At 39.9% G+C, this 63,345-nt stretch overlaps 1 protein-coding gene across 7 annotated transcripts; it reads right to left on the bottom strand.

The window, feature by feature from the left end:
• Positions 1-8,537: 8,537 nt before the first annotated feature.
• Positions 8,538-39,017, bottom strand: pax2b (paired box 2b). Of its 7 annotated transcripts, none has more exons than XM_027289098.1 (10): positions 38,284-39,017; positions 36,537-36,750; positions 35,859-36,056; positions 32,597-32,676; positions 32,388-32,507; positions 24,171-24,346; positions 21,335-21,449; positions 13,755-13,856; positions 11,705-11,791; positions 8,538-10,547 (listed from the first exon to the last, which is right to left on the bottom strand). In XM_027289098.1, the coding sequence occupies exons 1-10, from the start codon at positions 38,324-38,326 to the stop codon at positions 10,426-10,428; spliced, it is 1,257 nt and encodes a 418-aa protein (XP_027144899.1). In that variant the 5' UTR covers positions 38,327-39,017; the 3' UTR covers positions 8,538-10,425. The 7 variants fall into 7 exon arrangements, with proteins under 7 accessions (XP_027144899.1, XP_027144901.1, XP_027144900.1 ...); XM_027289100.1 differs by having other exon boundaries at positions 36,573-36,750; XM_027289099.1 differs by having other exon boundaries at positions 36,537-36,738.
• Positions 39,018-63,345: the final 24,328 nt, after the last annotated feature.

Here is a 63,345-nt window from a genome sequence, read left to right as displayed (position 1 = left end):
ACCATCGCATCTGTCATTTGTTGAAAACACTGAAATTCACATCCTGTCACCTCCTAACAGCCACGTTAGTTCTGTTTCATCGTGACCACATCAACAAACCGTAACCAAGTTTTCAGTCACTTAACTTAGTAAGTGACAGACCTGAAAAACACCCATGAATTGTTTTTGTAATTCATATTGGGTCATTTTTTACCGGAACAACTTACTGATTTTGGTTTGTTTCCATTCCTTCATTAAGCATCCTACCTTACATACATTTCCACATAAATTCTGTCATTTATATATGAGGACTTTGTTTTTTTTTCTAATTTGTGCTTGTATTCTTGTCACATTTCTGCCACATCTCAGGAAGGAAGTTTGTTGCCCGTGGTGGACATGCTTTACACTCTGAGGGTTATTTGCAATTTATGCTAGTTTAAAATTCAGGCTCCATCCAGATAGGAAGGAAGAAAATCAGCTGTACTGTAACGCTTTCCCTTTTCTGGCCTGATTGACTCTGATATCACCAGTGCCTCTAAAATAAAATGCCCATGTGTCCCTGTAAACACACAGCATTTGTTCTGAGGCAGAGTGGCACAGCAGAGCGAAGCAGAGCTCCTCTCCAGCAGCACTGAGCCTGGCCGAGCCAGGGATAAGTAAATGAATAAATAGGCTGATGTTGAATTTTCCCCTCACTTGCCTCCACTGAACCAAATAGGATCTACGTAATTTATAATGCTGTTAGGGAGGCGGCTCTCTCTCTAACCGAGGTGTCTGTCACCTCACATGCAGGAGGCCTCTCAGTGCCAGATGGAAGACCTGCAGCACCCTGACATCCTGCTTTGCTATTCCACACACCGGCCCAAAGGCTAAGTGACATCAAGCCTCATTATTGTCTCACATGCCACATTTGTAACTGGTTAGCGAGCAAATTGTGATAAAATAGGCTGATGCCCTTTCTGAGCGTCTCTGGCTGCACAAGGCTGGACTGTCCGCAATGTTGGGAATCACATCGGAGTGGAAGAAAAGAGAGGATGAGAGGTGCTTTTTGTGGGGGGAGGGGAAAAAACACAGGTTTTCTTCTTTATTGTACACTATTTATGTAACAGACACTTCACATCAAAAAATTGATGACAGGGGTCCTGATATCACTCTGGAAGAGGAACGATGAGCTCAAATACTTTTATCACCCAAAAAATGATGAAAAATAACATTGAGTTTGCAGGATCAATAACTCCAGAGCCTGTTCAGTCTGTGCTATAAGCCCTGCGCTACCATTTTTATGCATAGTATTTCTTAATGCATGACATCTCTATGCTGTCTCCGGTGAGCTACTGCACGTTCATTCCTGTCCCTCAGTCTACAGTTTTTTTTTTCTTTTCCTTTTTTCAATCCACGCACAGAAATAATGAGGAGGAAAATCTCTTGCTTGCTCAACCTCAAATTGGCGAAATGAAAATCTGTCTTAAACAAGGGAAAGACCCCCATGGCGTCTGGGTCTACCGTTTCTGTCACATATATTCCTTGGAGGTTTCTGTGACAAAACACAGAAAGTTGCTTTGTCCCTCCTTTGTCACGTTACACCCCTTACCCATAGTTTTTTTTTTTTTCCCCTTCCTGTTGTCTGGCTGTCTGTGCTGTCAGCCCATAGCCTGGCACCTGCTCTCATGTTCCTAATTAGTCTCATTTAATTAATTATTACTGCAGCACATCTTCTTATTTCTGGCTTCCTCTGGATTGCATCGCCTTTGTTTTAAACTTGTAGGGAATATCAGCTCTCAGAAAGGTGCCGCTCAGTTTGGGTTGTGACCACATGCCGGTGTGTGGATTTAACATACTTTCTGGATGATCGACTCACAACAAGGTGTTTATTTGAAGCATGTTGACGTGCACAGCAAAGAGAGGATTGGATGAGGAATACCTGTGTTAGTTTCTCTGTGTTTCCCGTTTCATAAAAGTGCTTTCTAATGCTGTTAGGACAGGTGAAGATGTTGTTGTTTTGCTGTGGCTTGTTGTGTCATCTCAGGTAAGGAATACCTGATGGCATAAGCAGCTTCCCAGCTGCCACTTCATCCTCCTGTTACACTGGGATGCACAATGTGCTAAAGAAAGGTTTCATTAAATATTTACCACCTGATCAACACAACACAATAGGGAAAGATCAGACCTTTGACTGAATAGGTCAACCAAGACTCATTGAGTTTCAAGCAGAGAAAATAAACCCTATCAGCCGCGGGGAGACAATAGACGCCCTGTTACATTCTCTCGGAAATCCTCATGAACTTTTAGAAATGTTTCTTTTTACACTACCTGTTGTACTTTGACTTGACGTCATCCCCTTAAGCAGTATTCTTTCAGACTGGCTGATTGATTTACAATTTTAAAAGTCAGTTTGAAGTAAAGAATTGCTTGTTTGTGTGACTGTAATGGAGATAATGTAAAAGAAAAGTAAAAGAGTCTCTTTGGGGATAAACTAGAGTTTATTAAATAGAGAAAATACATGCAGGACAATGTGATTTTCCATTTTGAGCGTTTTAATCCATTTAGGCCAATAAAGGGCAAACTATTTAACGCTATATCACCCTGAAAGATATCAATCATCCAGCTGTACAGAAGTTTCATATTAAGCTCTCATATGTTAAAAAAGCTGGCCTGATTCTCTCAGTCACTTACAACACCAGTAATTAGCCCCACTGCAGTGTTGTGTTGTTATGTTTGGGGATTAATGAAAGGTGATTGCTCGGCCATATGGACTAAAAGCTCACAGAGTTTTGAGAAGTGTTTATGGATAAACTGTAAAGTCTGTGAATTTACAGTAAAGTACCGAAGCGCTTTAAACAAGTACAAAAAAACTTAGATCTGTGGTTCCACATGGAGGTCGGGACCCTTACAAGAGTTCCACAAGATGAGTCAAAAGGTCATAGATGATTAGAGAAGGTAGAACATTAAAAATAACAAAAGAAAAAAACATTTTTCTTGGTCAAACTTTCTCTAATCTCGTGAAATACTGCAATTTTTTTGAAACGTGAAACGTCTTTGACTTACCTGCTCACAACTTACACAAATGCCTGGACCACGAAGATGGTTGCTTCGAGTTAAGGGGACAAAGCAAAAGAGGTTAGAAACCATCATATCAGATACATTTATTCACCTAACAGGGGTTATGTTGTTCTTTGGGATGTGTGACCTGACTCGTTGGAGCCTTTTTTCGCTGCTGTCGGCCAATCAGCTGACGCAACACACAGGGACCGATTTTGTTTCCTCAGTGACATCGGTGTTGAAATTTTCTCCGAGCATGACAATTGAATTTCTTTTCTTTCTTTCTTTTTTTTTTTTTTCAAACGCAACAGCCGTCGCAACAAAAATATTTGTCTGCCTCGCGAATAATTACATTTTCTCCTGTTTTGATTGGGCGGGGGGGGGGGGGGGGGGTTTGGACCTGTTTATGGAGAGGAAATGACAAGAAGTCGAGTTGACAGGCCTGGAGTGAGACGTTAAATGCCCCTTGCTGCTCTGGTAATTAATAAATAAAATACCAGGGGAGTCCTGTCATGGCTTCCTCTATGACAGGGGCTGTCTCCAGCGCCTAAAGCATTAAATGACCAATTCCTGTCAGGCTAACTTCCACTGCACTCCCTTGGCACCTCTCTCTCTCCTCTCTCCCTCTCTCTCTCACACACTGTCTCTCTTTCTCAAAGAGAGCTACTTTGCTCTCTTTGCTCGGGTTTTTCAGCGACTGTGGCTCTGTTCATTTCTGCTGAATTAATTGGTCCCTGAATGAATTTGTTGACAGGGCAATTCATCATGTGTTTGGCCTGACAGTGACTGGGGGTGTTGGAGTGTGGTGGTAGTTGGGTGGTGGGTGGGGGGGGGGGGCTGCAGGAGAAGCTAGGGTTATAGGGGGGAAAGGATGGGGGTTGATGATTGTGCCCTCTCTTCTACCCGCTTCTATTATTCCCCCTTTTTTCGGGCTAACAGGAATAGGCCTGCATCAAATTCCACTTTTTTTTTTCCCCCCCTTCGCTTCCCTCTGAATATTTCCTCAGCTCCCCTCGGTTGCAAACAAACACGCCTGGCTGACAGATCCAGCTGATTAGGGAGCTCTTCTGTCTGCTTTGGAGGATATCCTCATTACTGGCCAGTCAGGTAGCAAGCCCCGTTAGCCCAGGACCACCAGCGCCTGTTATGTGGGACCTGACACGTTCACTAAGAGAGGTGCATTGCATTAGGCTTTAATTGCATCATGTATCACAAAATAGCCATTAGGGTAATTATTTACTGGTGAAGGGTAAATGAGGTTTGGCGCTGGGCTGAGCCAGCCAGGCAAGCTAGACTCTTTTTGGCAGAGGAGTGGCGCTCACCTATACGCTAACAGATCTAATCGCTGGTCATTTGCTTCATTTGGAAAATATCCTGTCATCCAAACCCCCACTGCAACCCCCTCCCCTTCCCTGTTTTTGTCCTTTTTTTCTCACACTCGCTTTCAGTCAAGCAGGGCACTTATTATGTCCAATCAATCAATGCTCACTCATTAGGAACCTCCCCTCAAGTATCCTCTGGATGGCCTCACACAGCAAGAGTCAAAAATTACCTCATAATTGCTGCTCAGGCATCATAACAAGCTAGGCTGCCCCAGTGACACGGCCATACAAACAGGTCTTACACAGGAATTGATGGATACTGGAGAATCGTATTATATATTGCCATATCCAATTAGATACAGCACATAAAGCAGCAGATCTATTCCCTCTTTTCATAACGTCCAAACCAGTGCTCGGATATAAAGACGTGAAATGCATTTTCATATTTTCTCCACGGCCCCCCTCGTCTTGGTATGTCACTGCAAATGATAACATCCTGAGGATTTATTGTACATTTGACACACCAGTAACCAAATTATAATTCAGTTGCTGCGGCATATTCATAGTACCACTGTACAAATCGCACAGAGAGGGTGTTCAGTCAGCATGTATTAGTGCGGAGCAGCTCAGAAAGGTCAACAGTTAAGTTCTGACGCTGTGGTTTGGGAGTTATGCATGACGAGGTTCACTGTTATATTACCTGAAACAGAAAGAGGAGTTAAAACTATATTTTAATACCACACGAAGAGCTCCAACTTTCTTTGAAAAAACTGAATGACAAACAGTGTTTAACGGGTCGTGGGTTTTCAAGATCAATCGTTCCATATGTACATGTTTTTGTCTCAACTTTTGAGGCGTAATAATTCAATTTCCTCAGGAGCGATCCATACAGAATGAGGACTACACATTAAGATAATTACTGCTTATCCAATGAGGAGTAATAACATTAACGTCACAGTTAAGTACAGAGTTTAAAAAAAAAAAAAAAAGTTGAGTATAAAAAGATGAATTAAAAATCAGAGCTGCAGCAGCGGCCTGTTTCGCATATAAAAATGTGCAGTAAATCAAGTTTTCAGCACTCGTGCATTAACTTGATTACTGAACTGAGTTTTTCTGAATATAAATATCTTGTTTTTAAGATTCATATGTAAGCTTACACTTCGATTTAGTCAATCCGAGATAATCAATTGTGCTTTTACAGTTGATTTTTAGCTGAATGTTTCATGAGCAAAGACAGTGACATGTGCCGATAAGAGCCAATCAGATCACCCCACCGCTCTCACATATATATATATATACACACACACACACACACACACACACACACACACACACACACACACACACACACAGTAAATAATTTATATATTTATATTCCAGAGGATGCTGTTGTCATCTGGCATGCTGCAGTCAATTTGAGCTTGATTGACAGATACATCCAGGTTCACAGTTTATTGGTTTCGGAGGAGAGAGCCAGATATGCCAATTTAGACAGGAAAGTGACAAAAAAGTTTCCATCTAAATAGAATAATTCTGCTTCTGGGAATTCTCAGCTGGGGAGAGAGGAAAGAGTCAAGCTCCCTTTTTTTTTTTTTTTTTTCTTTCTCCACCCCCTTCCTCCTTTATAACAAGGGCTGTGAATGACAAACATATACGACAGTTAGGGGCTGACAGAACATCAGCTTTTGATGCTTCACAGGGGAGCTATGAAATAAACAACAGGCAGAGAAATTGAATTACAAAGCAAAAAGAGGGTCTCTCCACGTGGACCCAGAGGCATCAGAGTGCACCAAAAAAAAACAGCTCAGCACTGTATGTTTTATAGGAGCTCATTTTCTCATTTTACAATGTTGAAATCTGAAGGAAAACATGATGGAAGGATAGAAATTGAGTATTCTACCTCATGAACTATCCACGCAGGAGGGTAAAAGCCACACTTTTGCCTTTAAGACAAGATTAGAAATAGTGTTTGGACCTAGAAATGAATGTGTGACTTAACATCTTAAAAAGCTCAACAACTGTATTATACACTCCCATTCTGTCTGACATCATTTCAAATGTACACTGCTGCTTTATTGCCCCAAATCCTTTGCAAATCGCGCAGTGCTAATCAGGACAGTGTCCACTTGTTGTAAATCAATAATGATATAACTAAGTCATACAAGGCGGGCGGTGGCAGGAGGGATTACGGAGCAAAGAAAGAGTGAAAATAAGCTCTAAGAGGGATTTCATGCATAAATCTCTCCCTGCAACTTAGCACAAATTGAATTCAGGCACACTGCTAGAAAAATTAATTCAGCTTTACAAAGCGAGGAGAGGTTAAACACTTTATGTGCTGCTCAGTGATCCAAATCATGGAGAAAACATTTAGAGGCATTCTCACTGTAGCCCCCCCACACCGTGCACCATGTGATCTTTATACCTGAAAGGTAAATACATTTATTTCAAAATAGTCTCATTAGCTACCTGAATCCATTGTGTTTATTTTGGATTTTATTTAAACCCTTCAACAATGAGGAAATAACTTATTTGTCATAACATGGTAACACTTTATTTGTGTAGTGTAGTATGGGTCTTGATGTGCTGTAGCAGTCCCTTTGATTTGACTCCTGTTGTGTGTTTATTAGGGAACAGATTTTTTCAAATATATCAAAATGTGCATTTTCAGTTATTATTTTGGGTATGATTACAGCTTCCACAACTGTTTTGCAGCATTTGAAAAAAGCTATAGCTCCACATGCAGTAGTAGAGATTGTATCCATCCATCCTGTTCACTTGATTAAAAAGTAGTTTGGAAGATGGGATCTTTTTTTTTCTTTCTTTTTTGGACCTATATGAAGATCGATGGAGTTTGTTAAGATGCCAACATATTTTCATTTTGTTGCGATTGCGTCGCCTATAACCTATCTTTTATTTCTCAGATATTGTAATAATGTAAACTCCTGTATCCTGAGAGAATTTCTTACTGCCATGTACCAAACATTTCTTCTCCTATCAAACATGTAACGTGTGTATAATCAGATAATATAAAACAGTATAATTTAATAAAATTATGAATAATGTTGCATGTGTGTTATATTTGTTAATTATATTAATATTACCATGATTGTGTTGTCAACAAAGTAGTTATCCATCCACCCATTTTCTTTTATCGCTTAGCTTTATCGTGGGCAGAGTATTTATTTCTTAATAAATAGTTCTTCAAGCTGCTGAATACCATGAGATGCAGCTGAAAGCTCCAGGAGAAATCTTCAGTTATAAATTTGGACTTGTTTTTAGTCAAACTCATCTTTCTGAGGTCAAATATGAACCTTTGAATTTAACAGATTCATATAAACAGTTAATAAATATTTTATAGCACAACATAAAGCTGTTTTTAATATGTGAAATCATCTATTGTTAAATGTTTTGTTCTGTGTTACCAATCATTCAGTTATAATTGTTGACAAATAAAGTCCTAAACCCATAAAAATGTCTTTATATTTGCTTACAACTACATGACAGGAAGTATTCAGATCCTTTACTTCAGTAAACACTGAAAGAAATATTCCATTAGAAATAAAAATCTCAAAACAGTTTCATCTATAATAACACATCATATTTTATGAGCTGAACATATATTTTCTTGTTAAATATTTACTTGCAAAGTAACTTTAATTGTTTGAGATGGAGTAAAAAGTTCAATATTTCCCTCTGAAATGTGGTGAAGTGGAAAATGACAGCACACAGGTACAAATACCTGGATGTACTTTTCCACCACTGTGTACTTACAGTGTTTATATACTAGAGGTTTAAATAGTGTTACCTTTAACTTAATATTACTGTAATCAAGCTTATGAAAGATATGTTAAGAGCTAAAATCCAAGAAACAGGATTTCTGAGGACCATCTGGTCGAGTTTTGTTTTTAATATTAAAATATTTGTGTTCAAATTATAGAGGATCATTTTCATCTGTTGGTTATTTTTCAATAAACTTGTCTGTTGTCTGATCAACAGTCCAAAAAACAACTTAGAATCATATAAAACAGTGAAAATCCTCACATTCGAGAAGCTGAAATCAGAAAATTGTAAAGCTATTTTCATAATAAGTAACTTAAATGATGAATCAATATCTATGAAATGTTGTTGATTAATTGTTTTTCCTTTCAGTTTCACTCCAGACAGTCAGAAACACCATGCAGCCCCTTTTGCGTAAAAGATTTCAGACACTTTTTATTATTGTACAAGTGAGACCAGCATAATGAAAGTGATAATACCCATGAACATGAAAGACATTTTTTCTTACTGTATTTACAGAGAAGTGTCTTCACATCACACACAAAAAATTCCTTCTACAAAATGAACAATTTGTAAATAACATAACAATTAAATAAACTCCACCTACCTTTAGGTTTACAGCTGAATATGCATATGATGACCATCTCTGCACTGCATAGAATTTATACATATACTTTTCCTCATGAACAACGTGGGTTTTTTCCTAATCATAATAATAATACTGCTCTCATGATGCGGCCTGTAAATAAACATTAACAAGAACTAAGTCTTTGGCAAATGCAAATACATTCACTTGACAGATGAAGAAAAAATCAGTCATTCCAGCTTGATTCAAAGAAACAACTTGGCCTGAAACATGTGAGGGAGCTGAAGTTAGGAGGGAACATGTTTAAGGCATTTAGCTGAAATCTGCTTTCTGACGTTATTAAGAGTCGTCAGAATCATCCAATCAGAGTGAATCTGGACGCTTCTGGGATCAGACTAGACAAATGATGACACTGGTTTGACTTGGGATGGCTGTTATATCCTTTTTTTTTGTGGCGTGTGTGTGTGTGTGTGTGTGTGTGTGTGGTTGAATGCCAAAGACTTAATCAACTTAAATAAAAATGTAGGCTGTGAGAACATAGTAGTGCACGTCAAGGCGGTGACACGATGGGGCCTTGAATTACAGGAAAAAACTGTAAAGAGACTGTAAGTGCCTTTTCAGACTGAGACTTATTAGACTTACAGTCAAGTTTCATGAAATAAAGCAAATATGCATCATCATTTTTCTGCATAATAAACGCTCCAGTGTTGCAAACCTCCAAAAATAGTGCAAAATCAACAGAAAACAAAAAAAACACACAGGGTTCTGCCTGATGACCTCTTGTATCCTGACAAATAAGAAGTAGTAAAACACTAGCCAAGCAGTCTGCAGTTTAGTCGTTACGAATTATAAAAATGAAATAAAAAAATTATTTTAAGAATATATTTACTAGTTTCTTGAAATCTTGCAAATAGTGGCGGGCCATGGTGATATATTGTCATGGCTCCCTCTATTTCTCAAACGGATGTTTCTTTATTAATTTCATTTTCATTTTTACATCTTGATTGTGTATCACAGAGAACATGTCCTAATCTTCTCATGGCATCAAAAGCGATCGATTTTTACTCATGCTGGATGTTTGGTCGGTGACTGTTCAGATGGATTTTTAGAACAAAACAAAACAAAACAAAAAAAAAAGAAACACAATGTTAGCCTGCCGCAGTCTGCATGTGCTGCTGCTAATCTCCTCTGATCGCACTGCCATCTGAATCGAGAAAGAGACGAATGGAAGAAGGAACAAAAAAAAAAGGCTGCTGCTACATTTTAAGCTCCGGACAGCGTCCCTGCTGAGAGCCGTCAAGAAAAGGAATGTACAGTATTGATCCATGATGGGATGAAACTGTGACACTGCTACAGCTGGAGGAAAACAAATCTGATATTTTTGTTTTCAGTCTTTTGCTTTTTTTTTTTGTTTGTTTCTCCTTTTCTTTTTTTTGTTTCAAACCACTGAAATTAGCCACAGTTTTCATCATGTGTGAGTGAGTAGTGACTCTCAGTGTCTCTTCTGGTGATGTCTTGTAGATTTATCTTCTTTTTTTGGGGGGAGGGTGAGGGGCTTTGAGTGTCCAAAAAAACAAAAAAAGCTTTGACGAGGAGAGAGAGAGGAAGAGAAGTCATCTGGGATCCTCCAAAAAAAAACAAAATAAAAAACGTCAAGTTTCTCATTGTGTGAGCCGGGAACATTTTATGCGCAGTTGCTCAGTGTCCAGTGGACCATGCTGCTCACACCGGGGCAATATGGAGGCTAAGGCCATGGTCCTGCAGGTTGATTTGGTTTCCATGGTAACTAGTGACGGTCATAGGCAGTGGCAGCAGTGGGAGGGGCGGAGCCTCTTGATGCGGCACTATAATAATAAGGGGAACCTGAAAGTTAACAGAAGAACGAACCATTTGAAACAACAACAACAAATACAGTTTTTACTGCCATTCACCAAACTTAGTGTCATTATTATTGGTTTTAATTTTTAGGCTGCTGCTTTACACATTTGTGGTTAATTGACCGTTGCCCACACCCTTTTTTAATCATTTTTGAGACAGGCCGAAGCATGTTTCTCATTTCAAGCCAGCTTCTGCCAATTCTACAGGCTGAAACGACATTTGTTTGCAGATTTTAGCTGCTCTAGCGAGCTAATTCAGCGAATGTCAGATCCATTCATGGCTGAAAACATCATTTCCAGCTTGACTTTTTAATATTACCAGACGATTCACTGTAAGAGGAGAATCTTGTTTACTTATAATACTTCCATATTCTTATTACTATACGATATACCACTGTTTTAAATTGATCAAATTGTAGGCGCGTACAGAAACAGGCTAAATCACCTCGCTATGATTGTACCTGTGTGATTATACGTGATAATTCAAATGAATTGAATCAAACTGAATTTAAGATGCACTAAAGGGCTGCAAAAGTTAACTTAACTAAATAAAGAGACTGTTGTGTTGTAGTGTGGAGAGCTAGTTAGCCTAGTTTTACAAGTATCATTCAGATATTTGTATAGGCCTCAACCTGTTTGGTTGCTTAGCTCACAAAATTGGTTGTATTTAAATGTTATGTTGGGAAAAGGAAAATGCTTTTAGGAAGACGACTAACTGATATGTTTGAAAAAATGTAGTGCTGTCGTAGGAAACAAACATTCCCTAAATCATTGAAGAGGATGACAGAGCCACTAACCAGCTTTCGTACAGAGGGTCTACTAGTCATAAGAGGGTCTTTTTAGGTAACCTGTAACCTCACGTGATAATGCAGTTAGTTACTGATATGCTCCTGACATAAGTGATACTTAGTTACTCTAAATAGTGAGCTAGTTAGCAGGGCATGCTATCTTATTTCAGCCCCCTCGCACATCGCTTTGGCATGTGGGGAAACCCAAAGCTTGAAATCCTAAGCCTGCCGTGCCTGGTAACGGTTGCTAAGGCTACAATTGGATGGTTGGCCGTTCAAGGGGGAGGGGTTTAGCGAACAGTCAATTAATCGTTCTCGTCCCGCGTCTGTACTCACTTAGTAATGCTGGGTTGCTGAATCGCCAGGCTTCATTGTAGGTTGTGTACTGTGGATGACTGTAGGGGTTCCCCGAAAACTCACTCCCTGCAAAACAAAACAACAAATCAATTAGCATTTCAATGCATCAAACCATTACCCCTTCACATGCAGTCATTTCTCGTCATTCAAAACAGGATGCAGTTTGAGGGGGAAAATGATAGTCATCGTTGTGCGGCCAGTCAAGCAAGTAATTTATTTCTTTTTCATTTCACTTAAGTTATGCAACACTGAACAATACAGGATGTGACACTGAAGGCGGCTTTCCCTGTCCCATTTATGGATATCTACCCATTCTTCTTCCTCCAGTATATTCCAAACCAGTCTAATAAATACAGAGTGGTAATAAACAGTTTCATGCATACATTTTTGATATGCTGCAATAAATCCTGCATGCCTTTCTTGGAGGAATTTTAACATCTCCAATCTGAACCTCCTCTAGTCTCAGCTCTGGTGTTTGGTGCGACAAAAATTTCACTGCTGGGGAAGTAACTTGGAGCATGTCAGTGAGCACTGCTGTTGGTTCAACACGTTTCTTTCTTTTACGAGACAATAAAGGCGAGATTTTATATGAAGCTGGTGAGAAATGGCTTTGCTTTAACAGTGTTTTGCGCCTGTCACTAAATCTTAGTGGTTGTGTATAGGACGAATGGGTTGTAACACAAAACCACAAGCCATGGGATTAAGGCCCTCATCTTTTGCTTTGTGCCACATAAGAACAAATGGAAAGTAAAAGTATGTTTGACTTGACGCTTTTCCACCGACATGATTTAACAGTTTTATTAGTCAAAATCCAAAAGTAAATCTGCCGCCGGGTGCTACCACAACTCCTTTTGTTTTTACTAGTAGCTGCTCAGTGGACTCAACTGTTTGCAGAAGTCTATATTTTTTAAAATAGCTTTTTTTCACAACAGGAGCAGATAGAAAACTGAAGCACACTCGAAGAGTGTACGCCCACTCTGTACTGAAGTTTATTTAGATTGAGAGGCTAATCTAAATTATCTAATTTAATCATAAGAAATGTTAAGAAATGTGTCTACACTTAGTTTCAAAGCATTATAGTGTACATATGGCAATGGGGAAACAGAAAATGCTGTATCTTACAAATACAGCAAATAAAACAATGCACTTTGACATAATCCTTGTTCCATTTCCCGTGACCTACATTTAAAATATCAATATGTTTGCCGTTTCTTTAAAGATCAGCTGCTAACTAACAGACAAAAACAAATGGCACATTTAATGAAACCTTCTTGGCTGAGGTGATAACGAAACACCTCGTGGCAGCCCTTCATGAAGGAGAAAAGACGAACAGCCAGAGCCAGTGATGGGTTGTGTGATTGGTAAATGATATGCTAACACAGGACACACTTCACTGGTTTCCCCATCCGTGTGGTTTAATCACATTAAAGCAAAATGCCGGCTGTGTTTTGGTGAATATGCGTATGGTGATGCTGGAACTGAAGAAGCGTATAAGCCCAGCACCAAAAACGGATCCCTGCTCTGTTTCCTGGCAGTGAAACACAAGCCTGACCTCCTCAGAGAGACAGCGATTTGAATATTTACCGGGCTCCCATGCCTCTGCCTTTTGACCCTTAACTGTTTGCTGTGAACCTGAACTGCAGGTTAAGTAGAGGAGGGGAAAGGGATATGCTCTGGAGCTCAGAGGCTGGGGAGGGTTGGTAGTGCTGTTTATCGATGCCCGGTGTGAACGGCCATGCAGGGAGATAATGAGCCAATAAGGCAAGAGGGGAAAGCAGGAAGGAAGGGAGACTGTCCTCTCCTGGGTCTCTGATCACTTATTCAGCCTGTCTAATCCAATCATACACACGGAGCTAATATAAGGAAGTGTGCGCCTCTTACTCTGCAGGTCAATATTTATCGCCTCTATGCGTAATTTGGTGCTAAAGTCTCCCCTCTGCTTCTACACCTGTTCGTTTTGAAGGTGATGTCACCTGTTAAACAGACCCCCCAATGACAATACGAAGCAGTGACGTCGTCTCTCACTCACCAGGAACCATTCCAGCGAGCGTAGAGGTTGGGTAGCTGCCCTGGCCTGTCGGGGGAACGTGAGGGGGGTACCCAGGTAAGGTTGTGTTGGCCATATCTCGACCTGGGGAGACAAAATAAAGCAGAACAAAAACCACAACCATCAGCGCTTTTCAGTTTTAACTCGTGACCGGGGGAAATATCCTGATTCCGACAGTCCACTTTGATTGAACGCCGAAGTTTTGTATTAAAATCAAACTTTTTTGGAAGTATTAACAAAATCGCTCTGAATATCAAAAGTACACAACATGCAGACTGGCCCCTTTAAACTGTTAGTAGTGAAAGTATTGTTAGATATGTTGAGATTAGATATGTGGGTGCAACATTTTAAAGATGTAGCAGGTGAGACGGAGCTAATTCAACCTAAATATACTGATTTTATATTTAATATTTACATGTAAGTATAGAAATAAAGCTGTACAATAAAAGTAGTAGTGGAGTAAAGAGGACAATATTTCTCTGTAGTATATAGTATAAAGTAAGTAAAATGAAAGTACCTCAAAATAAAATGTACTTGAGTAAATGTGCCTAGTTACTTTCTACCTTATATAACATTTCACCACTTTTGACAGACATAAATATGATGTTACTATAAACGTCATGACTCATGAATCACCACCACCGCAAGTCAGTCAGCACAACAACGTGATTTTCACTGTAGTTCAGGTTTGTTACCAAACACCAGAAAGCATCAGTCTAACAAGTGAACTAAAAACACGATAACAGCTGCTGCTTTGAGGCAACAGAATACCGGTCGCATAAACATGTCTCCTCATTACACAGTTCAAACTTGTCTAAATATCCCACAAGGCTCCCTTTTTTTTTTTCTTCCCCTCTCTGGCTGAAAAGTCCGAGCACGCTGGCCCCTCTGCAGAGCGTCACCCGTCAGGCTTGCAGATATTCATCCCTGTAATTGAGAGTGACGGTTGGGTCGTCCTCGCTAGCCACAGGGACGTTTGGACAACGGCACGTAACCCCAATCTGCACAGGGGCCGGGGTAAGAGAGGCCCCTGTTATATTGTCAGCTGTGAGGGCCACTTGGACTCAAAGGGGGAAAATCAACTCCCAATGGAGCTTTAATGAGGAACCAGAGGACGAGATTCACTGCAATACCGCAAAATAACTGCTGTCCATGTTGTTGCCTTCACAAAGAAAGTTTAGGGAAACAGAACACCTGTCAAACTACCTACAGGAAAACTTTTTTATTAAGATGATCCAAGACAAAATGAATTCATAGCCTGGTGAGGTGTTGTTTTGTTTTGAAGTGTAGACAGAAGTAATTTTCTTTTTTTCAGCATGGTCAGTTAGATTGTTTTTTTAAATATATATCATTCATACACTGTTTTAGCTTATTGAAAAGGAGATTAGAATTGAAATGAAACTTTTATCTGGTTGAAAATGAAGATCTGGTATTCATAGAGACAGCAGCACAACTCAGTTTAATGTGTCTGTGACACCACTAGAATATTCAAAGAAAACTATTATAGCAGATGACAAAACAAGAAACACCATGCTTCATATACCAAGAACACAACTCAGTGCAACACTTTGCCTTCCAAACATGAAACACATTTATCTGTCTGAATGTCGAAAACTGAATCACGCTGCCGTTTAGCATCGCTAATGAGAGCGTGAACCACGGGCACAATTAGATATTGACTTAAAAATCTGTTTCATACGCGCGCAATATCGTGAGCAACTTTGTTTAATTGAGGGTTGAGTGAATCAATCCTCCGGGTGTTGATGTACCTGCTACTACAGGCTGGCTGCAGTGGGGAGCGGGAGGGTGTCAGGCCTGGAGGTCTGCAAGACACAGACCTGCCAGGGAGGAGGAGGAGGAGGAGGGGGTGGAAGGAGCCTTGTATGGCTCTTTCTTAATGTAGGGTGATGATGGATGGATGATGGTCCTTTTTTTTTGTAAATGGAGGAGAGATACATACAGAGGCAGCACAAGGGAGACGTGTGACCTTCTGGATGTGTCACATGTGTGCATGCGTTATATGTGGACACACATAGCCGAATTATAGAGAAAGTATACCATGTCACATTAATATAAAATCATCAACAAACAGTCAAGTACAGGACTTTGTCGATTGAATAAATTATTTGAGGGTGAATAATTAAGTTAATTTATTTAAGTACAGTACAAGTGCTGAGATATTTTGAATAAAATATTGTGCTTTTTTTCTATTAAATCTATTTTACAGCTACAGTTATTTTGTAGATTATACTATAAAAATAATATTGCATGATCTGCAAATATACTATGATGCAATGCTTCAGATTAAACTACTAAACAATATTTAAAGTACTTAAATTAACTTTTTGCACTCTGACCTGATGCTTCATTAAAGCGCAGCTGATATTTGTGTCATAAAGAAATAAAATGAATACTACACATTGTAAATATTATTATAAGTCTCTAAAAGAGGTAATCCTGTGTAACGGGTGAGTCTTTGCACTGCAGATCTATTTATGTGCATTTTCTTTTATGCAACACAAGTTATGTTCTTTTCATTGTGGCATTTCTGCTTTTTCTTTAATAAATGATCTCAGTACGACTTCTACCACTGTGAATCTATCCAAAAAATTTATTTTTACAGGCAAAACTTGCACTTCTGCATGAGAAAATGTGGATTTTCCCTTAAAACGCATGCCAAAAAAAAAGCACTTTTCCATTAGCGATCATGAATTGTACGATAAAGAAACAATTCAGTCTTATGTTGAACAACTGCTCTCTATTATTTGCAAATCTCAGCGCCGATGGCTGTATTGTATGAGGCCTGGTGAGATGTGTCTTTTGGTTAAAGCGCCTGAGAGACTCGAGGGCTGCGGAGTTAAAGAGCTTTACAGAGAAGAGTGAGGTCATGCCGGACCTTTCATTTATAATAAGAATTAGTTAGCCACAAGCCAGTGCACATAAGTCAAAGGGAGCCGTGGGAGTACTGTAGGTGGGGGGTCCGGCAGGGGTGAGTCCATTGTGTGTGTGTGTGTGTGCGTCTGTGTGTGTGTGTAGACATTGGTAACTATTGTCTAACTGTCTCAGCAAACACTGACCCAATCTTTTCCTCATTATTATTGCAGCAGCTACGGCAGTCGCACATGTTTAATAAAAGTAAATACTCTTATCTCTTCATTACCTCACTTGAAAGAGATGAAATACATAATGAGCACAGGATCCCTGCCGTTACTGTACAGTTCCAAGGGAAACATCTAGTTTAATTTAAAGATATGGCACAACTGAGGATACTGGGGATGAATAAATAAGACTTATTCCTGTACTTTCCCTCTTTAAGTAGTGATTTAGATTCAGATTGGCCGATTGATCCAGTACCAGTGCTGCTGTTTCGTAGTGAAACTAATCAATTTTGAGGCTGTATCACTCACTATACTCTCATACACCATTCATATCTGTGTACATTTTAATGATATTGTTCTCAAAGGTTTATAAAATTTCATCTTTTACAAATCTACAAGCGAATGATGGGAAACTGTATTTAACGTGGGTCGGTCACTTCTAGCCAATACCTGATCAATATTAGCTCCAATACCGATCCAGTGTATTGAATCAGGACATCAATACTTTCAACTTAACCTTCAATGGAGACTTCAAGCTTCATTCTAACCTTAATGAATTTTGGTAAAAGCACTTTTTCTGAAAGGTTTGTACTGCAGTCTGTTGCCATGAACATTTTTTCCATCACTTGTTGACTCTAATAATAATAATCACAGCCTCTGCTGAATCCTGTTTTTGTATATTCCAGGATACAGTTGGCAGTGACTGCCAGCAGCTCTGTGACTGTTGCTTTATGTCCGCTTTAAAGCCCTCTTTCAGAGAGGCGCCGGTTCGGAGAACTCTCTGTACAGCAATGATAGCCTCATTAGCTGCTTCCTAGCCTTTGTTGTTTTTTTTACAACAGAGATGTGTGTCCAGATTCTCATTAAAAGATGGGCTTCTTTATATTGTCTGCTTCCTCTGACAGTCCCCTTAGATTGAACGCCAGCAAATCAAGCTATTTATTTTCCTTTGCCCTCTTTTTCCCTTCCACTGCGAAAATCAATTCAAAGATTTTTTTGGTTTGCCGTTACAAAAGCCTGTTGATTTCCGTCTTAATTTGAGAAGTGGCTTGGAACGGTCGCCGCTGAGCTGGGAATACAGTATTTCCTGCTTTTAATGTGCCTTGAAATATCAGATTTTTTTACACACAAGCAGGTTTGAGTCTTGTGCTTTTGCAGGTATTTGACTAAAAGGTACAAACTGAGAGAGAGACTGACAAACATCATACAGTTTAAACTATTTTGTCGGCTCCTGGTTGTATTGTGAGAAGACAAAGATTCTTTCTCAACCCACAACAACGTGACAGCAAACATTATGCTCGGTTCTTTGCATTAGCATCAGCTCAGTTTCTTAAAACACAAACAGAAAAGCAGGGTGACCTTCTCTTTATTTGGCACAGGAACAAAGTCATTTGTGAATGACTCTTTTGCTTGCAAGAGTATTAAATTTAGCATGACAGGGACACCTTCATGTTTGCTACAACAACAACCAAAAATCTTTGACCTCCATTTTCTAGGCTATATGCAGAATGGGGCAATTTATCACAAGCCAAAAAATCTCAGCACCCTAATTAATTACAACTAAGTAAAGAATGTTTGGAGAGCCAAATTGCTTTAATTCCCCAAACACCGGCTGAAAGTCATTCATTATCAAATGTGTGCTCAAAGGTTAGTTTGCTTTTGTGAAGACGAAATAAGCATTAATTTCAGAGCTTGGGCCTGTGGGGAGACAGGCGAGCGGTTTGTCATGAGGCCACACATCACTGACGGCAGGTTCGCTGTCTGATCTTTGCTCGCTGCTCACTGGACAACGGCAGGTCTTGATACTTTCTGTGTAGTTCACCCCGAGAGCACTTACTCACCTTAATTGCCCGTTAAGTGTGGATAGTTGTGCTTTCCGGGTGAAGTTTTGTTTAGAGGTTTGACAGGAAGGCATAAAGGGAGCGTACGGAGGCAGCTGCTTCAGAAGGAGAAGAAGTGTCATTGACACAAGGGCTTTAAGCCACTTGGAGGCCTCCATTAACAGGCCCAGCAGGGAATATGTTTAAAGAGTCTTCGGTATGCAGTCACTGAGTGGAGATGTGTAAAACTCCCACTGAGTGCTCAAGGGAATCCGCTCAGGCGCTCGAAAGATGCCTCTTAAGTCTGAGGCACCATCAAGAAAACAGGTGGGCTCGGACTAATTTCAGGAAATACAGAAACTCTTTAGTGGACAATTGTCCATATCAAGGCCATCTCTCCATTTATTTCTCAAAATACACACACACACACACACACAAAAAAGTTCAGAGCTCCTCCTTCTGCTATTCATAAATTCACCCACGGCTCACACTATTTGAATTTTAAGCAGTTTGAATGAACAAGAATAAGAAGCACTTGAGATGAAATCCATCTCTCGAAAGGGAATTCATCAAAGAAATTACTTCCCATATCAACAATAGAAATTACCTCACAATATGCAATTGTCCTATCCACATATTCATGGAACCCTTTGGTGTTTTTATGGGGTAAGAGGGACTATTTAGCCGGTAATACAGCATTAATGTGGAGGAGAGGAAGAAAGAAAAAAAAAAAGTGTTTTAATGGAAGTGGCTTCTTGCCTCTGAATTTCGATGATGTGCACAATGCCTTTAAATCCCTTTCTTATTTGAGCCTGCTTTGCAGGTACTTTTGAGCCTTAATAGGATAAGCAGAGGACACAAAAGATTTCTATCTCTCAAGTCTTTCACTTCACTGAGAATCCCGATCTCTGGCAATGAGCACTTCATGAATCATTCATTTTTAATAGATTATGCAAATTCCAGGAACATAAAATCAACAAGATCAATAACTGCAGGCGCTTTAATTGGTGTACGAAAACATTTTAAGGATGAACATAATCTCCAGTTCTTTCCCCCGTAAAGACACAATTAATTTGAAATTGGATCTGGGCCTAAATACTGAAGATAATTTACTACTTTTTGCATGGCTTAAAATTCCTCTGGTAGGCTTATCGCTGGCAAGTAAACTGTAATACTCAGCCATTAGAGAGACCACACACCTGAATATCACCTAATATCCACACAGGCAAGCGCTGAGGGAAAACCAAGCAGAGGAGCCACTAACTAAATACTAATTACCAAAGTGGAAGTGATGTTTGTTCCATTAGTTTGACCTCTGTTTTCTGTTTTTTTTTTATTCTCTACCACCAGAAAAGGGCACGGAATAAACTTATTTACTGACACAAAAGCAAATAATGTGCTTTTCATACGTGCGCGCACACACGCACACTGATATGCATACAATCCCATCTTTCTTTCTCTACATGTCTCTTTGCACCTGTTAAGCAGTAAGGAGACCCTCTCTGCAGAGACCATCTAAAGTATCCCAGGTGCAAACAAAGCCGCCTGCAGAACCAGACCTGCTTTCTACGGAGGCCATCAGTGCACAAAGGACAAACACACACCTTTCTTCTCAGGAGGCCTGCCTTACAGGGGAAATCTACCTCCCACATATTAATGAGAAAAGGGCCCTTTCTTTTCTCATAAGGCTGCTTGGCTATCATCTGAGAAGGGGGGCTGCTGCAATTTTCAATCACCCTGTCCTCCCCCACGCAGAACTCGTTGCCTTTGATGGCTGCTGCATAATTATATGAATTTTAATAAAAGCTCTGTATATTAATCTCAGGCCCCCGACAGTCATCGTAAACTTTCAGTAAACTTAACCTTCTTCTTGGTAATAACACGGCAACAACGAAACAATATTTCAATTAGCCAGGCAGTCATTAACTGTGACAAGGAGAGGAGACGACGAGAGGGGGGGAGAGAAAGAGAGAAAGAGGGAGAGAGAGAGAGAGAGAGAAAGAGAGATAGGGAGGGTGAAATAAATGATCATGGTGTTAGAGTTAGGCGGCAGAAATGCCAGAGCGTATTTACCGAGGCACATTACTCGTGCTTTGAGACACACAAACTGTCTCCCTGCGAACAAATCACAGGAGCAACACAGCAGCAGCCAACAAGCAGTCAGTCCTGCTTTTTCTTGTGTGAGTGTGTGTGTGTGTGTGTGTGTGTGTGAGACCTTGCTCTGATACACAGTCATACTTCTGATGTGCTGACACCCAAAGGTCCTTGTCCAGCGGTGACTGAACAGCTCGCCCCCCCCACCTCCTCCTCCTTCCCTTCCCTTCCCTTCCTGTAACCCACAATCTCTCTTATCGCCCTGCTTGCTCAGCAAAAAAACAGACGGAGGACAGCTGCTAAGCTTTTATCGCATCATCGTACCACCTTTTCAGCTCAGAGTGAAATGGTATTAAAAAAGTCTTCACACTTAACTTTTTTTTTGGTTTTGCTTTTATTTTTCATACATTTCATTTGTTTTCTTCTTGTCAATTTTTTTTTTTTTTTTTTTTTTTTTTTTAATTCTCTGTACTTTTACATTGTTCAAACCCCCTCAGCTGAAGCTGTGGCTCGGCAGCATAAAGGCATACTGTATGGCACTTGATCTTACCTACAGGGTAGCTTTGCGACACACTGGGGCCCAGGTCTGGGTTGGCGCTAGAGGATAAACTGGGCTTGACTTCGTCCAGGCTGGAATTCAGGGCAGGGAGCGAGTACTCATTAGCCTGGGAAAAGGACAGTTGAATCATTACACAACCAAACAATACCTAGATGGAAATCCTCCCTTCTCCTCCTCCATTAAGCGCTCCACACAGGCCTGTGCGAGTATAAATTTGTATGAGAGCATTGTGTGTGTGTGTGTGTGTGTGTGTGTGTGTGTGTGTGTGTTCAAGCTGCAGGGTGGCAGTTCAAGCATATCATGAATGTATTTTGGTATTGTCTGAGAGGAAGTGGGATTTTGAGATGAGTGAAAAGCCAAGGCGTCAGCTGGCCCTTTGTGCTTGACTGCAGTCCTACCCCTGATCAGCCAAGGGAGAAAGCAGTTCTGCTTTGTTACAGGCACACCATGTGGCCCTGTTTGAGAGACATCATCCACCTTTTTTTTCCCATTTTCTTTCTATTTTTGCTTTTAATTTGGAAACTAAACCACCTTTAAATTTCGTTACATCCCATCTCTGAATACAACAACATGCACGACTCGCCCTTTCTCTATTTGAAAAGTGTTTTAAAGGACTTTCATGCAAATAAAAACAAAACAACAACATGTGTTTAGAACTAGCTGTATCAAGCGATGCAGATGATTTTGGTTTTATATGCTCAAGTTTTAAGATTTCCACTCCTGAAACTTCTATCTCAACCTCCACGTTTATGGAGGTCATTTAAATAATAATATTAATCATTTAAAAACTCTTAGTAGTGCCTGGTATTGTTTGAAAATGATACCCAAGTTACCTGAGTACCAAAGTAATATATATTTATATATTTAATCATTTAATGTATGAAGCCAAACTTCTCAAATGTCTCAAAAGTGACCAGGCATTACCTGCCAACTTTCTGTAGTTTTTTGATCATCAGCGCTTTGGACGATCTATTTAAGTCGCCAAGAAGTCTTTCCAGAAATAATTTGTGGATAATCAGCAGAAATCACTGGGACCGTTTCCTTGTTCGAAAGTAGTTCCAGAAAAAAGTGCCAAAACAACCAAGTCTGTGAATTTATCCTGAGTAACTGGTAACATTGTGTTTTTAAAGAAACACGTTCAATACTTTGAGCTCCACAAACTCAATTCCAATCAGTGGAAGACATACAAACAGTGTGTCTTTTTGTAATTTGGATGAGCTTTCCCTTCATTAAAAAAAGAAAATTTTACTCAATCTAAAAATAATCCTTGTCTCTCGTCGTTCCATGTTTCCTTTTGTAAATCCACTAAAAGACACTCATGGCAGATGTTAGCAGGTTTTTTTTAATGAGATGAGACTTCCGGAGTCTGAGTGTTGACAATGTTTGTCCAAAGCTCAGTGTGAGCCTGAGTGGCTCAGTGGGCCGCGCTCCCACAGGGGGACGCCCGTGACCCCGCTCTTGTCTGCCACTATCACCGATAAACTCTAATTGTCTGCTACAACTGTTCACTGGCACAATGTCGGATGTTTTCCTCTATTCTCGGAGGCTTCAGACGCCAAACAGACGTTTTATCATGCAGATAAAGGGCAGAAGGGGGAAAACTGAAAAGATAGGTCTGAATGGGATGACCAAATGGCTAGCAGAAGTGTGGGAGGGGTGAATCCATTGAGTTTTGCATCTCTAGAATGGGTTTTTAATGCCCCGCTACAGAACCCAGACACTGGCTAATAGGGCCACATTTTCCAGAGGAAGAAAAAACGTGAGGCACCCATGAAAGGGAAAGTGCTCTGATTAATATTGCATTAAATTAAACCTGATTTTTCGAGACTGTTCCTGGCCTCCTTTTTCTTTTTTTTTCACCCCTCCTCACTTGCCCCCTTTTTTAGTCTAACCCTTTTCCCTCTGCTTTTTAATACTCTCCCTGACGCTCTTTGTGATTGCAAGTCATTTCCAATTCGTTTTGGTATTGATCTTCCAGTAGAAATCAGTTTTGTAATTAGCTGCAAATTAGGCCCTCTTCTGGAGGTGAGGCCTGTCCCACTGATTTATCACCTGCGTAATTCGCCCCGATTGGAGAGAAATTAAAATGAACTCAATTAGGCGACTGCTTTTGCTTTATGGGTCCGACTTGTAGTTTGGTGGGAGAAATTAATAGTCTCTTGTTGTTTAATAGTATAATGAAAGTAAATAAAGGTTATCCATTGTAATAAGCCCAGAGCTTTTAATAAGCGCTGGTTTGTGGCTGTCGTTTTGGCGTGGGGGGGTGGTGGTGGTGGCTATTCCCCCACTTAATTTTTGAAATGAGGATGGATGGCGAGTGTGGTTGTAATATCAGAAGGAAGGAGAGGGAATACATGGTTTCATACATCCATTTCACGAATGCATGTTACAATGAAGGCAGCCTTCAAGGCTGCGTCAGTCGTTAAACATCAACGTGTGACACGGAGATTAAACAACAAAGGGCGAGAAGAAGCAGTTGAATAACACAGCAGAAATGAAGAAAAAATCTAGGTATCGATTAATTTCATGTTGCCTTACTGTTATTCTCAATTATAGGGGATACAAGGAATGTGTTTTTCATCACAAAATCAATAATGTGTGGGAGTTTTCCTGGTGATCCCTCCAGCATTATACATGCTTGGTTGTAATCCAGTGCTTGGACAGCTCAGACGTTTGTTTAATTAGCTTTAGTTTCTGGATATGGTTTGGGAATATTTGTGACAAAGGTGTGTTTTTTTTTTCTGTGCTTCATTCAGCATCACATGCACAATTTGTGTGTATTTACTGTAACGTGTAGACGAGTGGTGAGTTGCAGTGCTTTACTAACCTGTTCAGGTTTGATATGCTCCGATGTAGGGAAGACGTCAGGGTACGAGGGGCGTTCAAAGACCCGGTCCAGTGCTTCAAGCTGCTGCTGGGTGAAGGCATCTGCCCTAAGGTGTTTCCGTAAACTCTCCACACTACCCTGAGAATCACTGTTTGGGCCAGAACCATCTGAACCATCTACAAGAAGAAAGAGCAACAATCGAGACACTGACCCTGGGAAGCTGGCCTTTACTTCAAGCTATGCACTTTATATTCTCCTCATGTTTTTTTTTTTCTGCACCACCTCTGTGGGGGATCTGAGTAGGACAGAAAAGGGATGGAGTGCAGGTTTTTCCACTCCTTAATGGCTGTAGTGAGCCACTGGCTACATCACACAGGCTTTTTTTCCTGACACCCCCCACTACAGTAGTAGCACCATCATGATCTGAGAGCCCTCTGGTAATTGATGGATCACCATCACTTGCAAATATATACATGTCGTGGCAAGCATGTATACTAATGAAAGCAGCAGCTAGGACATTATAATGCCTTTTTCGTTCCAGTGAGAGGATTTTTTTCCCTACCGGTGCTGCTCTGAAATCAAGAGCAGTTTTTTTTTTTTTTAAAGCACAATTTCCGTAAACATTTAGGCACTGTAGTTTTTAGCAAATGTAGTCGATCATAACAGTCATTTGGTGGGAACTATTTTCAGCTGTGGATGTGTGTGATTCCATTTGGAAACAGCGGCGGAGGACAAGAGGCTGAATAAAATCGTACAGTCTAGTTCAATCATCCTGCTCTCCAAACACAGGAATTTTCTCCTGACTCCTGACCTGATTACCCGACTGTTGGGAGAAGGATGCTTTAGGTTTTCCCGTTGTCACTTTACAGACCATCCTACCATACCTCCATTTCTCCCCCTCCCTCCCTCAGCCTTTCTCCATCACACATATTACCCCCCCTTCTCTCTTTCTTCTACCTCTCCTGGCTGCAGTGTCTGTAGGTCTCCTCCCCGGATCCCAGAAAGCTTCAGCTCCCTTGCAAATCTGTCATTCTAAATTTGCGGCAGATTATGTTCTCCCCTCAGTGGGAGAGCGGTGATATATGATATGCAAGGCCCCTATTGATTGCCTGATCTGGTGGCAAGAGGGAGCTGAAATGAACTTGAAATGAACATCATGCCTCAACTCATTGTGCGTATAATACTCTACTTAATCCCACATTTTTCTCTGCCATGGAATTCAATTGATCAATCATGTCTGTGTGATAGTACCATTTGGGAGGGTTATTGCCATTCTATTCTGCTGCTTGACCTTTTTTTCACAGGATGAGGCCAGAGGATGAACCCGACTCTCCCGCGAAGAGCCGAAGGAGCTATAAAAGAGTGTGTGTCTGAGCACGTGCGCGCGCGCCCGTAACCTGAAATTGTGCTGATAGCTGCAAAAATGTCAAGTAATAAATAAGTTATGAGTTAGCTAACAATGTATTGTTTCTCTGCACAAATGAATACAGGACTTATTTACAAGCGATGCACCGATCCGATGAACCAGATTGTTATCGGTGCTTATTAGATTGATCAGATTGTGACCATGATGTGTCTGATACACGGTAGATTCAGTATCAGGGCTGCCGAATCAGTTTCCACATGTTACCTTAAATTATTGTAAAGTGAGCGCTGGTAACAGCTTGGTAGAAGATGGAGAAAAGTATGATCTGTTATTAGCTTGTGAAACTCTTGATTTTACCCCTACGTTTTCTTCATATGTCTGTTTATATATAATATATGTATGAGAGTGTGTCACTCTCCAGTGAAAACCACATAACTCCAAATGTTGTGGCACATAAATTGAAGGATTACATGCTTCAATCCACCGTATTATCTATAAAAAAAAGCAGTTTTCTTAGTTTCTGAAACGATGATATGTTTTTCACAGGTGTGTATTATGTTTGTGCCTGTTCCAACCTTTTTATGAGAGTTACTACCGAACCAAAGATGTTTTTTTATAGCTGCAACATCAAATTTAAATTATTCTAAAATGTTTTAACGCTTTTTTTATTACACATTTCCCCCCAAAAAAACAAGTTAGCAACATTTTTTTTTCACTTTTGAATCTTGAAAGATTGAGAGAATGCTTTGGTGGTTTCGAACGACATACGACCACAGTAGTTTGTTTGAGGGTTTGATGAGACGATCAACACCACTCCCGTGTCTGTCTATTAAGTATGAAGCTACAGCCAAGAGCATGGTTAGCTTAGCTTAGCATAAAGACTGGAAACAGGGGGAAACAGCTAGCCTTGCTCTCTCCAATCTTCCTAGCAGCACCTCTAAAATTCACGTTGTTTTCAGTCTTCATGCTAAGCTGACAGTGTCACTCCAAAGCCAACAACTCTGAGCTCTGATTTTTCTGTGCTGTCTGAATATTTCGGCACATTCGGGTTTATATTCAACACGTTTTCTCTCGCACAGCCTCCGTGAAGGCCCTCACCTACTATAGCTGCTGCTTGTCACTTTATCAAACTCAATTGTTCTCTTTGCTACCAAAGCAAATAGAGTCATTAATTACTTTCCATCAGCCGGCCTGAACCACAACACCTGATCAATACCCCCCCCACACCACCATATTTGTCATTCACCACAGTGGAATACACTTCCCACGTACAAGGCAAACCATCCTGGGTCAACCTACACATTCGTCCTCCCACTCAGATTGAGGAGAGTCGCATCTGTCCTCCCAGCTACTGATTCCCGTCAGACAAAACCAGCAACGACTTGTGTGTTTTGGTGATGAAGATGATTCTGGTGTTGACGTTTAGAACGTAAATCAAGTTTATGCATCTTTAATCATTGTTGAGACCGCTGTCCTAAAGTTTATGCATCTTTAATCATTGTTGAGACCGCTGTCCTAACAGCACTATATCATCGGTTGCTTCAGCAAATGCACAAAAACACGTTTGTGTCAAAGTGTCAAAGCCCTCTAGCGGTCAGATAAATTATGAGTCTTGTCATAAGGAGGAAGTATTGTGATGTTATTATAGAGCCACAAAGTGTCAACAAAAGGTTAGACTGCTAGTCACGCAGGAGTCAATGTCGATGTCTTTTAACCATGATCACGATTGTTCGTTAACCTTAATCATGTGATTATTATAGTAACCATGACGACAAAGGTCCCCTAACCTTCACTAAAGACTATTTTTAACCAAAACCCAACAAGTCGTTTATGCACTTAAACATTAACCAAAACTGTGTCGTTCTGAAATAATAATTTATGACTTTCTTACTAAAGGCAAGACATGAAAACCCAGAAGAAATACCATGAGAGACTTGTGTTTCGTCTGCAAAGAATAAATGCCATTCAGTATCCATGTACAAATCATTTAACAATATAAAAGTCCATAAATTTAAATAAAAATATAAATAAAGTCAAATCTGATCAACCTACACACACTTAAAAAGCAAATTAACTGAGCTTTAGGGCATCACATTCTGATTAATTTCTAACTAACTATGTCCTTTTTCCATGTAAAATAAAAAATATTTGCAATAATCATGTGTGGTTAAGTGTCTATAGACACATATTGCCGCTACAAGAAGTCAGATCCATTATTTGGACATTTCTAAATCTGCCCATTATGCGGCGGCGATACTAATCTTTGACCACAGCGGCTTTGTCGGAGCGTTACACGCTTGTCCCGCTCTGTGGTTGTTTATTGATCATCTCTGGGAGTTGAGTGTATTCATCTTGACATCGGTCTGTATTAACACTCCAGTAACGAGGGAGCAGCCTCCATCAGATCAGATAACCAGCTCTATAAAGCGGACTCCTCTCTGCGGGTTTGGCACCCAGAGGTCATGACCCCTAGCAGGAGGCTTTAGCCAACGCAACTCTGGGACTGAGAATGAGTCACTGCCCGTTAAATCAAAATAGAACAATTATCATGCATGAAGTGCAGATTGAGCATGAATAATAGCCTTCTCTGAAACACTCTGATAAAGGGATGATTTCAGAATAAAAGTTTTCAACTCTCTCGCGCAATAAAAAAACAAACAAACAAAGTTCTTGTTTGAGGCACGAGGAGGTGAGCTGGCACCTTGAGGTCATGAAAGCCCCCCTCAGATGAATGAGCTCACCCCCTCCCCTGTCTGCTCCATGTTTAAATAACATGTCAACATACATACGCTCTCGATCCCTTAACACATTGTTATGTATTTCACAATAATACACCTCTATAATTTCCCGCCTGATTCAATTCTCGGTTAATGAAATCAAATTAAGGCAAATTGGATGAACTCAGCCGCATTTTGTTTTTTCTAATTGAATGTTTTGATTATGTAAACATAAATGAAATGCTGCTTTTGGAATGTGATACGTTTGTTCTGCACCACCAAAGATCTCTGATTAGTGTTCAAAGGGATTAGGCGATAAATTGATTAGCAGAAGAACGGAAAATTAATCCATAAAAATCATCGAAAGATGTGAGAATTTGCTCGGTTTCTCACTTTTATATGAAATGAAAAAACAAAAACAAAACAAGAAAATCAGAATTCTCTTCTGGGAAACTGTGATGCACCCTTTTTTTAGTATCATATAGGCCAAAACAATGATTTAAAATAATTAAGATATGCTTTAATTGCAGCTCTATGTGTGATTATTCATACGATTCAGAGGGGAACATTTTGCTTACTGTTGGCCATCAATTTGCTGTGATGTTCCTGAGCTTTCAAAGACTTTATTAATCTAATTTGGAGGTTGCACTTAGGTGCTGACATTTTGCTGCGCTCTGAGTTCCTGTGTTGATTCTTCCTCTCCCCCCAAAACAGATGCTGATACACAGAGCAGGGTGTGACGGCGGGCCCGCTCCATCACTCATCTCCCTCCACACACACACACACATCGGGTTCAGTCCTCATGACGCTCAGAGAGGAGAAATAATTAATTCAACAGCTACTGAAGCACAGAATCACATCCATTCTGACTGCCACTGGCTATTGTTGTTGGCTTTTGAAATTTATGATGATCATCTTATCATGAAATTTCTCTCTTGGTATTTCTCTCATAAATCAAGAAGAAAACCCTGACACAAAGCAAGAAAGCGATCAGAACGGCTGAAATTAAGAATCATCTACAGGTCTGATTGTGCAATTTGTGCGTGCCCGCTCTGAAAAGAGGGGGGGACGTGTGATACGACTTTGAAAGGCCGGACACACTTCATGGACACTGCATGTTTTCAACAGACCTCCTGGAGCTGTCTGCTCAGGTCAATTCAACTCACTAATAACAAGAAGGTGAACAAAAACATCCATGAAAGCAGATTTGTACTTAAACATCCGATACCGTATGAAACATTTGTGTTTCACCCCGAGTGAAGCAGCTCTTCCTTTGTCTTTTCTCAAGCCTACAGTGTCAAGAGCAGTGGGGGGTGGCGCAGTTGGGATGTGGGGCACTTGGATGTTAATCTGTGAGGTAATAGCTTTTCTCTGCAGAATTGCAAATTCTAATATATGTCACTTTGTAAAACGGACAGCCGTGGTCACCAAAGACACCATCTCCAGGGGTCTCTCTCTTTTTCTCTCTCTCTCTTTTCCCCACTCTGTCCGTCCGCAACAATGGCTGCCAAGTGTAACATGCTACTTTTAATTTGCAATAACACGTGACAATAGCAGATTAATGGCTCTTATGACACCTGTGTCCCTGAAGCTCCTCTTGCCGAGACCCAGTGTACATAACGTGTGTCACACTACATTATCTCTACATCCCTCCTGTAATGGGGGGGACCTTTTTTTAAGGGCACTGCTGACTTGGAAACTTAGGAGCTGTCTGCCTGGCTTGGCAGAGCGCCACAGCGACTACCTAAAACAAATACTCTGGACCGCACAGCCAATCCATTTCAGCGGGGCTTGTGTTGCACGCCGCCTCAACCTCCCTAACCCTTCCCCTCCTTTCCTTAGCTCATTTTTGTGCATGTTTTCAACCCTTGATAATGACTGCTTGTGCCATAATCATCATGAGGCTTACCAAGTTAAACAGGGCTCAGGCAAGCTACTGTGCTGTGAGGAAATTTAATCCAAGCATTAACTGGCTATAGACTACCGCCTACTGAGGGAAGCAAAATACGCCTGAATAGCGAGCAAGACGACACTGAAACAGACCTCAGCTAAAAAATGACCATGAAACACTGCGCTGGCAGCTCAAACCTGCTTCTTACTTCTATTTGTTTGATTTCAGAGCCACATAATGAGCTTAAAGAATAACCAGTAGGCCATTTCCACACATATTTCTTTAAAAACGAGTACTTTTAAGAAAAACGATGCATGAATGAAAGTGAAAACAGAAGACCTTGATGGTAATTATGGCAAATATGTCAACAATACACCTTGAGAACAATCACACGTGGTAATATAGGGCCATATACACCTCCAGGTTATGACGTACAGGAGCTGCGGCCTAAATTTCAAGATAAAACTGCTCACTATTTTCACTATAATGGTTGCAAAAACCTCCACATCCCATAAAATACTGAAGATATATCGTAAGTGTCCTAAATGGAAGCTATGGTCCTTTTTTTAGCCAACCTAAAATGTTGAAATTCTGTTTTTCTGTTTTGGTTTTTGGGGGGTGAGGTGCACTTTAAAAAGAAGACGGCAACAGGACAATAGTGTCTACAGGGTAGCATCGTATGTAATATACTATTCTTACAAACTGTGGCTCCAGGCGAGACATTGCTTTTGCAACCGTGTGTGTGTGTGTGGCCAAGGCCTGGGGTTTATGTTTTGGAAAGATAAAGTATCCCTGACCCTGTGGTTCCAGGTAGGTACCAGCTGTACGTTGAGAGAGTATATAAGAACCACGGCTCCCTCCGTCAACCCTCAGCACAAGTCCAACGACTGACGCACGCACACACACGAGCACGCGCGCGCACACACACACACAGACCTTTCTTCTCTTTCATCGTAATGCTGGCCGAGCACCTAAATCACAGAAATGGCAGCACATCAGGGGAATCATTTGAGACTGAATAGCCATAGAAACATGGCGCTGTCACCTGGAAGACCTCCACAAAACAGGCCACCTCTCCCCCCCTTCTCTCTCTCTCTCACACTCACACACACACACACACCTTATTCCTCTCCATGCCCTTTAATACCTCTTTGCCCTTCAGTAGCAATCTGCATAGAAATGTGTGCATTCTATCATTCAGTGACTAGACATTACACCCTGGCTAATATGAGAGGTCCTCGAACGACTGAAAATGAACCCTTGAAAACACCAGACGTTTGCATTATGCCTCCGCGATTGCATCTCTTACAGGGAAAGACTTGATTATGTCATTTGCCATGTCCACGTCATGCTGGTTTTTATATCTTTGCCAGGAAATCTACCTCTGACAGGTCATTAGTCATCCCTCCCTCCCTGCACGCACATAAAACATCAATTCCACTCAATATCCCGCAAACCCCTGTGCTTCTCAACAAACGCCAGAACAAAGAAGACGCTATGTAAACTACTGCCGTGCTCTGATTAGCTCTCATTCCAGAGCACTGCAGAAATAAGGCACTCATTCCCCACCCTGTTTGAGATAACTGCCCCTTTTTCAGCAGCCGCATCATCCCTCCGTACACATGCATGCTTTTTTTTAACATGAGTGCATCTGTTTAGCTATTCTCATCAGCTGCTTATGTAGTGACATTAAGGAAGCCTATTGCTTACAGAACCAATAATCTATATCGCCTCAGGCCCCCTTTATATCCACTAACCTACTACTTCAGCAGCAGAAGTGGAGCCACTTTTGTTAAAGGGGGAAGAAAAAAAAAAAAAGAAAAGAAGAGCCCTCCACAGAGCTATAGCGGCTTTCTTGACTGACCCGGGTGGTTGGCTACATCATCTTGACATGTAATTATCTAAAGCCCTTTAATCACTTCCATAAAGATTAATTGCAGGAGACAACAGCGGAGGTCGTGTCTTCAAATCAAAAGACTCCTTGGCAGATTGACACAGCGGTGTAACAGAGTTCAGACTTAGGTGTTTTATAAGGGTCATCTACTGGAACTGAAGAAGGTTTTAATGCTGTAATTGCAACTTCAGCAAAGTGGGTTTTATAGCATAAACCTGCAAAGATTTCTATTCCATTTTTTTTTTAGCTTTTATTTTGTAGGATTTTAGACATTTTCTGCTAATCCTGAGCTGAGCTTATGTTTGGGGGGTTTCCCCCCCTCAAGACATAAAAAAAAAAATTCTCTTACCTTCATCTCTTTTCCTCTTTTCACCATTGGATCGTGGAATACCCAGAATCCCATTGATGGAGTAGGATCCTGCAGGGTCATTGGAAGCGCTGGTTACGGGCGGAGAGGCTGTGCTTGGTACTGGGGAAATAGACAGAAAAAGAAATAAGCAACATGCATGCACATGTGTGTGCTGTGATTCAAGCTGGTGTCGTGAACCGCCGTGTTACCTATAGTGTGGCCTGGTGTCGAAAGAGACGTCCCGTCGGGAGATGGATGGAAAGGCTGCTGGACTTTTGTTCGGATGATCCTGGGGGACAAAAGAAAAAAGCAGATGTTAGCTGCTGCTTCTCGATGAACGACTTCTTCCCTTATTGGAAACTAGCACTAATGCTCGGCCACAGCAGCTACTATGGAGATACCCTGTGATTAAGATATCAAACGCGACTCATACGCAAGACGTGGATCTGGTCAGTGGTTCTACCTTAAAGGTGAGGTGTGTGGAGAAAAGTCTTCATTGCACTTTTGGTCTGAGTGATCTTGCAAACAAAGCATGAAATCACATCAATTCACCTCAATGATCAGCTTCACTGACTCTACCTGGCCGACACTAATCAGCTCTCTCCCCCCTTTCACTGTGGAGAGGGGGGGGGGGGGGGGGGGGGGGGGGGGGGGGGGGGGGGGGGGGGTTCACTGGGGCCGATCGCAGCCCTATAGTAGCCCTTTGCTTCCCAGATCAAACATCTCTGTAGAACCAGCGGCCCCCAATGTGCCAATGCGGATGAGGTTGTATTGATCGGGGCTTGGGGAGAAAAAGTTGGGGATTAGTCACACGGGCAAACAGATGCAAATAGAAAGCTATAAATTATATGTGACAGGAAAGCAATAGTTCCTTATTGCCTTGCACAAGCTTACGCCAGCATTAGATTCCTTTAATCTGAATGGCACTTGGGGAGAAAGGGAGCTGTCACAATAATTTGTAAACTTTAAAACTATTCATCATGAATGCCACCAGAGCTATTTTAGAGCATAAGGAAAAGAGGTCGGCTGAGGACCACATATCCTTTTAGGGGCTGGTGTTTGTTCTTTTTTATTTGCATGGTTTATTTCAGCAGAGTTTAAAATACTTTCAGAAAAAACTGCCCAGATTACAATGTTAAAAATGCTCCTCTTATATTTATCCCCATGTTATCCAGAAATGCATCAAATGATTTGGATATTGATGTTACTGTAGGTGCCAGAAGGCTTCAGAGAAATAAATCCAACACTGTCACACACATTAAAAAAAAAAAAAGAAAAAAAGAAAGAAAGAAAACTCCCCTTGGAGGCAAAGCTACCTAACAACAAGCCTTTCCAGAGAGTGCATATTGATGTTTTAATTTTTTTCACTTCTCCCCATAACAGTTATTCGACCCCTTGACTTGTGTGTGCTATATAAATCCGAAGACTTTATTTGGTATCCATGTTCTTGATATTGAATAAGCAATTTGGAAGAATGAATTAATGACCTGGCTGTTGCTGAAAATCCCCTGAAGAAATATTAAAATTGCTTTCCTTCTGAATCAATAATATCTAGCGCCATTGAGCACCCCCCTTTTTTTTTTATGTCTACCAGCAGGCTGGCGTTACTTGTTGGTTGCGGTGGCTCTGACTCGTAGTACAACACTATCTCTGTAGCATTTAATAATGCATGCAGGGGAAAGGTGTTTAAATAGAGCATCCTCTTTTGTCAACAGTCCTGAGGTCAGACTGTCTGCCACAGAAACCTACGACTGGCCCCAGTCAGAATCATCCAGCTGGAAAAGACTTTGGCTCCAGTCCGTTTTTTGTTTTTTTTCCCCTCAATTGTCTTAACCGAGGGGGAAAGCCCCGTTTGAACTTCTCTTATCGTTTATTTGGAGACAAAGTCACTTTTTTCCCCAGAGTTTCTTGAAGTAGCATCAAATAATCTGCTACAGTGATTGAAGCACTGTGAATGTTTCCATTGATTTTTGCAGACTGCTCCTTTAGAAATTCAAAACACACACTGAAATATTAACCTGCAGCTAAATCAAAACAAATGCGTCTCATTTGTCTGTGTGTGTGTGTGTGTGTGTGTGTGTGTGTGTGTGTGTGTGCTCCATTATGTGTTACGTGTGCAGAGCAACACACTGAAATCTCACATTTCTTCTGCTCCAAAAATTAAAAAAATAATTCAGCATTAAGCCATAATAGAAATTCAAAGTAGCTCTCATACTGTATTTAGCTGATAGAATTACAGTTCTTTGTATTCACAATTTAATTTCCCACATAAACAAAGACACATAAAGCTCCCCGCCCCCGGTCCAAAATAGAAAGCTTTAATTGGAATTGAAAAAAACTTTATAGGGCTCTTTTAATGATATTAATGTACGTTTTGAATTTATCACATACATGTGTCTGAGCCTCCTTAAATGGGGCTTTTTAAGCAGCCACGAAGCATGAAATGAATTTTCTTCAGCCTTTTTTCTCTATTTAAAAGATGTCTTGTGTGGAGCTGTCCATGCTCTCCCATCAGCTCATTAAAATGTAATGCTGATGCTGGCTCTATGGAACAGTGCCTCTTAACCAAAGTTCATCACCAGGGATCTCTGGTGGAGGGGTGGAGGGTGGGTTGGTGGGTGAGGAGGGGTGAGTTGGGTTGGGGTAGGTGGTGTGGGGGGGGTGTCCTGGGTCCTCCTGTAGCTGCCTTTCTTTTTCTATAACTACAGCGCTGTTTACGCATTTCTTTAAAGAAAACCGGAGATGTGCAGCAGAAATATTCACACCTGAGCTGTTGAATAAATATATTTCACACACTCGTTTGTCATGTGAGTGTTTTACATAAGAGCTTTAATGCCACAATCAAGGCACAATTGATACTAAACTTTTATGCATCATCATAATGTTGCATCAATATTAATCACAGCAAGATATCTTTTAAATCAGGAGCCTTATTGAAAAGCATAAGGCATCTTTTTGTTCATTTATATTTTTTATTTTTAAATTATATTCTTTAAAAATAAAATCTTGCAGAAGAGTGTCAGTGTCAGTCTCTCTGTATCTGTGCAAGCAGCTTCCAGCCTCAGCAGCTTCCAGCTTCCAGCTTCCAGCTCCAGCACATTAGATGTGCTAAAGAAAATTGGCCTGCTTTATAGCGCCACGGGATCTGGTCACCGAATATTGATCGGTTTTCATCTCGACAGATTCACTCAGTCCTGGATGTACTGCTGATTGTTGAGGGAGTTTGGTCTGAAAGATTGAATTGCACCTCTGAGACCGCAGGCAGCCTCAGCCTTTAGCCGGCCAGCACAAAGTTGGCCAAACAATATTCTGTTGTGGGTGGTGCGCTTTAGCACAGATATATACTGTGAGAAATGATTTTCAATTTTGCGCTCTTCATTAAAGTGTTTACGTCCTGAAGCAAACTAAAAAAAATAAAATAAAATAAAATATGCTACATTTGAAGCTCATATTTAAATGATTGTTTCCTACCTGTTAATAGATGAGACGCTGGGAACAGTGTCGTTGTCGCACACGCCCTCTGCCAGCAGTCTGTCTCTGATCTCCCACGCAAACATGGTTGGATTTTGTCTCTTGTAATCTGCGATTTTTTCCACGACCTTTGGCGTGGCCACTTTAGGTTTAGACCCACCAATCACCCCGGGTTTGATGCTGCCAGTCTCGTAGTATCTGCATAATAAATAAAAAATAATAATATATTCTCCGTTGAGATGATAGTTTGCAGTATTAATGATTCAGCCGATATATGATAAGGCGTTTAATACAATTTTGTGCGCAATGACAGAGCCATTGCGCGCATTTGGAGAGGTATTGTTTCTGAGAGCAAACTTTTCTGCAGCAAAACATCACACTACAGGGTTTTAGGAGTCAAATCGGCGTCTCAGAACAAGCACAACTTTTGTTAAAAACTCATTAAAATGCAAGAAAAATACATTAGTACACATGGATAGACGGCAAACAAGCATTCTGTAAGATTAGACACCAACATCCACACAAAAAATGGAAAAACACCACACTTGGACTCTATAAATCTACAAAAAAAAAAATAGCGTTAATCTGTATTTAAGTTGATTAAAATATAATTAAACCTATTTATAAATTCATAACTCCACCACCACCACCACCTCCTTCCACCCCAGCAGAGTCTACCTGGCTGCGGGGCTTGGCCGGAGACTCTTCACCCACCTGCCCAGGATCTTGCTGACGCAGCCGTGGCTGACCCGGAGCTGTCTGGATATGTCGCAGGGCCGGACGCCCTGGTGGGCCAGCTCCACTATCCGCTGCCTCACCACGTCCGGGAGGGGTCTGCCGTTCACAAACACCCCGCCGAGCTGGTTCACACCTCCGTGCCCTACGTGGGATACAACAGCAGCACAGACACAACCGTAACATTACATAAAGTCGTAAAGGAGAGGCGAGTTTTTATTATTATAGTGGAGGCGAAAATGGACGGAAAATATCTGATATAATGTCACATAAGTGAAGATGAGCTCTCCTTATTTATTTCTATGCAGCAGCTGGATTTACATATATTTATAATATTATAAAGGATGCATGGAAATTAACATTTCTCTGTGTTTTTTCTTTTTTTAAAAAGCCTCATTTTATTAATTTTTATGTAATTATAAAGTTGTTTAGTGCCATCACTGTGCCGCCTTACTTTGCTGTGTTTTGAACGTATCATAATGAACAAATAATAATATTTTGTCAGGTATTATTCCAGTTAATATTAGATAAAATAGATTTTTTTAATAGAGAGCAAAGAGTTGGGATTATCACCACACAGCAAACAAAGTGTCCTATAATAAACGTGCATGTTTATATATATATTTTATTTTGTAATGAACAAAAATTGACAATTTGTCTAATTTATATTGGTGCATTTTATCCACGCTTGTTGTTTTATTTATTTTATTATATGCCTTTGTGTCCACGCTTGTTGTTTTATTTATTTTATTATATGCCTTTGTGTTTAATTTATCTTTAAGTTGAACCTTTTAAATTACAATTATGTCTCTATAATGGTGTTTTTCAAAATAAAACGAGGTGACATCAAGTTAAAGACACCTAATTATGCAGCACATACATATTTTATTTTCCATGCCACAGCCATTGTGCAGCATGTACAATTACTACATTAAATCCAGCCTACAGTGACCCATATGTGTCATATAATAATTACAAATATGAATTTATTTAAGACTCCAGCAGCCAAAACACAGACCTCATATTTTCACTGCAGCAGCTCCATGCATGGCTCGTGTTGGCTATTAAGTTGCAAGCTCCTTCATTTTCCCTGCACGGTAATTTTAAATAATTGAACGAGCTTTGATTACTCATATTACATATTATTTGGTAAACGAAGAGCTCGTCAATTATTCACACACATTCGCCACATTACAAGTAAAGCACGCTTGTGTGTGGACTTAAGTTGGACTTTAGAGACCTCGCTGTTATTTGAATCATTTGAATAATACATGTGTAACTAATGTCTGCCTGACTTATTAGGGCCTAAACACACAAAGTGCGCGGGAAGCTGGAGGGTGATACACGTGTAAATTACAGAGTACCTGCCAACGCATGTTCTTTGTTTACTGTGACAAGTTTAATTCCTGCACATCACTGCTTTTATTTTCATTTATCAATCATATTCCCGAGAATTTTCAACCGGCTGGATGGCTTCAATTTGCGCACAGGTGTGCATTTAATCCACTATGAGCCTCGTGTTAACATGTGTGGTTTGTTTTCATGCGCCAACGTGCTGTTAGCACCATGCTCTCTGCTACGGTCATTTTATTATATGCATAAATGATAAATGTTTTTTATTTTATTTTATTTTATCCGCATGCATGTGGAAAGCTGCAGTGTGCAGAGCAACTCAGGTTGTGCTACTTACGGTGCATCGCTGTGAAGGGGTCTGCTTTGCAGTGAATATCCATTGGATAGCAAAGGAAAGAGAGATAATCAACTGAAGTCGCCGTTTCGCCTTCCTATCAAGGATGATGTAGAAGAAGAAAAAAAGGTGCTTCTATTCGATGGAGGGACTTAGTTTGCCCCCTCCACCACCCGCTACACAACAACCGATCTGATGGCAACTTCTTCCTCCCCCCCAAAAAAGTTGCCCTTTCTGTTTTTTTCTCTCTCTCTTCAACAGTCCGGTCCGGGAGCAGCGGAGGTCTGGCAGGTGCGCAGCATGACCGATTTGTTTCAGGAATACGACCTGCTGTTTTTTTTTTTTTTTAGTTTATATCGCTTTAAATTTTTTTTGGAGTGAACCAAGAGAGGTGCAACAAAAATAAAAATATCTCTCACAGCGTGCCAAGCGAGAACGCACCGCTTTTTCTTTTTTTTAAAGGAATGAAACGGTGAGATCCAGCGAGCGTGTGCAGGGCCCGGTTATCTCCTCAAATCCTGGTGGCCTTGATTCACGCGTCAGGGAAAGAAAAAAAAAAAAAAAAACACGGCACGGAGAAGAAACACGCGCACACAAACACGCACACATCGGGGGGTTTCTCTTCTCTTGCTCCCTGCGCTTGATGCGTTAGGCTGGATCTTTGGGGCTGGGAATGAAGCCTCTCTCTGTGTGTCTGTGGTTCTAAAAGCTGCAACCCTCCCCTCCTCTCTCTCTCTCTCTCTCTCTCACTCTCTCTCTCTTTACCCCCCTTACCACCACCCCCATCCACACCACACCACCCCTCTGCAGACCCCCCGCCCCCCCCCCCCCCCTTTTGCTTATATGGATGACTTGTCAGACAAAGGCAATAGATGCCAACACTTTGTGATTCGCCAACGCAAAAAAAAAAAAAAAGGGTCCAAATGAGGTGGTCTCTGGGTCTGACACACGGGCAGGAAGGGGAGGGAGATAAATAAGGAATGGATTCGGAGTTTATTAGACATTATAACAGCTGTGAATTATATGCTCGCTTACTGGAAGTTTTGAATCAATGAAAGAGAGATTTTTTTTTATTTGAGTTTATTTCTGCTCTTCTTTTAATCCAGCCTGTCTCTGGGAATATGCAGGATATCTCTGTGTGCACAGGTCTCCGGATTTAGCTCCATCTGTCTTTGAATTTGATCTTTTTTATTTTTTTAAATTGTTTTGTTTGTTTGGTTTTTTTTGCTCATCTGTGTTTATATCCGCTCTGGAACTCAAGTAGGCCTAACATTATTTATTTTTAATGCTCCAGTTTGATAGTATAGGATATCAAAACTGGTGCGTAATGTGCGTAAATGCATTGACGTGTTTACATTCAGCTGATGGTGTGATGATTGCACTGGTCCAACCTGGGAGCAGCAGAGGTGTTGGTGGTGGTGGTGGTGGTGGTGGTGGTTGGTTGGCTGGTTGGTTAGTTGGAGGTGAAACTGATCTGCGCGCAGCTGTGCCGCTTGGCCTCTGTAGATGGCGCTGTATAGTTTCTCAAATTTAAAGGTGCTGTCAAAGAAGTCAAAAAAAAAAAAAAAGTACAACTTGGGGTGTACTTGAGCGTCTGTGGTCAAACTGATGGGTACAAATACTCTTCTGGAACAATTATCTATAACTGTAGATCCATGTGAGGTGTGATAAGAGTGGGCCTGCACCTGCAGAGTTAAGTCACATGACATGAAATTAAACTAAACAATGCATGATGGAGTCACATGAAAGTCAAGGTGCATCATTTTATATCATATTAATATTCTACTTTTAAAAGTAGAGTTTATGGGAGATTATAATTTATTCAAATAATCCAAAAAAAGTTCCTTTATTTCACACATAAGTTCTTTAGATATAAAGATATAAATATTATATATATTTAAATAATAATACATGGAATTTGTGGAGCACGTTTTTCACAAGTTTGTCTTTTACAGGGAAACAAAACAAACATTAAAGCAACAGAATTAAAAGAACATAAAATACATAATAAAAAAAACAATATTTCATAACATAAAAATACTATAAATTCATAAAAATCAATAAATTAAAATCTCAAATTGATGGAAAATCAGTCATTAATAATTCACGTATAATATCCATACACACTAATTACTACTACCAAAATAATAATAATAAGAATAATAATATTAATAATAACAGTGATGATAATAATAAATAAAATGCATAATTTCATGTTTTAATTTTTGCCACTTATTTTGTGTGTGTGTTGGGTGGAGTAGGGTTGGTGGTGGTGGTGGTGGTGGTAGGTGGGGCTGGGGGGCATCTCTTAGGGGCAGACGGCCACATCTCGCGCACTGCCTCCTGGTCAGGTTAGGGGATGATTTCTCTTTTTGTTACTGTTTTTGGAGTGAGCTTCTGGTACAATATGTAGCACTATAGGCTGTAATTTCACACCCGGCTGCACATTTCCCTTAAAGCTACATTCTTTTTTTTCTTCTTCTTCTTCTTCTCCCCCCCTCTATAAGACCCCCCTCTTCACCATCACCATCATCACCCCCCTCCCTCAGTTTTTTTCTCTCTCCCCCTCTCCTCTCTCTCTCTCCTCTCTCTCTCTCTCTCTCTTGCCCTCCTGCTCCCCACAATTTGATCTCCCCGCTGCAAAAATTAAGCAGGATGAGGGAGGGATGGAGGATGGAGAGGGTGAGGTAAAATGCTGAAGTTGTTGTTTTGATCACACACACACACACACACACACATCCAAACGAATACATCGTTTTCACGTGTTTACTTTGTTTGGTTTTGTGTTTGGACAGCACGTGCTGCCGTGGCTGTGTTTGACTGTGGTCAGGTGGGCCCTGTAACCCCTCTCTCTCTTTTTTTTTTTAGGAAGGGGCCCCTCTCCATTCAGCTGCTACAAAACGGAGGTCAGAGAGCTCCTAAAAAGACATTTAAACAACACAAAGACTGAATCAATTACAGCAGTTTAACCATCAATAATTCAACTTTAATACTTCTTCTCATCAGCTTAAAGCAGGAAAAACACACATGTATCACTTTGAGAGAAACTAAATCTGAATAAATTCTCATACAATTACTGACTCGCTTCCACTGCGGTATTTAAGACGATGCCACCGCATGTCAAGAGTTTGGAAAATGTTTTTGGAGCTCGTGTGCACCCATTAGGAGAGGTGTAATGTATTGACAGAGAGCAATTTATCTTTTGCCCCGCTTCCTAATGGCCTGTGCAGGAGGAGAGAGGAGAGGTGGCATGTTGGTGGTGGTGGAGGAGGTGGAGGAGGAGGTGGAGGAGAGGGAAGAAGCAGCAGCAGCAGCAGCAGCAGCAGGAGCATCACCGAGGGTTCAGCAGCTCCACCCGCCGAACATCAGCTCACACTTTCAGGGTTAACTGCAGGGAGGATGAGGTGGTGGAGGTGGTGGTGGTGTAGAGCTAACTTCTTATTTCCAGAGGTGTCACTTGTGTGTTTTCTTTCCTCCCGTGCAGACTCTGCTGGTTGTCTCGCGTTATTCCAACGTCACCAATCGATCCGAGTTTCCCCTGCAGAGGGGGGGGGAGCTGACACCAATGGTTGTAAGTTGAATATTAATCCTTTTGGATTTAAGGGACAGAGGGGTGGGGGAGATTTGGATGAATATATGGGGATATCAACGCTCTGTTGCACCTTCTGTAAATCTGAGAATAATGTCAAAGAATGTGTGGGGATTCAAATATTCTGCATGCTTAAATCTATAAAATATTAGAGGCTTTTTTTGGGGACTAAATTTGCCCCAAAAATACACATTGAACCTCAAATATTTGCTTTAAAAATCTATAATACTATAAAAAATTATAATATTTTTTTTACATCTGAATAAACAGAGGTAGATTTGAGGAGTTCACCTGCAGCCTTCCCACAGTTCTCCACCTACACATAATCCTGTAACACTAACAGAAATATCTCTCCACACTGTATATTGGATTTCCTCCCTGCGTCCTGCAGCTCCATGGAGCAGCGAGGCTTACACCACACTCCGGGCTACAAATCTTTGCTTGGCGTGAACAGATGGAGCATCAATTTGATTCCATCCTCGACACCGTGAAAGATTGATTTTGCACTTGCTTTTAATTTTGCCCATAATTAATTGGATCATTACAACTGTTTTCCATTGATCCCAACGCGTTTAAACGTTAAATTAGAATATGATCTATGTTTCTTATCAATAGTTTTTTCTATTTATTTGTTATGTGGAAGAACTTCAACGGCAAAAGTCCTTTTTTTGGTCTAATTTTCGCCACTAATTTGAACGTTTAATGCATTTAAACCAGATTATATGTTAATATTACAGAGTTATAAACTAATTATAACCCCCAAATGTATTGATTTGAACACACACACACACAAACACACACACACACACACTGGGAATCTTCAGCATCTCTTAACGAATAAAAAAAATAATGATAGTTCATACATCTGATATTCCTAAATAATGTCCCAGAAATATTGCAACTGTTATTATGATTTTATCATATGATTATCAATCGTTTTGTTGTCATCAGTTGTCAGGCTGTATCTCTTTTTTAATATTAAAATATTATTAATATTCTGTGCGTGACTAATCGTGCTTTTGTTGACTGTAACTTCTCGAGTCTGCACATGAGTTTTCAACTTTCAGATGGGTCAGCTGACAGGCAGGATTGTAAGAAATGAACTGACAATAAATGATTAAATGATTAATGATTAAAATCATCTCGAATTCCATAATTTCTTGGTGAGTACATCCTGATATTATTTTTGTTTGTAGAATAAAAAAATACATTTTATTTATTTTTTCATAAAAAGGGCGAATTCAAACACTGTAAGTCGCATTTCTTCTTGTTTCTCTTGGTGTCTCGATGACTGCCTCTCTTCTCTGAAGTGTACCAAACACTAAACATGTCAGTTTAATGCAGCCGATTTAACCGTTTACTGTCTTTGATGGCACATCATCAAAAATTAAGAATAGACGTAAAAGTCAATGCGGAAGTTTACAGCTGTCAGTGTCGTATTTCAGATGATAAAACAGATGAAGGAGCCAGAGCTGCTCTCACTCACACGTTACCTGTTTCCACTTTAGTGTCCACCAAAAATTTAATTCTTCCTCTTCTCCTTCTGTGTGCAGTGTTCAGGTTCAGCTGATGATCTGTCCCATCATTAGTCCTTATCCAACACCTCCCACCCCCTCTAACACACACACACACACACACACACACACACACACACACGCTCATACACACACGCTCATACACACATATATGGAGTGGTTCCAGTGATTTTTTTTTTTGTATTGTATTAAACATCCGAATGCAAGTGAGATCAGGTTACATTACTTTGATTAGAAAACACTTTGTTAAATTACTTTTCATACCCTGAGCACAAAAGCAGTCAGACAGTTGAGTTTCTGAGCTTTTCCATGCCTCAGGTACAGCAAATCATTAAGAAAAATTAACATCTCATTTGCATTTAAACATGAAAGAAGAAAAAAAACATTATTGTTATTATTATTATTATTACAAGTTTTTAAATCTGCTGTATCTCTGTATTTCGGCATCTTTATTTCCTGTTTTTCACACACACAAAAAAATACATTTTCCAAATATTTCTGACACGTTGTCTCTCCATCTCTCATGCATTGACACACTAAGTTGGGGAATAAAGCGCCAAAGACTTAAAATACACTCTTGCTCCTCATTCATTATGCAGATTTGCAAGTAATTGTTAAATATGCCCTGCAGTGCTGGATTAAAAATAGGTCTGTATCTTGTCATTTTCAAAAGTATTCTCCGTGTTGCATTTATTGTACTGGGAACAAGGGCTAAATCCCTTCTCTTCCCCCATCAAACTTTCCACATGAATAGTTAAATGTGTGCCCCTCTGGTTGGAACTCAACAAAGAGCAGAAACTGTAAGGGCACTGCAAACTTAAGTCAAGAATATTTTGGATAATTGTGACAGAGAAGCACAAAGATTTGATCATTTTCTCTTGACTTTGTCTATGGAAGTTCATCTGTGACATTTCTCTAATTTTATTATTTCACACAAACTCCAAAAAAAGACCCCCCCTCCCAAAAAAAATAAAAAAATCATCACCTCCACCTTCACCACAAGAGAAGCAAGCCTCTCCTCCAGTGTATAAAAGGCAGCACAGAGCAGCCAGTCCTCCAGTAAGGCCCTGGGTTCATCACAGTGGGAGAAGCTGATCCCACGTCTGGATCCTTCAGTGGATCAGTGTGTGTCTCTGTGTGTGTGTGTGTGTGCAGCAGAGATCAGCCTGAGGCGGCTCGGAGGTGTCCCGCCAGCTGCCTCTGTCCCAACCAGACAGCCAACAGCTTCAAATCACATGTCAGCAATATGGGAAACAGAGCTTCTGTCCATTGGGCCGCTGACATGTGTTAGCCTATGGCATGTGAATGCATAATGTAGCAGTCACCTCCTGGTGGCAGGCTTTGACCTCACAAATGTTTTTTTTTTTTTTTCTTAAATAAATTTTCCCTCTTTGTCTTGTTGTTATCTTTCATTTTCCTCCTTTGTCTTCGCTTAGTCGTCTTCGTCGTAATGATGATATGATAATATGTCAGCTGCACAGTGTGATTTGCTGATTAGTTTGTGTGTCTCCGGGTATGTGTGTGTGTGTGTGTGTGTGTGTGTGTGTGTGTGTGTGAGGCTGTGTATACACGTATATTCCTCTCCCTGGAAATCTACGGATGAGCAGCTCCCACATAAGCTCCTGATCACTTCTGTAAATGCTTCCTGTCACCTTCAGTGGTGTAATGATCATGAAAATTGTGACCTTGATCTATGGAAAGCCATAATGTGACTGAATGGCCTCCTCCCACATACTTTCTCACCCGGCTCCGAGCTCGCAGGTATGCTAAAGGACGGCTGCAAAGAAGATTGTTTAGTGGTAATAAAAAGCCAGTAGTTTGGCTTGTAATGGTTCGGGCATTCCTCCTCTCCGCAGCCATTTGGCTAAATCTTCAGTGATGGAGGCCTGTGTGAATGTAGATGAGAATCTGGGAGATGTTGTCCTCAGGCACCGGGGAGATTTTATTGTCTGGTGGTCCAACATGATAAAGCACATAACTGTGTTTAGGGGATAGAAGAGTGCAACATTGATGTTATGTCCCGTGCTTATCATTTAAGTGTAGAATTTAAAAATCCCTCTGCCATCATGATGTTATTGTGCACATACTGCTCTTGGAAGTTGTCAGCCACTGGTTTATTATCATTGTTTACTTCTGGACTGAAAGAGGAGAGCTGTAATCTGTGACCATGACCATAAAAATACATACTTTTATGGTGTCGCTCACATTAGACACAATGCAGGAGTTTGTTTTTCTAAAATGCGTTGTTCTGCGCTTTAAATAAAGTGTCTGTTTGTATGAATTTTTAATGCGTGACAGTCTGATACGTTTGGCACAAGAGCAACTTTTCCCAATGTTTGTTTTGCTTTTTTTTGGCACAAGAGCAACTTTTCCCAATGTTTGTTTTGCTTTTTGGAAAAAAAAAAAAAAATCAATCTCTGGCATGATGTTGCTTCAGTTCTCATTTAGTCGAGAAAATCTGGTTTGCGCAACATTGTTTATGATCACACCCTTGCCAGCTTTTCATATTTAAACGAGCAAAGGTTTAATTACCAAATGATGACAGTGTCATATGGTGCCATGATGGCACAGGGTGTCTAATGAATGCAGAGGAGCGAGGGATGCGTACGCGACACTGAGTGACAGTGGGATGCACAGATCAAAACAGGGGAAAAAAAAGAAGAGGGAGAGACAGTAAAACATCTGTAATTTGCAATTCACTAATGTTCAATGGTTGCTCATGGATTAAGAATTTTAAACTATTGTCTGCCAGATGGAAGAGAAGAGGGAGGGAGGGATTGTAAGGGAGGAGGGGGCTTCTAAGCAGCATATTTACATCTGTATATCAACCCTGGATTTAGTAATCAGACAGAGGAAAAACCAACTGCCTCCAAAAACACTCTCGGGGCATTGCATCTATTACCTATTTTCCAGCAGCACAAACATTAGAGAATGATTCCCCCCCCCGTTTGTTGTTTTTTTCTGAGGCGTATTTAAATTTGCCAGGACAGCTTGTAGATTGTGGGGAGTTTTGTGCACGACTTGCTCGATCTATCTCGATATAATCACAAGACAGTTTGGAGTGCCGGACCCGGGTCTGCTCACACATCAGAGTTAATTTCACCAGGATGTTGATGTGCTCTGAAATATTGCACTGAAGTAATATCAGTTAGTGGGCCGCCAAAAGATGTACATGCTTAACCAGGCATGAAACCTTGCTGAATTACACCGTATTTATACTTATCTCAGATCAGCGCATTTGTCATTAAAATCTGGTCTGGTTGCCTGTCTGTTTTATGGATCTGTTTAATGATGCACTGTGTAATAGTGTTACAATGTATAGCTGAGCTATTGGCACATTTCACTCAGCGGCATCAATAAATAACCACACCAACCTTCAAGTTTCATCTCAACACGGCGGCGTCTTGTATCCCACAATCCTTGTGGTTTTTTCGTCTGAGGCTGTGGGCGACCTTGTATTTGCAAGTTTTAACAAATCATGTGCAGCAACCTCCTTCACTGTAAAATATAATCAAAGTCATTCATACAGGTAAATTACTGTCTATATTATAATATTGTTTTAATATTACAGATCTTGTAAAGTAGCTTTTTAGCAAGCAGCTTTTTAATCCTGTAGCTGTTTTGTACATGGAAAGATGGAGCAAATTGTAAATACCATATATATTGTAATAATTTAATTTGATCTCTAACATAAACGTAGTTAAGTAGAAGTTTAAAGTAACATAAAATGGAAATACTCAAGCAAAACTGCATCTAAGTACAGTACTTGACCATGGCTGTGGACCTTTTTCATTTTCTAATGTATTCTTCCTACTCTCCAGACAGCCATTGATTTTCATTGATTTCCAAATGGTATGAAAATCATTCAGCAGGCTTTTTTGACTCCTTCGCTGCATTATATTTGACCTGACTTGGCAGCATTCACAGTGATGAATTACACAATTCAAGCGAGTTTCAAGCGTCTGCCAATTGATTTTCATGCCATAAGGAAATGAATGGAAACCAATGGCTGTTTGTAGTAATGGGACCCTGTCTGCATGGGGACCGTCCATGGGGACGCAAGTCCGTGTCTGACTAACAAGAAAGAAAAGCAGAAAAACATATTTCTTACATCTAATATTTTCATACTCGTGAACGTCTGGATAATTTGACCTCCAAAATTTTGGGAACCACTGGCCTGTCAGACAGATAAAAAATTAATTCTTATTCTTATTTCTGATCCATTTAGAGAACGTGATATATAGTGTCTTAGTAATCATGTTGGGATGTTAAGACACATACCATGTAATCACAACATGCCTGGGACATTTGTGGAACTGTATCTGTTTCCACTGTCTGCTACCAAAAAAGGTTAAATTGCAAAAAAAGAAATAAGTATAGTTTGTAAAATAGTCACTTGTTATGTCAACTTTTGGTAATTAGTAAGTAAAATGGCAAAAACAATCAGTGTCACTGGTACGGCCTTTTAATCTTGGATTCATTTAACAGAAGTGGACTGTGGAGAGCTCACCCTTTCATTAGTAATTAAGTGCTGTTGTCATGCTGTGACGTAATGAGTTAACCCCAGCCATCCATCCTGTGACACTGAGAGCTCCTCCCATTGAATCACACACCAGGAAACAGCACATTATCTATCCAAGCAGATACATGTACTATAAATATTTATTCACTCCTCTTGGTGTAGAGTTTTTGTCTCCTCTTTTTAATCATAGTTAAATTGTCTTTACCTAGTCATACTGAGGGGACCCGCTTTTGTCATTTTAATATTGTTTTAAAGAAAAGAGCTGACTCCTTGTTTTCAGTGCATGCTGGATGTACACTGAGGCAGACACATGTTGTAGCAGTTGTTGCCGGCGATATATCCAGGCCCTCTGACTGTACAGGTCTCCCATGGCTCTCTCCCCAGGACTGTGAAAACATCTGTCACGGCGGCTGCCATTTTCCTCTGTGGTCAGAGCGTCAGGTGAAGGTGCTGCCTGCTCGCCTCATGACATGGTACACATGGGTACCTCCAACAACAGTGCTCATTAACAGGCAAATGGAGCAGGAGCCCCAGCAAATTGAGCAGCGTTTCGCCAGGATCGGCCCTGCCAGATTGTTCAGATAGCCAAAGTGACATCACCAAGTGCCAGCCCCCTTTGCCCCCACCCCCCTCCAAAAAAATTAACATCCCTAATCATCTGCCAGGCTAAACATTATTCTTCATGATTCAGATCAGCCATGCTTGCCCTCCACTCACAGAGTATCTCTCCTCTCTCTGGGCCAAAAGCAGCCAGCCTTGGACTGATTGCTCAGCCTTTTGTGCCCTTCGTTTGTGAGAATGGCAAATCGATTCGAAAATCATCACCCATGAGCTGCTATCATGCAGAGCTGGGCGCATGAGTGTTGCAGATATGAAATGGAAATCAGGAAAACAGCAAAGTGGGGCCCCTATTTTTGGGGAAAAAAAGTGTCACTGAGAAATAAACTCACAAATAAGTTTTGGGGCTTTTTTTTTTGCAAAAAAATAAAATGACTGAATCTGTGATTACGTCTTCGACATGACTCTAAACAGAAATGGCCACCCTACCAACAACATTTATAACACAGGATGAAAATCTGATATTGCTCTTAAATTGGGGCCTAATGCTGCATAACAAATGAATTACTATCATAAGTTATTCATGTTTTCTGAAGCTTTTAAAGGTTTGCTTATATCAGTAACGTTTCAGTTAAATTATGATCAACCCAAAAATATATTAAAGCTTTTTTTTTCACATTAGAACCAATTGTTTAATTACTGTTATTATTACTGCATATGAACTGAACTTAAATGTATAGGGCCACTAAATTAAGGATTAGGCCTTTAATATATGAATAAATAGTTAATTTAATGTATATTTAATAATGATTTACTCTCTTGTGCCCTTGTATTTTTTCTAATATTCTTATGTAATATCTATATTTTATTTGAAAACTGGAGAAACACAATGTGCTTTGCATGATTTTACCAAAATTGACATTTGAGACGGAGCTCTTTACATTTCCTCTGGTCCACTATATTATTATATTACTATTAGTGGAGTCCAAAATGAAAATAAGGGCACTCCTTTATGAGGAGTGACATGTTCTGCAGCTTTCCACCCTGACCTGACATAAATCCTAAAACCTGACCCCAAAAAAGGGAACTACAAGAAGAAAGATCAACCAGAGGAACGGAAAGGAAGCTTGGCATATCTAATTAATTACCGCATATTAGAATGTTTGTTTACAGAAATGAAGTGCTACAAGAGGTCTGATGTTAATTAATTTAAAGTGTACTTCCCCCCTCACTCCCCACAATGTGTTGATGACTGCTGCTGAGGTACTTTCATGGCAGGTAAACCTATGTCTCATTGGATTTCCATCAATGGCTCTGAGGTGTGTATGGAGCAAAAGCTTGCCACACAGATTAGGGAGAGTGTTAACATGATTGCTGATTAATAACGCCAATTAGAATTCACAGCAAGGCAACGAGAAGAGCAGATCAGCGTGATTATGACAAGAGCAAGCAAGATTGTCTGAAGTGTGCAGACTGAAGAATCACAACATACATAAACCAGCTCGTCCGTAGCTTTTTCGTATCACATTTTTAATGTCCAAAGGTTGAAGGAACACAAACGTAAGATGCGTCAACTGCTTCATTGAGGAGTCATTCAATCACCCAACGTAGTTATCCGTCCTCCAGTTGTATTTTTAGATTTTGCAGAACACTGAAAATGAGTAAGAAGTGCTTATCCATGTGTCCTGTTGACTTTTTTTGTTGCCACTTTATCAGTGTGTCTGGGAGTGAAGCGCAGGGCTGCACACACAGTATAACCAGAGTCTCAGGAGGTCTCTCTCTGGACAATGATGTATTTAAGCCCCTCCAGAGGTCAGATGGACTCTGTCCAGAACATCACCTGCAATCAATAGTGTTGGTAAACCAGGCACAACTGAGCAGACATGGAGGGTCCTCTTCTAAACACACTGTGAGGGAACCGCATGGGCCATTGCACTGCTAAAACTGTGAAAAGAATGGCTTGACGCGCTGCTACTTAAGCACCGGCAACTGAGGGAGGACTTATTTATGTTGGGCTCCACTGGCAGACTCACATTGTTGCAACATTTTCTCAAAAACTGGGGCGCAGGAAATGTATTGATCCCACTGAAACAAAACAAAATAAAGAGAATTATATGGATTTATGTAAACTGTCATATCAAGGTCAAGGTCAAGGTCCAAGTCTTTTTTTATTCATATGCAAAGGATTTTGCAGGCAGGAGAATCTGCATTCAAGATGAACAGCAATAAAACTGAAAAGACAGACAGCAAAAAGACAAACCAAAACTTTATATTTAGTTTCCTGTAGGGCTACAATCTGTGATACAAAATGTTCTTTAATTTAATATTTTAAAGAAGACGAATGTCCAATATGTTTATAATTGTATCCTTATTTTTCAAAGACAGGTTTCAACCCAGAACACAACGCAGAATTAAATTTAATAATAAAAAAAACAATATCATCATGATTTGTTTCAACAGAAACAACATTAACGCCGTGTATTTCTTTACAAAGACAGAACAAAATAGAGGCAATATGTCACGTTTTGGTTTGTGATTGGATAACAGCACGAAGAGAAAAAAACGAAGAGGAAGAAAAGGAAAAGAAAACCTGACAAATGAAATGTCATTCATGTCATAAAACTAAGACAGCAAGTCAAGAGCGGTGGAATAAACAAGTCTCCAAAGGTAAACCGGTCATCTGCTTTGCAAAGATTTTCACAATGTTCAATGAAGGTTCAAAAATCTGTTATTATTTCCCACTGGTGGACCATTTTTTTAATGTGTAGTGTATGTATTTTTGGTATTTTTATTCAATATCTTTGTTCTCGGTGGATCATTTTTAAACATCCAGATTTCCCACAAGCAATAAAAAGATGACGTTATGTTGAAGCTTAAGCTCTGCAGAAGACACACTTTTGTTGAAATAGAAGACTTTGCTGCATATCTGTCAACATAAAAAAAAAAGCTTCATATTCAAGTCAATATAAATGTTAAACTCTCCAAAAATTAAATCTTAATTATGTTCAACTCCTAAAAGGACTCACTAAGCTCACACTGATGGTGCCTTCTGCACACATTTTCTTTCCTTCAACTCTTTGTTCAGTGTCTTTCATAGTTTTCTGATCTCTGAAGTATTTGGGGGAGCTTCAGCTGAGTAACAAATATGACTTTCACTTGCTCAGATCTTTATCCTGAGTAAACCTTTCAGTAAGTGGGCCGGATTCAATCATGTGTCTTCGAACTTGAGCCCCCAAAAACAATGAATGCAGAGGCACCGAGTGTCAACTGCAAGTGGGTTTTGAAGAATTGGCATAGTCATTTAGGCAGCACCTCACATCCTTCACAAACAAATGAAGCCCCCAGTGCTTCAAAGTGAGATTGATCTCCTTTTGAGACTCGGCACAGAACACTGGGATTCTGAATATTGAGAAAGGTGCCTCTCTCCATGGAAACCCAGTCTAAGCCCGCCCTTCCCCCCATCCCATCCTCCACTGGAGTGATGTAGAAAAAGGGGACCCGGTGGAGTTTTCAACTTCATCAATATTCACTCATTCATCGTGAATCCTGGCAGCAAATTCTCGACTGTATTACTGGATGGATGTTCTCCTTTGTCACCGTGAGGAGTGTCTGAAATGGAATTTTAAATTAGAATAGAACAATTCCCAATTTTTATGGACTCCGGTCACAGCCATATATATCACTTAATGATGGAAAACTTTTCAATTTTCCTGTGTAGGTCTTTGGCACAATCCAGCCATTAAATAGGTCAGGGATGAATGTGCATAGTTTACTCTCAATTCTATAAAAGAAATGGGAAATCCTATTGATAAAACAGTTTATTTCAAAAAGCATAATCAATAAGAAAAAAGGATTACCTCATTGAATTTCATCTCCCTGTCTGCTTTATTGTGCTTTTTTTTTTTATTCATCTAAAAACTTCACTTTGAATAAAAAAACTCTTATAAAATCAGCTGTTGATAAAGATGTTTCCAGCAGGTTTAAAAGTCAGTGAACCCGCTAAGTGAACGGATCATAGCTGGTCACCTTCGCTCTCAATGACCCATGTCAGCATGGGTCACAACATCTGCAAAAGCCTGTGACAGAGAAGCAGCGAAACTCTTTTCAGGGTGCGCTGTCAATACGTGTTGAAATTTGGTTATTGCATAATTAGCATGACAAACTGCCTGCAGTGTAATTAGATTAGTGTTCATACATGTCAATGTGAGAAAAGACAGGGCCTCTCTGCTTCTTTAGGGTTGTAAGAATCCAACATTACTCCAACATATTGCGGTGGATAGAAAATATGACAAAGCAGTGACATGTTTACCGTGTATGTTGTTATTTTGGACATAATATAAAAGAAAGCTAACAGCCAAAATAATGTTTTATCACCAAAGCCATAAAATGTTTAGCTCTTTGGTTAATTATTCCTTGGTGCAATTCAAAACCTTCTAATCCTGATTAAATGTTCTTTTAATCACTCAGCTTGAAACCTGAATTAATTACAAATCTGTGACAAAAAGTGTATTTTGTCATAAAAATGTTAATTACCAGGGGGTAGTGACCTCCCTTTTGGCGTTGTGTATCCCCAGCTGAGGACAGGGCGTTTGTCCACTGTCGCCACTTAATGACGGTAATATTAAACACTCACAGAATGTTGTCGCGCTTTTGTCTTCATTCATATCAAAATGAAGTTCTTGGAGGCCCACATTTATCAATCACGGCAGGGCTCCAGCTGTTCGTGAGTCTTTGGCCTGGCTTCAACAGCCGGGCTTACAAATTGTCTCTGAATAGCGTCGAGCAAGGCCCCTTCAACCCCCTTTTGTCACTGTCTCCTGACAAATGCTCCTCGGCTGCCTCTCCCAGACACATGCCTCCTTCCTACCTTCTGCTCTCTGCTATCAGATGGCCTGCTTTGCATTCTCGCATGGCTCACTATGAGCTGCTTTATCTCTACAGCTGCCCAGCATCACACAGCGTTATATCACACTCACCGTTATGATCTGTATCCGACCTGCCAAATGCCTTTTCCCTCTTTAGCACGAAACTGGGATTATTATGCAAAAGCACTGTAATGTTTTCTCAATTTAGACAATGCACTTTTATGATCTCAAGATACATACATTTATATTTGCTGTCGAAGTGAATTTACCAGTCAATAATCAAAGAATAACTGCTATGAGCAAAAAACAGTTATAGGGTGAGAAAAGGTTTAACTTCCGTTAGTTTAACGCTTTAATCTTATATGACATAGATATTTTTATTTTTCTATATTCTTTATAAGACATAAAAAAAACTCAACTGAGATTTTAAGGGGATTTACCACCTGATTAATTTTGTCTAATTGCAAATGCAAGTTTGCAACTGCAGCTAAATTGAGAATTTAGTTATATATATATTTTATTTATTTTTATTTTTTTATTATCCCCATTGACTTCCACTAAGTATTTGTTAGTCTTCTGTGGGTCCATATTGAAAAATAAACAGCACATGTGAAAATCACATTAAACTGATTAAACAAAATAAAAAAATCTATATCTAAAAAGCTTTTTAATGTAATGTAGAATTTTTTATGTATTGATTTAAATCATATTACAATAAAATGTGAAAAAAAAATATATAGATCATATTAATATGGGAAAAAAACCATGAGGATAATGATAAGAAAATGTTCATTTATCGAATAACATACGAAGAATATTATGGTCAATAATGTAGAACTAGAAAGCAGTAAAAATCATGATGTAAAGGCCACACTTAGCAAGATCACGTGTTTCCAACTGACTGGACAACAACACTGAGAGGAAAACAATCAGACAAATCAAAGTCAGTGCTAAGAGGTGCAGTGTATAGTTATTGGTTTCTCAAAACTAAGAGAAAATCGTGTTGTCAGGGGTTCAAAAGGTGATGTGAGGGAACACATAAAGGCAAACCACCACCATCTACAAGAAAAGCATTGTTCTTCCTCCGTCCACAACATCGTTTAGGGCTGTCAAACACAGACCGACTGCCTCTGCCCTCAGCTGACCGACAACTAGCACTGAACCTACATGTTGAATCATCTGTCAGACTCTCAAAAACTCCCGCTGATGGAGACCAACTGAGACTGACAAGCTACAAGTGCTTCCAACTGCTGCTCGCCAGCACTTTGTAGCTGACAGCAGACGGTTTTTAGCCTTGAGTGATTCAGTTTTGAAGGACAGGCAGAGCCACAGTTTTTATTGCCCCAATAAAGTTAAAAGCAGGACACCTCAGTTTCTGAAGTCTTTACGTCAACTGAAAATTATCTGTTTATCATAAAAAGATTGATGGAAATGATGGAAAACCAAAACAGAATCAGGAGTTTCTCCCCAAGTATTACGTTTGGAAGAATCTCAGAACCCATCGGCTATTGTTGATTGAGTCTCTGGAGGCAACACCCAATGTATATCTGAAACAGATATCTGGGCCAAGGCTTCCTCTGCAGTCCGATTAGAAACTTGAAACGTGAACATTTCTGCTAATGTCTATAAACAGATGTCTACATATGAATGTAGATAACTGCAAAAAAGTCAAACAAAAAACTAAATCGACATCAGACTCTAGTTGATGGGTTCCAAGAAAGAAATTGGACCAATGCATTTCACTTCTTTTGCTTTCCACACAGATTGTTCCAACCAAAGCCCATTCAAACATGACTGGTCAATAGTTTTCTGGCTACAAATGGAAAGTTCAACACCAGTGCTTCTTTTTGTCTTTAAGGGCTTCGTACCACACCCTTTGAGCAAACTTACTTTTGTATTAAATAAGAGATACTTTTAACGTTAAAGGCATGGTCAGAGTAGCTGCTAGTCCTCACTTGAGTATTAAGTTAAGCTACTTGAGAAGTCACTACCACTGAAGTTAAGGATGTTTGTAGAGATTAAGGCTTGATTTTTATTGACTGTGGCCTGTAGAAGTGTCTCTTCTGTTTCTCTTCCTGAGGTTTCTCACTTTTTTAAATGGATTTTCTCTTATATATAAAAGATGCTGTATGTAAGACCCTTTGTAACACTTTGAACCATCTGGTCATTGTATCGGCGAGGCTACACTACTCAGTCTGTCCTGGTGTACCATTTGTTGTCCGATCTTCAGGATTCATTGAAAAGAAATGCTGCGTCATGTCGAAAATAAAGGCATTAATAGGAGATAAAAAATGAAATTGTCATCTGAGGACAAATGAAATGTTCAGTTTGTCTTTTGTATCCATTTCAGAGGAAATAATTAAGACAGATGGGCAGATGAATTAGCTGTCCTCCAAGGTCAAACGCTGATTGCCTTATTACTCTATTATTTCACTCTGGTGGAGCTATTACCACTGACACTTTTTCATGATATTTTGTACATCCACACCAGAAGAGAGAGTGAGAGAGATACAAATTGATTGTTTGGCGGCCAAATCAGTCACAGTCATCTTCGGCGGATGGATTAATGGCTTTGATGGCTCTTGCAGGTTGAAGCAGAGAGACTGGCTGGAGACAAGAGAGATTGGTTTGAACCCCAGGGAGCTGAATGGATGTGAGTTGCATGTAAGGTTGCTTGGTTTTGTTTAGAGGGAGGGGCCGGTGAAAAATGTGCGTGGTGGAGTTTGGCGCGTCCTCAGGATGCACTTTTGTTCCTTTGCTATTACAAGTGATTGACTACCATGTTCACGCTTCCCCAATGTGTGTCAACCAGCCTCCCTGCTCCCATACTTAAGATGTCATCCTTAATATCTGGCTTTTTAACTCCAAAGAGCCTGAGGTCATTTTTGCAGTTTTACATTTACTAGGGAACAGAACCTTTTAGTTTCACACCTCAGAAGCCCCCTAAAGTTTTCATGTACGGATTACGGTGGAATTGGTAAATTTATGGTGCGAAACAACTGGATTGTTGAAGTTGAAGCCCTGAATGGTGCATCTCAATCTGCTGTTGCATTCAATATGAACACTAAATAAAGATTAAATAAAAAATTAAAGGTTAATTTGAACACCCTGTCCACTAATCTTCCAAATTGGGGGTCATTTGAGGCATTAAATTAAGAAATTTGATGGATCTTGAGTTCGTATTTAGCTGTATGTGTACAGGTGGGGTGATTAGATCTGTTTGTTAGTGTCAAGGTTTGGCATTTGATTAGCAACCGTTATTGATTATCACAAATAGTAAATCAGAGCAATTATAATATTGGTGGTCAATCTATACATATCTATCAAAAATTAACAAACAACAATCTTTCCACTAGAATAAGGACAGAATAGCTCTGTTTCTACTTGGTGTAAAGACTATAATATACTTATACTATTTTGTCAGCTTAAAGCAATAAGTCAGTCATAAATATTGAAATTAAGCTTTAGGGAGTGGAAAGAACCTACAAAAGTAAAAGTGCTTAATTAGCAGGAGCAATCAAATCTACTTGAGCAGCAAAAATAAACGTACTTACTGTGAATAATTGTTCCTGTCTGAGTTGATCAACATTAATGACAATCTACAAAATTGGAGTTACAAATGAAACCCTCCAAAACAATATTTCATACGAGGATTATCCTGTTTTCAGATGAGATTGCATGTTCTTCTACAGGTTTAGAAATGAACTAAATGCTGTAGATAGTTGTCAAGTCAATCTACAAAGTAACCAGTAGCTTCCAGAAGTCAAAAGCACAATATTTCTTCAGTTTAGTACAGTATGTGAATGAATGTACTCCCTACCTCTGATAAATATACACTCGTGGCACTCATTCGAGTTGCTAAATGTTCTCGACTTCCTCGCCTTAAAGCAGAGATAAACTGTAATTGCTATAGTTTATCTCCTCAAACAATCTTGGAATCTGGTGAAATTATTCATCTCCACCTTGTAATTCCAAATATTTGTTGCAAGCACTTGATTGGGGTCAATGCCTCAATACTGTATCAAGGGAACAAGGAGTCTCGTAATGATTTATTACCAGCCCAGCTGCACATATTATTATGAAATGAGTTTATTAGTTTTAAAGCTAGCAGTAATGTGCTTTTGCTTTAGGGGAGCAGGCATGGGTGACGAGAACCTGCATTAACCACTTGACGTGAAGGCTCCATTGTAGTACATGTATCCCTAATTTGGTTCAGTACCGTGACATCATGCACATTGCAAAACAGTTCAGCTGTGGTACATGCGTTGTATGAGTTGGAGTAGTGAATGAATCTTGCATTGTTTCCTGTCATGGTGTCTTTTTTCTGTGTATTTATCTACAGGCGTTTAAAGGATTACAAGATTTTCACAGGTCTATTATAGGAAATGAAAGTTTTTCAATAGAAAAGTGCAGCATGTGGCTCCTCACTTCTTGTTTTCATAGTCACAGGAGAATAATAACTAAACAAGAATGTTGTTACTCTGTAATGGGAGGGAGACAAAATGGTTTCTCTCACCATTATCAACTCCATTTCTTCCTTCCATTCCTTCTGATGATCAATTAGATCTTAATGGATAGCCTGCTGTGCTGCGAGATGATGACCAACATGTTTTTGTGTTGAACTAAGTAAATGACAAAAACCATACACAGCAGCCAGCAGCACAGAACTGAACGTCCCATTCAAATCTGTCTCTATATGTTACAGTCATTGATTACATCATTTTTAAATATGTGTTTATTGAATTTGTTTATTTGAGAAGTATTTATTTTCACTGTGGGTGTTTAAAATGAACGTTAACTTCTTGAGCCTTAATGAAAGTTTCTATACCAGTAAATCCTTTTATGGCTTTTAGTATTGCTGTCTACTGAGCCTTTTCTTCAGAGTGGAACTGAAATTTGACTATTATGATGCTGCAGCTATTGTGCATTATTTTCACATTTTCCAGAGATGATAGAACAGAAGTGCTTTTGGACATATTTATTTAAAAAATATTTCTGGATGGATGTTTCCCATTGCAGGATCAGTGCTGGTGTTGCTAAGAGACATGTTGTCAAACTTCCATATAATACAAGACTAGCCCACATCGTGCTACTTATGTACCATTAGTTAGTGGTTTGTCTGCTTCTTGACAACATTCAACAGTTACAGGAGGAGCCGTTTCGCAAATAATTTTGCATTTCACTTGGAAAGTAGAAGCAAGAAGCAAGCTAGGCTAACTCGACTCCATGCGGAAAGTGGCATGTTAGCACGTTAGCACGTTAGCACTGACTCCATCAGACAGTCTTGGCTTATGGTATTTTAACACCTAACCGTAAAGTTTGATTCTTTTCTTCAAAGTTTGATTCTTTTCTTAGGATATATGGTTTGGAGTAATCAAAGGGAGAAGTACGTGGAAATTAATACAATGCACACAAACACATAATACTGTTAAAAGAACACTATGTTTTCCATGGTTTTCCTTCAATAGCATCATATTTGCAACTTGCCAGATACATTTATTAACAATATGTTATCGTTGTGCTAATTGATAACCTTCAATAAATCCTTCAAAATGTAAATTAGTTGGATATAAACATAATTTCGAGGAGATGATTTCCCTGATAGCCCCTTGCTGGTTTCTTGCGTTAGACTACAAGACTTGTAGTTCTGTATAACCTCAGGACTTTGTACAATATCCCATCTCATGTCAAAGAGTAACTAACAGGGGGAGCATTCAAACATAGATATGTCTAAGGAACAGCTAACAACATTGACCCATGTTGGCTAACTGCCTGTATGTTTCTTAGTGCCAGCCCACACATATATTGAACAATTGTAACCAACCGTTCTCCTTCACTGCATAATGATAAATAAATAACATTTAAATGTTTTCGTTTTAGTAATTAAAATTTTGGCCAAATTACAAGTCAAAACAAACACAGGAGGTAATTTTCCAGTTTAACGCTGTGCACCCATTTTGGAATTGTGCGTGTAATTATATGGTTTATTGTTGTTTTATGTCTTAGTAAAAGGTTGATTATTTAAAAAAGAAATCTTCTCTGAGATGGTGTAAATAAAATAAGTGTTCTCTAGCATCCTCACTACACACTTTGCCGTTTTAGACTTACATAGACTCTCTAAAATAGATGTTTAGATCCGTCTTCATGATAGAATATAACAATGTAACATGGCGTTTCAGTCCTATTCTCATTTCAACACAAATGGCGAGTCCCTATTTCAAATGACAGCACCATTAGTAGGATAAATATTCTGAGTGAAAGCAGCTAAAACCACCGATATTCACCTGATAACCCAGCACGCATTAACAGTTCTGCTCCTCTCATAATGATAAGTCCTCGCACACTGCCTCTGACACAAAAGCCTGATCAACATCCAAGGCTGCCGCTTGTCAGCTGAGGAATATATAAAGATAAATGATATTATGTTAAATTCCACTTAATGACAAATTTTTAATTTTCTGAACATGGTCATTTTCTGGCTAGTGAATCAAGTGTAAGGAGCTAATTACGTGAGGATCTGAGCAAAAATAACTCCTCATTTTCAGGGATAATGGAAGAGAAATGTTGTAGATTAATGGCACTATTTATCTTTTTTAAATTTCTATCTTTCTCTGGTGATGGCTGTGCTCCCCAAGGAAAATATTCATAAAATGAAATTGAAGTCGTAACTTAATAGGTTATTAAAATTTTTGAGTGCATATCACTTCTCTTTTCGCAGTGCTGTAAATTTAAATTGAAGTTTGTGGCGTTCGAGTCACCAGTGGAGTTTTTTTTATTTTTTTTATCATGGGCACAATAGAGGAGGAACATGCATCTTTGTCAGGAGGTATTTGCTATTCTAATTTTATGGCAGGCCAGATTATCAAAAAGGAATGTCACAGTGTTGGCTGCTGACAACACCTCAGCCTTCAGCCATGTGTTTCCATTAGGGGCCCTGGGCCGTCCAGGGGTTTGTTCCCTCTATTATTTTCCATTTCAGTCTTTTATCTTGATTTAAAGTGAGGCTTGCTGAATATTCTCCCCCCACTCCTGCCATTTGATTCCCCTTTTAGGAAGTGAGAAATGCTATACTGTGTAAGGTTTCACAAGAGGGACCGGTGCTCTCTAGGGAGGCGATGTAGATCGGTTCAAGGTGGAATAACTATCTTTAGCCATGCAGCGTGTTTGGAAATGCAGAGAGGTGGGACAGAGTACCTGGAAGGAACAGAGAGGCAAAGCAACCTGCAGCACAGTGTTTCTCTCAAGGTCATAGGGCAAACATTTTCCTCTAAGATAAGTTTATGATGCTTTTTTTTTTTTTTAAACCGAATGCATCCTGGTTATTATGAGACAAGCCACAGCCCAGTAAATTTGTCTCAGTTATTGGTCAACAGCAATGAAAGAGTTTTTATTTGTCTTTCAGAGGTAAAGTTTTATCTCATTACAGCCACATTTTCTATGAGTGAACAACACTGTGGATGAACCCTTGTGTTTGGCTGACATTACTTGCTGTTGTAAGTGTAAAAACTGTAATAACAAACGCAATTTATTTTTGTGTATGTGTATATCGTTTTGTTTTCTTCTGACCTCATTAGTGGTTACCCTTCCCTTGCCACAAACTGGGCTTCAACGTGTAATCAAAATGACCTGAACATGACCATCATTGTTATTACGCAAACATGTAAGAAAATATAGAAGATGATGTTTTATATGTTGTATAGGCTATGCATGAAAAAAAATCATATTCCATATTCTTCTTGTTTGCCAAATAGTCATGCACAGACACATGATACAGAAATCTAAATAGACTTATTTGTGCTTTTGAAGGAGTAGTGCTAAAAAAAATCACCACCCACAGCTATAGAGCATATGAAAATCAATATCTATTTAACCATGTTTTACAGCAGGGGTGTCTCTGAGACCTCTAACAGCAACATGACATCATTATAAAATTATATTTATCACTCATAATCAAATAAAAAGCCATGAAGTATCCAGGTGATAAAATAATGTATGTATTTTTTGAGATGCTAGGACTCCACACAAAACATTAGGGTTAGAAAATTCTGTATTTTTATAATGAACAGGACAGAAACATTAAATTTAAAGTGTATTTTTGACTAACTTCTTGGCAACAAATGGAGATGTCACTCACAACAATAGTTGTTTTCAGTGCTATTATTCTCTAATTATACAATCAACTCATTCAGTACCAACTGGACTGAATATATGACAGCTAACCAGCATGCTATAACCTCTGAGGCTGACAATCTGACACAGCCATACTGCATTACAAATGGCTTTGGTTTGCCCTCATGTGAAATCCTATATTTCTTTATATACTTCTCCAGCCTGTATGTGTAGTCTTAATTGTCTTATATCTATGGTCAATTATGAAACACTAATAGTTTTTGTGAAGTCAGAGCACCAGCAGAAGACAAGAACTGGGGGTTATTATATGGTTTGACTGCTTCAAGACAAACTGGAGCGCAGGGATGCTCCAAAACACTCAGCTAGCACAAAAAGCAGAGCTGGAGCGCCTGTCAGTCAATCATCCTCTCCAGGAGAGTCATATTACTTACAGTCTGCGAAATTGTGATACGGAGGTCTCCAGTTGGTTTGAAATTAATGACATTTTGTTCCCCCGTTTCAAAAATGGACACAGTGCAAATTTATCATTTCTTGGGCAAGGGGCTCTGTAGCATCCCCTTAAGGAGCCTTTCTTTTTTTTCCCTTTTTTCAATTTCTATTTAGAAATTCTGCGAGCTCAAAAACCTTAAAGTATAACATATAGGAATGCTCATACAATCCTGACCTGTTTATGCGGTATAAAGTTGATAGGCTGTCAAGCCTCCGGCGAAAAGGCCCACGATGAAGCGAGCTATCCTTTAAATCGCCGGGCTGATATTTGCAGATAATAAAAGAAATAAATCAGACAATGGGGCTGAATATTTCATTTGTTATCCATATTCCTTATGGGCAAAAAATGATACAGAAATGTAAAAACAGCAATTCCACTTTACCCCCTCTGGAATTGTAACACTTGAGATGCTGTTTTCGTGTCTGAAGACAAAGTGCATGCTTTCCCTCAGCCTGCAACAGATAAATCTAATAGGCAGCCAGAATTACTGGTTGTAATGTTGTGTAGTCTTAACCTAGTCTGCTCTTTCACTATTTTTATTTCTGTCAATCTCTCAAACTAATGGATACTCTGCAGAAATAGCAGGGGACTGCTTTCTATTTATAGATTTAGAGAATGTAGTACAAGGCCAAAAAGAGGTTGAGATGTTTTAGTGTGACGATACTTAGATGACGACCATAAATATGACATTTTACCTTGTCATTGCATATAAGTATAAGTATATAAGTGCACAGCTTGCAATGATCCATTTATTTCTTTTGATAGCCTACTAACACTGTTAAGTATACATGAAAATTTAAGTAATTTCCTCACTTAAGAGTATGACTTGCTTTAACATCCATTTGCCCAGTCTGTCTCCATTGTTAACCCAATCTAATTGAACCCCATTATTACATTAATAAGATGTTTTTCACCCTGTGAGCCCCACACTGAGAAACACGGTGCCCTGCTGCTGCTGTGTGATCGGTCTTTTGCTGCACAAGGCCCAGAGCATATCGCTCATCACCAAAGCCCTTGTACATTATGTTTCCGCGATGACACCTCAGACCTCCCACAACCCCTGGGTGAGATTTCCTCCCCTCTGCAGTGGCACTTTAATCTTTATTTCGTCATGTCCGTCCTCCCCGACCTCTAATATACTGTCTCATTTCTTCTTCGCCCATTTTCTGCTAATTCACCACCATCTGCCTTAGCATCTGTTTGAAGGGAGAAACAGGAGGGGAAAAAAATCTTCGCTTTTGAGGAAAAAGTCTGTTCTTTCTTCTTCTTCTTCTACTTCTTCTTCCTCTAACTTTTTCTCTTGCTCATTGTGTCTTCCGCCGTCTTTGTCAGAGCCAAAGCCTCCGCCCCTCTCTGTCTTCCTTTTTCGCATAAGC

Source organism: Larimichthys crocea, chromosome XVI (genome assembly GCF_000972845.2).
Source record: "Larimichthys crocea isolate SSNF chromosome XVI, L_crocea_2.0, whole genome shotgun sequence".
Taxonomy (NCBI): Eukaryota; Metazoa; Chordata; class Actinopteri; family Sciaenidae; genus Larimichthys; species Larimichthys crocea.
Note: the sequence above shows the minus strand (reverse complement) of the source record. Positions and strands in the feature narration are given on the sequence as shown.

Bases quoted from the DNA above. Each gene is read 5' to 3' on its own strand.
- pax2b (XM_027289098.1), bottom strand. From the start codon at position 38,326: ATGGATATTCACTGCAAAGCAGACCCCTTCACAGCGATGCACC. The intron at 11,792-13,754 runs GTGAGTGAGAGA...TTTGTTTTGCAG, and splicing joins GCTCGCTGGAATGGTTCCTG to GGAGTGAGTTTTCGGGGAAC. The intron at 10,548-11,704 runs GTGAGTACAGAC...TTATTATTATAG, and splicing joins CAGCAACCCAGCATTACTAA to TGCCGCATCAAGAGGCTCCG.